The sequence below is a fragment of the Borostomias antarcticus genome, assembly GCF_949987555.1.
Source record: "Borostomias antarcticus genome assembly, chromosome: 16".
NCBI classification, from domain to species: Eukaryota; Metazoa; Chordata; class Actinopteri; order Stomiiformes; family Stomiidae; genus Borostomias; species Borostomias antarcticus.
The window spans coordinates 15,921,353-15,993,441 of NC_140249.1; the positions used below are offsets into that span (position 1 = coordinate 15,921,353).

Here is a 72,089-nt window from a genome sequence, read left to right on the forward strand (position 1 = left end):
CCCCATATGAAGGCTAGTCCTTTGCGCGACGGACCCGGGTTCGATTCCCGGCTCAGGTCCTGTGCCGCATGTCCTCCCCTCTCTCTCTCCCACGTTTCCTGTCTCTCTCAACTGTCCTATCCCATTAAAGCTAAAAAGCCCTAAAAAATATCTTTGAAAAAATATATATATATATTGAAATGTATATATCTCATCTCAGAAAACACCTATTACCAGCAGAATGCCGGAGCTATCAAAGTTGCATTATGGAATTGAAGGTTTTCCACTGGTGTGAGCCTGGTAGCTACTGTAATCCTATTTCTTATGCTGAACAACATGATTATTACAGAATAAAAAAGTAAATTTAGAAATATAATCTCACTCATTTAGGACTATAGAGTTTAGAAACAGTGGTTACCAGTGGCAACGTTCATTACATACTGTAACTGTAAAATGTAATGAAAGTGCATCTGTCACTTTGGCAGAATGTAAACACAATTTGGAGATGCTTCTCATTTTGGACACACCTTGGGCTTTCTATTATATAATATAATACAAAAAATGTTCACATAAAAGAGTTGGAGATAAAATTAATGAGTTAAATAAATATGGATCAGTTTTTGCGCCCTGTCAATCTCGGTTCTCTTTTAGCTAATTTAAGTTGATCATAACAGCAATAGAATGTTAAAATGGTGAGTCTCAAAATGTATACATTCTGCAGAAGTGATGTATCACTGTTTTTTTCTTTCAGGTTACCTTTAAGATTGTAAATTAGGAGGTTGATGTATTTAGAGCCTAAATGCTTAAAGGAATATGCTCGTTTTTGACAACCTGGACCTTATTTACGACATATTATAAGAAGTTTGACTCACCCAGATCACTTTTTTGTTGTTCGGAGGCCTGTAGAAGAAATATAAAATCCAGCGCGAGCCAGTATATCCATGTAATGGCGGCGCACGGGGCATAGGGAATGCCGTTTCTCAAAATCCATTTTCGGCCGCTAAACGGTTGTTTTCATCAATCACATTGCATGAATCGACAGTTGATATTCCTCTACGCCAGCCATTGTTGTTTTGGTGCCAAATAAGGGATCTTGATCCTCTGTAACATGGTCTTTATAAGCCTCTCCCCCACTTGCTCCAGCACGCATGCGCACAGGCCAGCGCGCAGACTTGCTATTCCGATGTGTCGTTATTTCTCGAGACTTCCAGACGTGCATCGTCTGGCCTCAAGTCCCACTCAGAGCAACAAATGCATTCCTCCTCTGTTGGCATAGGGTGACAATGTAGGCAAAAACACCACCAGTTACCATCTCTTCGGGAGCGTGCAGCGGTTTGTTCTCGAGCCAGCTGTTCCTCTCTCTGTCTCCTCACCCTCCTTTCAAGGAGCTCTTCGTCCGTATACTCTGGCTCAAAACGATATGGACGTCCGTCATATTCTAATTCATTTTCTAGATCCTCTAAATCTGACAAATATTCAGCCATATTGCACACAATATTCTAGGCACCAACAATCCGATCGTAGCGCAGAGAATGTGAGCCGCGAGTGTAGCCTACAGACGGAGAATAGCAAGTCTGCGCGCTGGCCTGTGCGCATGCGTGCTGGAGCAAGTGGGGGAGAGGCTTATAAAGACCATGTTACAGAGGATCAAGATCCCTTATTTGGCACCAAAACAACAATGGCTGGCGTAGAGGAATATCAACTGTCGATTCATGCAATGTGATTGATGAAAACAACCGTTTAGCGGCCGAAAATGGATTTTGAGAAACGGCATTCCCTATGCCCCGTGCGCCGCCATTACATGGATATACTGGCTCGCGCTGGATTTTATATTTCTTCTACAGGCCTCCGAACAACAAAAAAGTGATCTGGGTGAGTCAAACTTCTTATAATATGTCGTAAATAAGGTCCAGGTTGTCAAAAACGAGCATATTCCTTTAAATCTAGGGGGAAAAAGACTTTACAAATGTTATCTATGGCACCTTTAAATGGTCCAGATTGCTTATGTTCTGAAATGTGAATAAGCAGCTACTGTACCAGTCTCAGACAAGCATAGTGTCAGCAAAAGACAAATAATAAACAGTTAACTTGCAACATAATGTTTCCTTGGCAACATTTCACTTGTCCACCGAAGCATCTCAAACAGATGTACTGTATAGGCTACAAGAATAGATTCACAGCATTCTAATAAAAGACAATAGGAAAACTTTTATTTAATGAATGAATTGATGTGCGCCATTTAGGCCCATTCTAGTATAATGTTAAGTCTTGTCCTGATTTTTTTTTTACCACAACGTCGCGCAGCCGTGGTCTGTAGAGAGATGCAGTCGGTCAGTCATGGGTCTTGTGACCACTACAGGAATGCTTCACTCATTTGCTGGTCACAAACAGGGGGATTGAAAAGGGGAACACTTCTCAATTTGCAGGTCACTGACAGGAATAGAATAGAATAGAATGGAAATGTGTAACAAGTACGGGTACAGGTACATTGGAATTCTTGTGATCGCTTGTCCTTACAGTATCTTATCAGTGCTAATCACTTCCTCATTCCAGTCCTATGTACTCAGCTAGACATTTAAAGGTTCCCAAACTGGCAATTTACTATACTATCCGTCATCTAGCAGTCGATCAGTATCAGTCTTTCTAATTGTTCGGGTGTTGTTTTAAGTGCTCAAGTGTAACAGCAGTCCATTGTTGTCTATTGTATAGACAAGGTGCAATGGACTGCACTTATATAGCGCTTTTCCACCTTAGCGGCACTCAAAGCGCTTTACAATGGCCTCTCATTCACCCATTCACACACACACACCATGGCCTCTCATTCACCCATACATTCACACGGCGGCAGCTGCCATGCAAGGTGCTCATTGGGAGCAATTTGGGGTTAGGTGTCTTGCTCAAGGACACTTCGACATGTGGACAGTCAGAGCTGGAATTCGAACCACTGACCCTTTGATCAATGACTGACCCTCTCTACCAACTGAGCTACAGCCGCCCCAGGGTGGGCTGATTTAAAAACAATGAGAAGTCCCACACATCCAGCATAGATGCTGCATGTCTTTTTTTCTACAAGCTATCTATGTAGCTGATTGGCCAGATCACAGCACAAATACCAAAATAACACATAACACTTCCTGGGCACCATCATCTCCTGTGACCTTTTTTTCACCAAAAAAGCACAGCAGGGGATGTACCTCCTGAGGCAGCTGAAGAAATTCAACCAGCCAAAGGCAGTGATGGTTCTCTTCTACACTTCCATCATAGAGTCCATCCTCACCTCCTCCATCACCATCTGGTTCTCAGCCCCAACAGACAAAGACAAGGCCAGACAGCAGCGCATCATCCGCTCCGCTGAGAGGGTGATTGGTTGTAGACTGTCATCCCTACAGGACCTGCCCGCCTCCGGGGCCAGAAAGATCGTGGCAGACCCCTCCCATCCCGGTCTCTTTGAACCACTCCCCTGTGGCAGAAAACTGCAACTCCTATCGGGACTTGGTCCATGCACCACATAAACAGTTTCTTCCCCAAAGCCATTAGACTGATCAACAAGGCTCGTGTCCCCCCACGCCCCCCCCCCCCCCACCCGCTCCCCCACACACTGACTCTATAGCCTTTGCACCACTTGCACTCGACCTCTGATTGTACCACATAACCCAATGGCACACACACTGCGCTCATTGTATAGAACATAGCTCATCTACCACACTACACTCTGCACTCTCACTGTATATGCACTCACCACACTCCATTCTGTATATATTGTGTAATCTTGCATTTGTGCCTTTCTTTTTATTGATTATATTGTATCTTGTATTGCACTGTACAGTATTTTGTGATTGCGCTGCCCTGTCTTCTCCATCAGTGTACGCCATGGCGTGGCCATGTATTACCCTTATCAAATTCCTAGCATATGTACATGAAAACTGATCTTGAATGTCTTGAAAACATGGTTTACAATAGCATGTCACCTTTTTCAGGCCTACCTACAATACCTTTTCACCAGCCGCCACTGTGAACAGCCATCGTCTCTTATAAGTACAAAGTGCGCTCCCACGCAGGGGCGGACGTTTAGAAAAGGCGCGCACAGCACATTATTATCTTAATTAGCAAAATATGTAATGTAAATTAATAAACAAAGTAGGCTACTACTAGCCATAAATAGCTAGCAAACTACCTAGCTGCATATGTTGCTGTGAGTGATATTAGTCTACATTACAGTCATTTAGAAGACTACTTTATCCAAACTGACTTTAATGTAGGTCAGTACTACAAAACTACTATTACAACTACTACTACACACACCCTAAAGAAAGCCAGCAATCGCAACATCACTGCTTGGTGTCACACACGCACACACACATGTACACACACGCACATGCACGCACACAAACACACATTCTAGAAAACTAGCTGAGGTACTTAGATAGGCTGTTAATTTGTGATAACTGTAGGCCTACCTGCTATGCTTTCCTGTCACAGTAGTCACACTAGATGGTGGGGTGCCTGAAGGTTGTCACGGTGATGTTGTGAAGATGCGCATTATCTTACAGCAATCCAGTAGAGTGAATGGTTATGTTAGAAGCCTACAATTAAAATTGCACTGTCTGTTACTGTTTAAGTACATTAGCCTGTATGCCCACTCATTATAGCACATTAGCTGATGGTAACAACTAGGCCGACTTATATTAGATAGGTTGTTGTTCATTTGTGATAACTGTACCTGCTATGCTTTCCTGTCACAGAGTCGTCGACTGACTGACTGTCGCAACTATGGAGTCCTTATCGCGTGCGCATGCAGGCGCGTTTGTTTCGTGCTGCCGCTGCGGTAGCTAGGAAAACAAGAGAGAGGGTCGGTAGGGTAGCAAGAGAGTAAAAACTTATTTTCAAATCTGTTAGGCGGACAGGCTCTGCGCAACAGGAATTTGTTTATAAAAAAAAGGTTTAGCCTGCAGAAAAAAGGCACTTCTCTGTGAGGTGAGAGGCGAAAAGGACAGGGTCTCCCGCCCCCCTTGAGGTCTATGAGTGCACGTGCCGGGTCTATGGAGACAACGTAGGCTGAAACCATGGCATTAGTCTACGCCTACACGTGCCCACGTATAGGGTAATCGTGACAGCCTGTTATTTCCACTCCATAATGCTCAGGTGGCTGAGACGCTAGAGCTATGTGAATTAGGCTACCCTTGCTCATCGTTGGGCCTAACTACCATTCGCCCTTGTATCTTCTTGAGTGTCTTCAAAGACGCCAAACAAATCAATTAACAGCCTTTTTCTCCCAACATTCTTAGAACTGCCAACTTTGGACGATTGTGATGCCGGTGTTGGTTCGTCAGTGCTGGGTCACAATGTGCAAGCAGACGGACATTCCCACGTCATAGACGCGTTTCTGACGTGCGATAGCTTATGGCAGCTGCTCGCGTCACTTTCACGAGGCTTATAGCCGATATTAGAGAATCGTTTGTTGGGTACAAAGGGATGACTCAATGAAGTCTATTTTTGGTCTTTCCGTGTCAGATAACAGAACTTTTAAGGGATGGGGGCTTGCGCTGCCCCGACCGAAGTGGTGCTGAAAGAACAGCTCCTGGGTTGGTAACCCACACCAATTGCCTATCCTGAATAAAGGCGGTACAGGGCGCATTTTTGAAATATATTGACAAACGTGTAAACATTTTGCATTCGTTGTAGAGAATTCAAGTCCTTCTAAATAATTGGCTACACCTCGCAACAGGCATTTTTTCCCACATCAAAGACACCGTATACCGATAAGCTTCTTTGAGGCAATGCGAATGGAATCAATGTTTCAGTCGATTGTTGCCGAGAGCATCGTGAAATTGCATTTAATCTATCCTAGTCAGTAGGTTTTAATCCCATGCATCTACCGAGGATGCATTGATTGGCGTTGCTAATAGTCCATTTTTACATAGTCCAAATTAGCTTAATCTCTATATTGGCTATATAAAGACAAAACGCATGGAGAAAAGAGGAAAAGAGGCAGAATTAAGGCATTGAGACAAAAGTATGGCCACAAAAGACCACACAAAGTGTCCTGCCAACAGTTTGTAGGCTAGACCGGAGACAAGCAGCGAGGGAAGGCATATGTGCTTTGTGATGATGAGACGTGGAGCTTTGCTCTTACCTAAATGAGTTTTCTTTTGGTGCAACGGGGACGGGGGGAAAACTCCACCGTTCTCCCTTCTTCACGCGCCACTCTCCATCCAGCGGCACAGGTGCCTGCTATCCGCGGGAAACGCGACGCACCGTTACCGTCTCAATTCATCACTGCTGTCCTTTTCGTATGCTAGCTTGAAGTGTCAAAATCATTCGTGAAAATGGTTGTTCTGCTGGTTGAAATGCTTGCGATGTTGAGGTCTTGAGACCGCGGCCAGTAGCATTTCTCTGTGAGCTCGCCCCCGACTGCAGTCCCACCCCTGCAATGCAACTTCCAGCACTTGACCGGAATACACAGGAGCGCTCAATACAACGGCTGTAACGCGTTATTCTCTTATGAAACGACCGCATCATTTCAACATTTACTCTATTTCTTTTAGAGAGGGCCACCTACTCTGTTATGGAGCCCCAATATAGTTAAATCTACAGTATGCTGTAGGAAGAATATTTATTGTGATTGTGGATTTAATAATAGCCTAGCTTAATGTAAGCCTGAATGGGTAGGCTATAGGACTATTTGTAAAACCATAATTGTTGGGCAGACTATTTCTAAAGCTTGGATTTCAACGTCTGTGTGTGTGTGTGTATGTGTGTGATTGAGAGATTGAAAACCACAATATAAATAAAGATATGTGAGTGTGAGAGAGTTAGAGAGACCTTTGATGCCCTGAGACATACTCAAATTATAACCATAACACTAATTAATATGTAGGCCTACTGCACATCTATTAATCCACAGAGACCTCTCCCATAGAGAAAGAGAGAGAGAAGAGAGAGGAGAGAGAGAGAGAGATTGCACTGTGTGTGTGTGTGTGTGTGTGTGTGTGTGTGTGTGTGTGTGTGTGTGTGTGTGTGTAAATGTATTGACCCATACCTAGGTGGTAACATAATCTTGCCTACCTCCAATGTGTAACTTTGTCTGTCTTTTTAGTTTTAACCTTTAATTGTTAGATGTCTAATCTGAGAGTTAGAGAGACCTTTGATGCCCTGAGACATACTCAAATTATAACCGTAACACTAATTAATATGTAGGCCTACTGCACATCTATTAATCCACAGAGACCTCTCCCATAGAGAAAGAGAGAGAGAAGAGAGAGGAGAGAGAGACAGAGAGAGAGAGAGAGATTGCACTGTGTGTGTGTGTGTGTGTGTGTGTGTGTGTGTGTGTGTGTGTGTGTAAATGTATTGACCCATACCTAGGTGGTAACATAATCTTGCCTACCTCCAATGTGTAACTTTGTCTGTCTTTTTAGTTTTAACCTTTAATTGTTAGATGTCTAATCTGTAAACTGTAGGCTATTACTGTATGTTAATTCATTCGTTAACATTATGTAGGCTATATCTGTAACTTTGTGCTGTTTTCTTGGCCTAGTCTATTGAAAAATAGAGTTTCCATCTGACTAACCTGGTTAAATAAAGTTTAGCCTAAATAAAAAGTAAAAATAAAATAAATAAAAGCGGAGAGGGTTATTTCAATCATTCCACAGTAGAGAACGCCCACTCAATGAGCGGGGCAATGTTGTTAATAATGCTGCCCCAGGACTGCGCAGCTATACCGGATAAACCCCGCCCAGCAAACACGCAACGTCAGGGAGACGTTCAGATCATGTCTTAATAACGTCCGTCGGTCCAGAACCCCATTTGTACGTCTGCTGGACCCCTCAATATTCAAACGTCTGGCTTGGACCCCTCTAAGACGTCTGTGGACGTGCAAAACGGGTCCAATATCTGAACGTAAAAAAAAACATTCATTCTGGCTCCTAATTTGATGTCTTTGGACGTCCGAAAAAGACAAAAAAGACGTCTAAAAGACGTCTTTTAGACCTGTCTTTGCTCAGTGGGCGGTGTCACAAATTCAACATAACCATTCATCTAGATTAATTTAGCGCACATGGTAGGCTATCCTCCCTATGAATAGCCTTCAAATTGCACTGTTTTTGTTCAGTTATGCGTATTAGTTAAATGTGTGAGATTAAGATTTGGCGAAAACCCCCAAAAGACAGGACATTTAAATGAGCTCCACAATTTTACATTTGCACTAAAAAAAAGTTATCTAGCACACTCAGATGTGAAACGCAGTGGACGCAGAAAAAAAAAATGTTTAAACATGGATAAAAGCACCTAGGGCCTACTCTAAGAGAGAATGAGGGAGTAGGCTACTGTATGAATGAGGTTGTTTTAGAGGTTTGAATTGTAAGCAGCCTGCCCAGTGGTGAGTACATGTTGTTTTAAATACAGAGGCAGGCCAACATACAGTATGTATGTGTGGCTGAGGTGCCAAAGGGCGTTGTAGAAACGGCTGAGATATTGTATAGGCAGACATATTTTGACCTATCACTGCATCCTTCATGTTTGTTTGTTTGTTTGTTTGTTTGTGTGTGCGTGCAGCCTACAGACAAATTGAGAGCAGTTGTTACATTGAGAATATGTTTGTGTGAGTCACAGCAGAAGATTACAAGGTGGAGGTGGAAACTCCAGAGAGGGAAATAGACTGCTGGTACTGGATGTGGACTACAGTAGGCTACACACGCTTTGGTCAGTCTGTATGTGGCTGAGGTAGCGTGTTTCTGGTTTGTTTTCTTAGTGTGTTCTTAGTGTGCTGTTTTCAGATCTTAAGTCATGTGTAGAGAAGGGGAAGAAGCTGATGAGACCGTGCCTCCACAAGTTCCTTATCAGCTGACAAGGACTATGACATTGTCATCCTAATGTTTTATTGTTGTTCTACTGTCATTTTATGTAATTTTCAGTCAGAACAAATAAATAAATGTGCAGGCCTACAAGTGAGACTTTCTGATGAGGAAATCCCATTAAAATCTGGAGAATCAAACACACTGTATGCCTTGTTGATTAAGTCAATTCTTATCATCCATCTTTGCCAACTAAATTCCCCAGACGAAACAGAAGGTAGTCATTGGGTGCACTGTTCTCAACATCATTCGGCAATGAACTAAAATCATTGGCAATAGCTCAAACAAAACTTTCCATAACAGACAGGCTAACAGACACGCTAACAACTTCACAAGGTTTTAACACTAGCACTGTTAAAGGGGTAGTGTGCTATTTTGGACATTTAGCCCCATTTGTAGTCTGCCTTCCATGAACCTGAAACATAGAGACCATAATTTCACAGATTGTTCCAGTATTGAGCTAGCTGCAGTTTTTATGCAGGCTCTCACTGGGCTTCAATGAAAGTCAATGGGGCATATGTAAATGCGTTGAAAAACTATGAAAAAGTGTTTTTCCGAGACGGGAAGCACAGGGTGTAAGTCTCAGTATGCTCTCCAGTGAAATGTATCATAATCCGAATATTTTTACATGTTTGGCATGGCATGGCATGTATGTATGTATGTATGTATGTATGTATGTATGTATGTATGTATGTATGTATGTATGTATGTATGTATGTATGTATGTATGTATGTATGTATGTGTTTATACTTGTCATGTTTGGTCTCCCATAGAATGGGCTCCCCCCCCAAAAAAAAAAATTACAAAAGCAGGAACAGCATAACTACGAATCAAGCAAAAACGCACTGGTGCACATTGTATCTTTGCCAGACAATAGGAGGCATTTGCATGGTTTTCTGGATTTCCAGAATTGAAAGAAAATGCTCAGGAGGCCTTGTGGGAGTTAAATTCTATGCACATAAAATGAATAACAGTTAAAACATTTCAAATATATTTCTAAATAATGATTCACCAGAAGGTACTTTCTTTTCAGGCTCTGGCAGTCATGTAGTGGTGTCTGACATTCCACAACTAGCTCCTTGGAAGGAGAGCTTTATCTCTTTCTCTACAGGGTGCATACTGGACATCTCCCACGGGGCGGACACAGCCACACTGAGCAAGAAAAGAGGAGCTTAGGCACAGAGACTGAATTGCACACTTGTGAAACATCAAGCACCCTGCTCATCCCCATTTTGTCCTCCAGATATTAGGTTTACAGGTTGCGGTAACATTTCCTGCTTGTGTAGAGGTCGAGGTTTTGCTCTGGGGGGAGACTCATTATGAGGAGTTAATCCTTCTCACTTTCCTCTCATATTGTATCGATCCTCTGTCTTGCAATTACACAACAGCGTGTAACCAGGCATTAATCCCAATTACAAAGAGTTGGTATTATGAGACCCAGGGAGATAAAACAATGTTTTCTTGGAGTCGTTTGCCTGTTTGGTACAGTACTAGCCACTCTCAACCATGACAACATTAGGGATTACCATTAGACATGCTCAATGGTATCTCCTACCTGGATTTAGGTTGGGAATACAGATTTAAATGGTTTGTTTTAATATACGTTTCAATAAAACATTAATTCTATTTACACCTCATCTCTATATTTTAGAGGCTTGTGATTTTAGTTAATCTTTACTTTATTGTGTTAATCCCATTCTGACTGCTCATGCTATTATTCCACCTATCCCCCCTAATTTGGCTGTGTCAGGGAAGGGGTATGTCTAAAGAAATCTAATTTGCAATAAAACTATACTAGACATCTCCATATAACCACTGGCTATTGTTCAATAACACCATAGGACATTCAGTAACCATATATTTGACAAGAATGTATGTTTTTCTGATAAATGAGAGAAAAGTAAAGGAGTCCTCTTTTCCCATCGCCACAAAAGTACAATTTCTGCCTCAACTAAAGCTATGTTTACAGTGCTATATTTCAGTATTTGTATAGGTAAATTACATTCTGACTCCTTGATGTAGGGCAGACACCTGGCACATCTCAAATCAAAATCAAATCAAACTTTATTTGTATAGCGCATTTCATACACAGATGCAACACAATGTGCTTTACCTCAGCAAATCAGATGAAGAGTGAGCATCCTTGCAAGTTTTTTTCTGTTATCAATCCCCTATTTGGATTGGCCTAATTTGCCTCTTTTTCAGAGATTAGGGTAGGTCTAAAGAATAGCCCACAAAACAAATTCTGCACAAAAGTCCACAACAATCCATTTCATTAATAGGAGACATATGGGATATGAAAAAAGTAGTTATGTTTTGTTCTAACTCGGGTAGGGGTAAAAATCCTTTTTTTATGCACTTGTCGCTAGACTACTAATTGTTCAGTCCATTTGGGCTAGCTACATCCTGCCTTGGGTTTTATGGCGGTTGGCATCAATGTTGCATTAGCGCCATCTGCTGGACTGTCCTTCACACCATCTATCCCAGGACCAGGACCATAGCCTGTTTGAAAAGGCGCAAGACAGGAATGTCCCTGCATTTAGCTGGAGTTAAAATCACTAGCGGTGCCAGGAAGGTTATCACTGTCATTTACAGGGATCTCAGCACTTTGAGATTATTTCACAATGAAAAGTGCTTTATGAAAAAAATTAAATATGTATTATTATTACTACTATTATTAATAATAATAATGTATGCCTGACAGGGGCTTAATTGAGCTATGAATATGGCTCCCTGGTATTTCCTGGTATGAGTGGATTGCTAACAGCTGTGCAAAAGAGCCCATACTTTCACAAATTAATTTCAGGATGAAGGTGGGAAGTTAAAATTTTTACATTCAAACTTGATGCATTTCCAAGTATGTTGGACTGAGTTCCCCCAACCCACCACCACAGGAAGGACACAGAAGTAAATGATCAACCAGAATCATGACACTTCACACCCAATTTATATAAAAACATATATATATATATATTTATTGTTCTGTTACTATCGGTTAACTTGATCAACAATTATGGCGGAAGGCCAAAAGACGTACACAAATATAGAAAGCCAAGAGCTCTCTGCTGCTCAGTGGCGATTACAATGAAATGATAAAACCACAGCAAAATTCACTGTTGGCAATTACTATTCATAAATGACGTGTTTTAATGGTGAAACCATCCTCCCAACTTGTTGTTTCCAAAGTGGTTCAACTCCTTGACATTATCATCATCATTTACAAGAGCGGGGAAAATACTGTACATAATTCTGTATGCAAACACTCTTTTCCCCAAAGGCGAGAGGAATACTACACAGTATCACAACTTTGTTCAGGACAGAGACAACATCTCTCCGTTTTTCCTCCCCCAAAAAATGGGATAAAAATAAGTCAAGTAAAGCTCTCCTTTAAAAACAGACACAATATCAAGTATCTGTAAACAGATAAACAGATAAACAGATAGCGCCGCATTCTGTAAATAGTGTGGATTAAAATAGATTACATTAGATTAGATTCAATATAAATGTTCACTCTCTTGATACACGGACAGCCACCAGTGCAGTCCCCTCACATTCCTCGGTACATTTATTACAGCGACAAACCCAGACTTTGTCTCCATTTACTCTAAAGGCTTGCGTTAACGTTCTCGGAGGCATCAACGTTCTCATTAACGTTCTCGCAGGCCCAGATCCCAACAGTAGTCTGCCCACACGCCAGATGAGTGGCTGCAATGTTATTTAGATGTTGTTAGAAACCGTGGCGAAGGACAGCCAGTTAGTCACAGAGCAGGAAGTGAAATACAACATGTATAGACTTGCTTTTAAAACTGCAGGAGGATGAGAGGAGTGGAGTGGATGAGGTGCTGTCTGTCAACCTTAAACCGTTTATAATGCAACGCCTGGAACCAATCAATCTGCTGTAGATTAGTGAAAGGACAGGATGGAAGGGTTTTTCTGTTACTCAATTGCACCACATCTATCACTCTTATACAAAAGTATTTTATTTACATCAGAAATCAGAGTCCATTGACAGCATGAAGCTAAATTTAGATTTTAGATGGGCAGGATTTATGTTGGAAAAAATGACATCTCTGTACCTCAATCGTCAAAATACTTTCAGGGCTTCACAGGCTTCTTTCATTGTGTATACTGTATTCACAACAGTATGTAAAGTAGTACATACTTGTACTATGTGTTCTCAACTGTCTTATGTCCCTTACTGGTTATGCTTAAGCGTGCATTTGTCACATACGGTATATCTGCAATATTGATTCTAGGGAGGGAGACAGTCCATGAAGCAGAGCTCATTCAGCTATAATGAGTCTGAACCTACATGTGTGTGTAGGTAGCAACAACGCTGATTGAGCTGGGGAGGTGTGTAGTCACGGCCAGACCAGTAACACAAACAGGATTGACGGCTAACAGGCATGTGAGTCTCAGTGGTTGGCTGGGTTGGTCTATACAAGCAGGGTTTTAAGGCAGTGGTTGTTGTATTGTTCTATACTGATCTGGAGCTGTGAAGCATGAAGTGTAGTGGTTGACCAAGAAAACGAGCCCTACAAAGGCTGAGGCCCGAAGTTCCAAAGGATCCTTACAGTTCAGTCAGAGGCTTCCCTTCAGTCCAGGCAACCTTGTACATTCCACATGCTGCTGAGCAAGAAGACAGCCAGTAGTTCCACTAAGGCTGGAACCTTCCTGTTAGTCCATCACTTCCTCCTTTTTGAGTTCCTCTCTCCCTCAGTGACTGTTCTAGAGCTCTTCACTGAATGTGCAAACATCATAAGATCATCGATAATCCATAACCTTTCAAAAGATAAACAAGGCAATAAGACACAAACGAAAAGGAAAATTGATCGATGGTGCAGTCCCTGAAACATATAAGTTCCCCCATGCCGCCACGGTCATTTTGTCTTATAGCTCTAGACTGCAAGTTGTTCTTAACAATATGAGACTCATAACTTCGTCTTCAGCCAGACATTGTCATTAGTTATAATATGTGCCTAAAAATAAATGTTAGAGAGAGTAACTGAAAATGTTGCATATAGATAGTGATGGAAGTACATACATGTTTAAATACTGTCATTTTCGTGGGTTATAACAATTTGAAAATAATTGCACATATCCAAAGAAAAATAAAACAAAGTGTTTGTTTACCCAACACACAATAACACAAAGCCCCCCTGGCAGTTCTGAGACATTTACATAATTCTGGTTGCGCTAGGAAAACTAGCACATTGCAGTGGGAGTACGTCTGCGTCCAATTACTGGCTGACAATAAAACAAAACAAATCGGACAGCACTGGTTGTTGAGATTCCAAAGCAAAGTGATTAGTGAGTAAACTGTTTAAGGCCACTTCAAATGACTAATCTGAGAAGGTCATGATCACATCATATGATGATCTGACACTTCTGTTAAAAATATCTAAACTGCCATCTCAATATCTCTCTCTCTAATGTCAAAATAGAGAACAGATGGCACATCTTTGGTGACAAACATTTGCATAAAACTAACAGTACAAAAATAGCAAATTCCAATTATTATATTCAGAGGGTAACCATAATAAGTTTAATTTGTCTGTATATTGGGATGGCTATCGGTTACATGACAGGAAGTCCTTTTTAATTTGGCCTTTATATCAAAAGGGGCATATTTTTTAAGTGCTCCAAAGAGAAAATAGGTTGATTAATGTCCAATGACCCATACATGCGATGGTATAGATCCAACTGTGTAACCTTAACCCAAAATAAATAGATAACGTGCACTGTTTGTCCAAGTCTATTTCTTTCATCCCTTGGATGTACTAGTTACTATTCTTCATCTGTAATTAATGGCCATTGAGGAACTTCTCTATCTTAATGATTGTTGATTGAGAGAGAGGCTCTTCGATTGAGCTGTACAGCTCTTGGCAGAATACTGGAGATGTTAACACGACAGGGCCTCAACTGCACGCGCAGAATCATGATCACAGCACAACATCCAACACTCAACATCAGGGATGGTTTCCTCTCTGAGAGGAACCACTTATGAATATCAAGAAAACCAAACAGATATTCTCTGAATGATTTCCAAAATGTAAAACCACAAAATCACTGCTATGTTGATCTTTTAGTTGCTAACGTGCAAAACATTGCTCTACCTCTTCAACAAGTTTCAACACTAGAATATTCCCCATCCTTGAACACCTTGAAAATGAGGATATTCACCACTGGGTAGGAGTGTTTCACTCAAAACCATCTAAAAAAAACTCACCAGAATTTTGATTGGTGAGTGCGTTGACACACATCTGTCACACAAGATCCAGAGCAGCCAGGCAGAAGGACATTACCTAATGAGTGAGAGTCTTGTTTCTGAGGTCTCAACATGGCATACTACTGATTGATTGATTAATTGATTGATTGATTGCTTGATTGAACTTACAATCTAATTTAAACAGCATATTCTGCAACCACAATGGCAGTGTATAAAGACTTGTTGATGACAGTCAGTCTCTTGATCAGTCAGTGACTGGCTGTTGAATAACATTTGGCCCCGAGTTCAGAAACTGGGGTTGCCACGTGTTGTGACTGTGACTGATAAGATGTTCAAAATTTACTTCCAGAGGCTTTATGTAACATGCTCCTTGTAGTTGCTCTTTAAAGCTGATTGAGATTTTCCGGACGTATGAAACTACTTCAGTAATCAGAGACACCTGCATGTTTGATGTGACCTCACTGATTATGAACGACTCAGCTTGCCACTTCTTAGCTCAAAAGGAAGGAATAGTGTGCAGAATGTGAGTGACTGAGCTCTGAGTGAAATCTGCAAACAGCACAGTGAGTCCACTATAAGGCCGATGTTCACTTTGATTACATATTACTGAAACAGAGAGACAGATGGTGCTGGGCTACTGCTCAGAGTGGCTGGGACTGGGTCAGATGAAATGTCTGGGTCTGGTTCTGGGTCTGGTTCTGGGTCTGGGCCGGATGCGGAGTCTGGGTATGAGCCTGGGGCTGCTGGACGATGCGCACCACGTGGCTGAGCGTGTCGGTGCTGGCGAAGGCCAGATACTGGCAGCACAGCCAGTCCTCCAGGCTCACGCCGCAGCCCGAGTCCAGCGAGCGCTCGGCGAACTTGATCATCATCAGCGTCCGCTTCAGGTCCAGCCAGTTCTGGAGCGTGGCCTCGCGCTGGGCCGAGGGGCCGCCCGGCCCGGAGCAGGGGGCCGCCGCGCCCAGCGCCTGGAACAGGTCGTCGCGGGGGCCCCAGAGCAGGCACTGCAGACACGCCCGCGCCTCCGACATCTGGATCCTCTCAGAGGGGTTGACGGTCAGCAGGAGGCTGGCCAGCAGCTGCAGGCCCGCGGAGTACAGCGAGCGCGCGGGCAGCGGCGGCAGGTCCGCCCAGGTGTACTCCTGCTCCTTCAGCTCCGGCGTCTCCTCGAAGGGGTTGGGCCGGTGGAGCATCTCGTAGATGAGGATGCCGGTCTGGAACTCGTCGCATTTGCGGTACTGGGTGGCGGTGATGATCTCCGGCGCCAGGCGCGACTGATCGCGGAGCACGCCGGGGTCCACCGCCAGGGGGCTCTTCTGTTTGGCCTGGGAGAAGTTGCTGATGATGAGGCGGGCGGGGCAGGTGGCGTTGGCGGCTGTGGACGAGGCGGAGGTGGCGGTCCCGGAGGGGGCGCTGTTGCTGTTGTTGTTGGGCTCCAGCAGGTCCAGGTTCCAGGAGTTGCCGGGTTGGCAGTGCACCAGCAGCAGGTTCTCCAGGCGCAGGTCACAGTGGGTCACGTGGTAGGGCTTCATGTGTTCCAGTCCGGAGCACAGCTGCAGTAGGAGGAGGCAGACCTGGCGCTCGTACAGATCGGGGTTCCTGGCGTGCCGCGCCACGCCCTCGCTGACGAAGTCGGCGACTGTCTGGAAGGGCACCTCGCGGGTGATGACCACGACTCGGCTCCTCAAATGTCCGGCGTTGCCCATGTGACCCGCTGTCTGGGCCTCCTCCGATTGGCCGTTCTGGGTGGCGTTCGAGGACATCCCGTCTGGATCGCCAACAATCTCCTTCTTTGCAGTCATTGTCTCCTTTGCTTTCTCCTTTTGTCCCTCTCCTTCTTCCTCCTCCTCCTCCTCCTCTTCCTCCTCCCAGGGCAGTAGGCGGGCAGGTACGTCAGCCAGGAAGTGTCCACAGTCCTGCTGGATGTTGAAGTGCAGGGCCAGGCTCTGTCTCACTGCCAGGCTGTGGAAGAACTGCTGCTGTGTCTCCTTCACTTTACTGCGGCAGATCTGGAGAGGGACAGAGGGAGGATGAGGAGGAAGGGGAAGTGAGACAGGAGAGAGGAACAGGGGGGTGGCAGGAAGGACGGATGGGGAGAAGAATAAAAGAGTCAGGATCCATACACGTGACTGTCACACAAAAACACAAATAGCTTCAAACTACTGTACATTATACCACAGAGAACACAGCAAAAGACTTAAAAAGTGTTTCTTTTTATTCTCAAAAGAAAAAAACAAAATGTCTTCCTTCCAAAGAGAGGGCACCAGAGAGATAATCTCCGTCCTATTTCTCCCTCATCTCTCTCTCTCTCTCCAGAGTGCATTATTGCTCTCTCTCTCTCTCCAGAGAGTGCATTATTGATCATGCCACTGATCTTCAGCGTACGGTATCTGGGGGCGGAGGAAGACGCTGTGACAGGCCCTGGTGGGAGTGGCTCCCTGCCTCCTAACCCCATGTGACAGCCTTGGCAGCTCTCTGTCTGCCCCGTTCTCCACGCTTTGATCACAGCACACAGAGCGGAGTCCGGCCTCTGGAGCCAGCCATGGCACCATTCTCCGCACGCTATCAGAAGACTCAAAGCATCTGAACAAAGATGCACGAAAATAGGAGAATATAGGACAGCTTGTCCCCTGTGCGTTTTTGGTTGCACAACATTTGTTAATATTACATATTGGACCAGGCAATGTTGTTTAGTTGTTGCATGGAGAATGTATCACATCAGTGTCGTGGTACTGTAAAATCACATTTATGCCCTGTGCAACATTGCTTTACATTTTGTATTCAAGAGAGCATGACAGTTGGTGTATCATTAGCACCCGGAGTTTAGTATGAAATATTTTTCAATACTCAAAATCAATCTGTAATTGGTATCATTGATAGTATCATTGTAATCTATAGAACCTGGATCCAAATGTATTCTTTGTTTAATCATTTCTACAGTACTCATAATGGAAGTGGATGTTCTTGTGCACTACCATTGACAATTCAAGAGGTTTGTTTGTCTCAAAAAGTAAACATATCTAAAGAACTGAGACGGTGAGGTGCTGATTCTTTTGAAATTAAGCTGAAATCTGATGTTCCTGGTTGTGATCCGATGGTCTTCCAGCATGAGGAATAACCTTCTTGAAATACTGCATACCAATGCTGCTGTTTGACTTATTTATTGGAACGCAGAAGAGACTCAGAAAATGAGTCTTTCTCTCTCTTAATCATAACACACATGGGGGCGAATGGCGTCATGGCTAGAAACAGCTCCCAATTACACCTGGACTTGTAATGTCTCTACACCACAATCGAGAGTATGGAAAGTGTATTGTCTGGTCCCATTCCCATTCTCTCTACCAACTCTGAATGTTTTAGCAGTTTCGTCTCCACCAATGGCTGCAAAACCTCTGTTCTGCTACTGCATACGATTTCATTTCTAACTTTGACTATTTTTGGACTAATTCAAGTCTGTATAGAGCAGAGCCTATCATCCTATGACAAGCACTCTTCCACAATCTTCTGTGCGGGCTAATGACATTGACGATCTTGTTCATCTGATTTCTTCTCATAAATCCTCTGAAACTGTATTAATGGGAGATCTGAACCTTGATTGGCTCACTAATGCATCTGCTGTTATAAAAGATTTGTGTAATGATTTAGATCTTACACAGCTAATCTCAGAACCAACAAGGCCTGATCCAAATAAGCATCATATTGGATCTTATTTTAAGGAATTGGCCACATAATTTTAAACCTAGTGGGGTTCTCCCTCTCTATTTCAGTGATAGCATGTATCAGAGACACTAGATGTCACAAGTCTAGGTCTCTAGGAAATCGAGGACATTTTGTAGAAGAAGCCTTTTTACATGGTTTGTCAACTGCCATCTCTGATCCTGATACAGCTTTAAATTACTTCATTAAGATTTTTAATTTTCTCAAGAGTAGAATGAGGCTCTCTAAGATACTGACCCCAGGAAGTCCACTGTCTGGGACTGATAAATTGGACCAAAGGCTTTTATTATTGGCTGCACCTATTATTGCGGACGTCCTGTTGTACATTTTTAATCTAACTCTAACGACAGAGAGCATTCCCAAATTATGGAAAACAGCGTATATAACTCCCCTGCATAAAGGTGGTCCTACAAATGAGATGAATTATCGCCAAATTTCAAAACTGCCTTGTTTAGCAAATGTCCTGGAGCATCTGACAAGTAATCAATTTAGATCCTTTTTATCTGACTATGACATTCTGAATGTTTTCCAGTCTGGTGTTAGACCTGGGCATAGTACTGTGCTAGTGGTCTCTAAGGTTGTGAGTGATATTGTTCATGCCCTAGATAAAAAACAGGACTGTGTTGCCGTTTTTATTGACCTTTCAAAGGCCTTTGATACTGTTGATCATGTTATACTTTTAGAGCATCTCAATTCTCTTTATTCACGTCAGCTGCCATATTGGTCAGTCTGATGTAATTGGTGGTACGGATGTGGAAGTGCCCGTTGAGCCATAGTTAGCTGTCAGCTGCATTGACTTCCATGTATTTCCAAACGCGAAAACAACGGCAGTGAAAAACAATCGGAGGAGTCTGGTAATGATGGGTTTGTAACCCCGATAGTAATAAATCCTGCACAAATCAAACATTGCTCAAGCTACCTTTTTATCTTATTTAGATTATGGGGATGCCATTTATATGCACTCTGCTCCAACCACACTAAAGCCGCTTGAAGCGGTTCACCACTCAGCACTTAGATTCATGGTGATTGATTTAGAACTCATCATTGCCACCTATAGTGGTATATCAACATGTAGGTTGGTCTTTTTTGGCATTCTATTTATTTATAAAGCTTTACTCAATGTATTACCTGGGTATCTAACGAGTGTTCTGAACTTCCCCCTCCATTACCTTGAGAAAACATTTTGGTTAATTAGATCGACGATAGAGCAAACGCTACACAGGGATGAGAAATGATGAGAGGAAGTGTTTTTTGTGAGTGATATTTCCATCCCACAGCTGAACTGCCCTGGTTTCCTGGTTTGATCTCCAATGGGGAGTCTATATCAGGACAGAGAGGACCTCAACACACTGCCAACATGCTAGATTAGAACAATTTTGGTAAAACAACATAGTTCATGCTATATGGAAAATTTAGATCTCAAAATCATATTTGAATGTGGATGTGTCATCAACGGGGAGAGAGAGAGAGAGAGGGAGAGAGAGAGAGAAAGAAAGAGACGGGGGGGAGAGAGAGAGAGAGATGGGGGAGAGAGAGATGGGGGAGAGAGAGAGAAGGGAAGAGAAATGAAATCGGATGAAAAGGGGATGATATCCCCTTCCTGCCTATCTCTCTCTCTGTCACATATTTCTTTCTGGTTCCCTCTGTAGATGTGAGGACCACACTTCTAATCCTGTTGAAGCTGAGAGGCTTTGTGTGTTCTTTCGTCTTTTGGGGTGTTCCCCAAAGGTGTGTACTAAAGCCTATACAATTACGCCACTCATTATTTAGCTACTATCATTTGAGTTTGAGCATGTGAGGCCCAGCGCGGTTCGCGGCTCACCTTGATGGCGTAGTTGACCAGCGGGTCCTTGGCGTAGGAGGCGGTGTAGTAGACCGCGTCCCCGGCCTCGCAGCACGGCTTCCCCGTGGTTAGGCGGAAGTGAGACCAGCTGTCCGTGCCGAAGCGCAGGTGGTCCTTCTGGCCCGCCATGAAGCGGTCCTCGCACTTGCCCGCCAGCTTCCGAAGCGTGTCTGTGTGCAGGCCGCGGATCCTGCCCACCACCTCCTCCCAGCTGTCCATGGCCCTGTACAGCGCCTGTCTCTGGGGCTTGGCGCTGGCCCCGCCCCCTCGGCCCGTGGTGCGGGCCCTTCCGCTCGACAGGGACTCGGCGCTGCGGCAGCCGCGTCGCTCCCTCCCCGTGGTGGCGCTGGGGACCGAAGCCAGACACGACAGGCTGTTGGCCGGGCGGCCTTTACCTCCGGCGGCGCCGCCGGCGACCGGCCTCTCCAGCGAGTCCCCGCTCTCCTGGTCGTGTGGGCGGGGCTCGGAGCTGAGGGAGGAGCTCTGGCTAGCGGTCTCCCAGGTGCAGTCCAGGTCGTAGAGGGGGTTGGCCACGCTCAGGTTGGTTCCTCCTGGCTTGGCCTCCCCTCGGGCTCTCAGGGGCCCCAGCAGGACCTCCTTGCCCAGGATGGAGGGCTCCGTGACGGAGCGCGGTACGCACTTTTTCGGCAGGGGCGGCGGTGTGGCTTTGGGGGCCGGCTGGTCGTGGGTGCCGTCCAGGTCGAGCGATGCCAGGGTGTCGTCCGAGGCCTTGATGTTCCTGGGCTGCTTCAGCGGGATCATGTTGGCTCTGGACTGACCTGGGATATAGGAGAGGAGGATCAGAACCAGTAGCTAGAACACACAAATCACCATATCATTGACTCTAATGTTGGGAGAGAGCGTTAACACACATCTGCACTTGACACAAAAGCGCAGTCTGGACCCTGGCTATGATAATGTACATTACCACATGACACGATGGATGTATTTCACAACTCACAATAAAAATACTATTTTTATTACTTTATTATACTTTTTTTTAAAAATGTGACAGACACTTTGATAAAGTTTATATTAGCCTGACTTGTTTATGTTGACCAGTCCTGACTTTAAGTTGCCTATAGCAACTGTAAATGTTATGATGTGTTTTTTAGTAACCATGACTGTGCTGAAGGCATATCCTAATAGATGCCTGCTCCTATTATACTGTAGTCAACATGAAAACCAAGTTAGGAGCCTCAACAACAGTGTCTCTGAGATGGAATTCTTCTACCGGCCATCTGCTCTCTGTATTTGGCTACAATGTATCAATACATATTCCCCAATGTGTAGCATTTGCTCTGTATTAGGATAGTTTTGGATTGCTTTTGTATTTAGGCTATATTGACGTTCCAAAGCACTATAAGTAAGGGCCTGTTCTTCCACTAAGCTGTCATGTCAGTCCAGATCTGAACCTCTGAATTAAACCTTTGACTGAAGCACCAAGTTATTCCTCTCTGGCCCCGGCTCCTCTCCATCAATATCAAATCTTCATCTTTACAGTAACCAATGGGGAACTATTTCGGATTGCGGAGGGCTGAAAGCAATGCAATTGAACACTACTGATCCATTTTTTTTTTTTTTTAAGATTCAATGCCAGTGCAGTGCTGTTGTGTAAAAGCGATCACACACTCGAGGTGGAGCTTCATCATGGTTATCGGCTCGGCTGTGCAGGGCGATGGCACTCCGGCGTTCCTACAACTTTCACACAAAATATAAACAACTCAGGAAAGCTGAATATATAGCTAACTACAGTATGGAGATGTGTTGCCTTTGTGCAATATGACAACTCATTTGGCTTTACCTATCTACTGAAATCTACTGAAAGCTCTCGACAGATGCATAACACTGCCACTAATGCTCTTACTTCTGAAACCTTGTTTTGTTTTCCCTTAGGAAACATTATGTTGTATCCTATGATATCTTATCATGGTAAAGCCCATGGACAAGCCCTAAAGTATACTCCTGAATTACAATTTGATTAATGGAAAAGGCCTAGATTGAAATGAGGGACACTTAATTACAACATCCATCTCAACTTCATTAATTACCTCCGCCCCAACAGTGCAGGGCGAGAGCTCATGTTTTCAGTGATGTGTTTTGGTTTGTTAATTCGTTGGTTGGTTGGTTCCTTAGCAGGATTACACGAAAATTACCAGACTGATTTTCATGAATCTCGGTGGAGGGGTGTAGCATGGGCCAACTTAGAACCCATTACATTTTGGAACGGATCAGAATCACTGGGCAGATCCATGAATTAAAACACAACTTGGAGTGAAGCCAGCTTCCCGTGTGGTTGCGCTAGAGACACAGGGTGTGGACTGGGGTGTGTGGTAGGGGGGCTGAGTCCAGCGAACCATGCCCTGTGGGCTGCGACCCAGAAACGCCCAAACACAGAAACATGCATTAATGCGCGGAGGTCTGTGCTTTCTGCACACACATTTCTACACATTTCTAATAAGTTTATTCTGACAATGCTTAACAGGATCATCAGTGGATATCAGTTCACAAGGACATAACCAGATTATTCATGACCTACATGCAGACGTACTGCTGCTTCTCCTACTGCAAGGGGACATGAGGCTCTGGGTTCTGGGTACTGTAAGTCTACAGCATCGACTCAGGAGGGAATACAGCTGTCAAGCGTCAGCAATGCTCATCTATATATTTAGAGTGTGCGTGTGTATGTGTGTGTGTGCGCGCAAGAGAACGTGCGAGAGTACAGGATGTGTGTATGTACTGTACATGAAGTATGTATCAGAGTAATAGAATAGAATAGAATAGAATAGAATAGAATAGAAATGTAATATTTATTTTCGCGGTTGGTTTGTAAAAGCAGGGTGCAGAACATTTCTCTAAGTCTCCTGAGAAGATGTTTCAATGAGATGCTTCATCATATACATTCGAATAATATCTGATAAAAGTATTCAAACATTACCTACAAACTCCACACTTGTAACTTTGATAGATAGAGATCTATTTAAAATGAGAGCTTTCTGTAAAGGCATAGAATAATTATCTGCCAGCAAACATCATTTTGTACATGTAAAGAGCCAAATAAAGGTCCCTAAGTAGTTTGACTTCATTGCCGCAGTCTCCTGGGTGAGTCTGTTGACATAATCCCTCTGTAATCTCCCCAAGATTAAAAGACAATTGTTTTTCCCTCCTTCCTACAAAAAACAGAAACAAACTTAGCATTGTTCCTCTTTCCCCAGCTCACCTTAAAACATACATAGATTTGGGGGATCATTCATTGACTTTTGGCATTAGAGTGAGCCAGTTGAATAAGTACAATATAAAAACAATTGCACTGTATACGAATTCAGCAGAGGCATTTATGTTAAGTGACATCAAATGCATACCCATTTGAGTACATTTGATCCCTGAGGAAACCCAGGTATTGCAATCACCATGCTCAACCAGCAGATCAAGTTCAACCCAGGCTCTCTTAGGATGATCCTCACTGAATCCTCATCAGATGAACGCTACAATATACAGTATATTGTACCTCACAGCTCTGTGAAAAACCCACTCTCTTTCAACTACCGCACCATACGCTGACACTGACAAACACATGCTCCAGCGTTCTCTAAGAGGAGACCTCTTTGTTTATATGTGCCTGGAGGAAGCATGCCATTCAACCAGAGTCTCTGAGCGCCCCCGGGACACGGAGACGAGCGGAGAGGGGGAGCAGAGTGGAGGAGAGAGAGGAGTGAAGTGGAGGAGAGAAGGTGGCGAGAGGAAGATGTAATAAACGAGAAGAAAAGGAACAAAATAACTATAGAGGACAGCGCGGAGAGAAGAGTGAGGGATGAGAAGGCATGGCAGCAAAACGAGAGGTTGGAAAATACTCCAGAGAAATATAAATTATTAGAGACAGAAAAAGAGAGAGAGAGAGGCAGCGAGAGAAAGAAGCAGGGGGGGAGAAGCTTACCTCCGTCCTGCTAATTGTTTCAAAGTTTTCTAGTTAGTAGAGGAAGAGGCAGCGTGTAAGGAGGGGGCGCAAAGCAGAGCAGAGCGCGTCGCCCGGCCAGGATTCCCGCTGCGCCACTCTGGCCTGGCAGCAGGCGGGCGGAGGAGGAGGAGGAGCAGGAGGAGGTGGACGCCCCTGCACTGCCTGGGCAGTGTCTCTGAGTGAGGCACGGAGCAACGCTGCCTCCTTCCCTCCCTCCCTCCCTCTCCCCCCCCCCCCCCTCTCTCTCTCTCCCTCTCTCTCTCTCTCCCTCCCCCTCTCCCTCCCTCCCTCCCTCCATCTCTCTCTCTCCCTCTCTCTCTCCCTCTCTCTCCCTCCCCCCCTCTCTCTCTCTACCTCCCTCTCTCTCTCTCTCTCTCCCCCCCCCCTCTCTCCCTCTCTCCCTCTCTCTCTCCCTCCCCCCCTCTCTCTCTCTCTCCTGCTGCCTCTCACTGTAAGGGGAGGGTGTATGTGGGTGAGGGCAGGAGCAAGTGGGTGAGTGTGTATCTATGTATCGGGGTATGTGTGTGTGTGTGTGTGTGAGTGTTTAAGATGAAAAAGAGTCTTTGTGTGTGTGTGTGTCATCATGTGTTTGTGTGTACATGTCTGTTAGCGAGTAAGGAGGAGTGAGTTAATGTGTGCATAAGTGAATATGAGTGTGTGTGTATGTGTGTGTGTGTGCACTGCATGGATGTACGGTACGAATGTGAGCGTGTATGCTGGTGTGTGTGGGTGAGTTTCGGCGTGAAGTGAAGAGCAATAGGGCTGCAGAAATACATTGGGCTGCTTCTTCAAACCGTGGAATCAATCAATCAATCAATCAAAGCTTTATTTATATAGCGCATTTCATACCCAGAGGCAACACAATGCGCTTTACAGAGAACAAGGGAGGTGGGCAGACATTCCACCCCTACATATTCCAGAGGGAAGCAAAAAAACAGTAATCACCCGGGGGCCAGATAAGTGAGCTGTAAAAATTCTTCCCTGACCCCTCTCAACGAGGCGATCGAGCAAGCTCCTGGAGTATGTTCGTCTACCGGCTAAGAACATTTATAGAGCAATAAATAACATTAAATTACATTTTCAGAGTAAGAGAGGCTAATAACATCATAGGAGAGACATGGCAAACATTGGTGTATGTCTGTGTGTGCATAAATGTGCCTGGGCCCAGATAGAGGCCGGGAATGTGTTCCAGCGAATACTTAGGTCAGGATTTAACTCATCTTTTCAAGAAGTACTACCAGGATCCTCCCTCTTACGCACCTATTTTTTTTTTTTGTTTGCTTTTCTCGCACTTTGCCTTCAGCACTAGATTATGCTCTTAGTCACTTGTTTTAGAAAGGAGAGACTTGTTTTTAAAAGTGTCAGCTAAATGACTAATGTAATGATTTTTTTCTTTTCCCCAACAATTTTGTGAGTGGACTGCATGTTGCCGCTCTAACCACCAGGGGGCGTCTCTGAGCACATAACAGCAGGCTACTGGAGCCTGTGCTCCATTGTCAGACAGTGCACAGTACTGTGGTGTGTCTTCTACAGTAGCTTACTGTTCTGTTCATGAACTTTGATCAGACTAATTAAGACTACCTGATACCCTAGAGGCCAAGTGATTGTTGACACAGGACCTAAAAAAGAGGACATTTTAGGGCACATTTATTGTTCGACTACATTTACATTAAACACAACTGCCAGACTGTCTCAAAATGTCAATGTTTTTATTTGTTCCCACCACAACCATGAGCCATGGCTACACTGTAGAGCATAGGAACTGTCTGGAGGGTTGGGCTTTGGGCCTCTACGTCTCAATATGCAGCTGCAAAGTCTCAGGATAGTGAGAGTTGTAGCCCGGCTGTGTCACCGTGGTAACTGTGTTCCTTTCTCTCTCGTTAGTGGGGCGAGGAGCTGGCAGCAGGATGTAACCAGGTTGTTCAGAGATCTGAGATCTTTCACCATACACACGTACATGACTCACTGACTCTCAATTCAGACACTCACACGCACGCACACACGATAAGCACTCATTCTACTTGAGTCCTCAACAAGCATGCAGACATACGCACACACACACACTGTTAGTGAGAAGGGGGAGTGCGCTCGCACAAACAGGCACGCACGCACACACACACACACACGCGCACGCACACACATGCGCACACACACACACACTTCCGCAGCTTTTCTCACCTACCCCACACACATGTACTGGTGGTCTTGGAGCCTCTCAAACTGGGCCCTCATGATCAAAGCAGCCCTGCATCCACTGTCCAGACGAGCAGGTCCGCTCCCGGCCACGTTCAGACAGCAGCTCTAGAGCCCTAATGTGCATGTCATTACGCCACGCCCCCGTCCGGAGGGCTCTGATGGACCAGAAAGCTCAGCGAACATGACGAATATGCCCAGCGGACGCTACCAGTTAGCCAGGTCTACCAGGGTGAGTTCCCGCAGGAAATATCAGTGACCATGAAATTGAACTTCATCTGCGCACTGCTGAGCAGCGAGGCGCTTTGATGTCGGTGATCCAGAGCGTGACAGCAGGGGGTGAGAGAGAGGGAGCAGTGGGGTGGAGACGGTATGAAACACATCTGGTCAAACGGGATTGCAACGCAGAATTTGGACAATGCACTTTGCAAGAGATAACTGGCACTTGTGTCTTATACTGTATTACTGAAGTGCCCAAACTATTGATATGTTCTTCGCAATAATCTCTATGGCTGAGAACTGAAAATCCTTCATCTGAAAACTATTCATCATCTTGCAGGGTTTTAAAAACAATTAAAACCCCAACTAATTTAAACACAATTTATTTGACAGTGGTGGACGTTTTTTCACTATAGATAATCCTCAACTACTACAGTAGCTCAATCTGTTTATAATGAATACAAGTGCACAGTGAACCACAGTGGTCCCCCACCCATGATGCATGTCGTCAGCATGTACAGTTGCTGAATGTGAAAGTGGAGTGGGCTTATCTAGTTTAGATTTATCTATAGAGCCGGCATATAGGCCCAGCATATTTTTGTTTGGTAAAATGTAAGCATTTTCATACCCTGTACATGAAGTTGTTTACCTTGACATGAAAATGACAGAAATAGACAGTGTTGATACATAGTGCCACTTATTTTTGGGCAGAATGCAAATTGCAGTTTGTCATTTGAGGACATTTGTTTCAGAAAATGTACATCCGGTGTATGCATCACTAGTCACTAAAACACTGCAAATCATAATAGAGTTGGCAGTAAAATGTGAAAATAAATTAATACAACACATGAGTGACTGCTGTATCAATCAAATAATGGGTGAATTCATTTTTGGACCAACAAAATCATAATAGCATGAATGTGTCAGATGCAAACTCTGTTGTTGGAGCTCATAATGGTGAGTCATGAGGAGGCGTTCATCCTTTACTTTCTTACGTTCTGCAATTAAATTAGCTTTACTAATGAAAACAACTATCCCCGTTAAGAGACGCATGACTTTGCCTTCATTAATTCATCTGAGAGTTGTTAATCAATGTTAAGGGATTTACATATCTTAAACAAGTAATACATTTGTGGAGGGATATATACATAATGAGTACTGCGCTATATGAGGCTGCAGTGGCCATTCAATCAAATTAAATGTCATGTTTACTGTCCCTAAATCCCTTCAATATGCTGCTATCCTGAACATCTACCCTGAGGTCAATTCGATCACCGGTTTCTTCCTTCAGTGTGATAGACATTTCACTTTTCTATCCTTTAATAATTCATTAGAAGGGGACTGCGCTAGGAATAGGGAATGCATCATCCCCAAACATCACTCCAAGGACACCCGGACTCCACAGCAGTGAGTGAGTGAGTGTGACGGTGCAGCTGTTGAGCTTACCCAGGTTGCTGTAGGTGGCGCTACAGGAGCTGGAAGCGGGCGAGTGAGAGTGGCTGCCCTCCTCCTCCGGGTCCCCGACGCTGGCGCTGCCCTCGCTGGCCGAGGCCGGGGCGGCGGCCAGGCTGGCAGGGTCCTCCCCCGGGGGGCGCGGCTCCAGTTTGGCCGGCGGGGACGCGGCGGCGGGCGCCTCCGCCTCGCTGGCATTGCCTGGTACCTGGCTGTGGGGACACAGCAGAGGGAAGTGGGTAGAGGGCTAGAAGAGACAGCAGCACAGGAGTTGGAACATGGAGCTCTGTTCAGAGACCCTGACGAAGGCCCTGAGCTGGCCCAAACATGCTGGTCTGATTTTTCTACAACCAACTAACCGCTTTTAATGAAGGCTTGGAGTGTTGCCTTGGACATCTTTTTCTTTCTGATGGAGCTATGTTGTTTGAATAAAGGAACTTCTTGTGATGACTTCTCTATTCAATTTTACATTTTCACAACAAGATCAGACCCAAGACAATTAACACAACTATTATCTTAGTTTCTAAGATAATAAACTGAGGATATGGACATGTGGTAGAGGGGAGAAAATGAAATTATTGTGTGTGTGTGTGTGTGTGTGTGTGTGTGTGTGTGTGTGTGTGTGTGTGTAAAATCTCTTTCAGATTTAATTAGACAGATTTTCATGAGGAAATAGTCAAATAAAGAAGAGAGGTAATAGTTCAGAAAGGAGCAAACTCACAACGTTTTGATTTCCACACTGAACCAGGAGTTATGTTGACATAACTCCTGGTTAGGTTATGTTGACATACAGGAGTTATGTAAATATAACATGACTGAGCATGATCAGCCATCGGGAGGGTTTAGAGTGGTGGAAGTGGAGATTTAGCTCCAGTGTCAGAGCGATGCGGCGGTGACTCAGAGCCATGTGTGAACACTGAGAGGGTGACGCTGCCTCGAGGCAGGATGAGGCAGGAACAGGGGTGATAAGATAGGTGTCACTGCTGAGCCATACTTCAATGTGTTGTCGCTAGTGCGATATGAGTGTGTGCTTGTTGTGCTTCAGTGTGTGTGTGTGTGTGTATGTGTGTGTGTGTGAAAGACAGGGAAAAAGAGACATTTTAACACATTTTATTCTAGGATGTCTAAAAATAATGAGGCTTTAAGCTTTAACTGGCCTACTTGTACGGTGCAGACAGATGGTGCAGAAAAGATGGCAACCAAACGTTTCACCCTCCCAAAATCTTTCCATTACGGATAATTATTGACCATTTCATTTCATACAGTGCCCTGCTGACAACCCTCTCAGACTACCACAAAACGGTTACACCCCATTACTGCTAAAAGGCATTAGAGACACTCTTGCTATAATGGTCATTACTGTTGTGGAATTGGCCAGGTAATCATTGTTTAGGGCTTGTCGTCACAAGGCAAAGGCACAGCAATGGGTAATTGCTCGAGGACCCATTGCAATAATGGTAATGTCCCTGTTTTGGTGTGACGTGCTCCAAAATGCATCAAAAAATCATCCGAATGACACTTTGTCCCTTGCAATTTCCAGAATAAAGGTACTTTATGCATAGCAATGATGATACTCAGTCCTGTGAAGTTAGCCAAGATGCCTAGAGCGATGCTCTATGCTGCTCCCGAGTCGGACAGACGGCAGTACGAGCTGGGAGTGACTGGCATACAGACACAGCGAAAGAAGAAGAAGAAGAATGGGAGATAAGGTATTTCCATAATTGAACCACAGTGGCAGTTATTGGTGTGGGATATTAAATATCACGGACAGTGGCATACGGCAGGCCGAATCTGGTAGAGAATGAGTTCTGACACATGGCTCCTGCTAGCCAGGCATCAAAGGGATAGACATCGTAGATTCATCTTTGTGAGGAAGTTCAGCAGCACCGCCATTTTGTCTATCTTTGAGGCCTGCTTATCACTGTGCTATTATGTCATAAAACACCGGAGTCATCACAAAGATGATTACCATCCACTCAGCATCAGCGGGGCCCAGGTGGAGAGGGTGGGCAGTTGTAAATACCCCGGGGTGACCATTATGCAGGACCTAACATGGTCCTGCCACATCAACTCCCTGGTGAAGAAGGCCCGACAGCGTCTCTACCATATCAAGATTCAAGTTTATTTAGCCATTTCAACAATAGAGTTGATAGGAATGTTTTTTGGTGTGTGTTCCCATATACAGACAACTATATACCACAAACAGACATCAATACATAACAAAAAACAACACATGCAGTTCAATTTTCAAGTATAATCAGTCCATAAAGTGCTTGGCGCAGGAGGCACAAGCCAGAGTGCAGACAGTGCATAGTGCAAAAAACAATGACAGTCCCTAGTGCAGGGGGACATTCTGTATTGCAGGCGGGGCAGTCTGTAGGCTTATGAAAAAGTTAAACTATATTTAAATATCGTATGGCTTGGAGGTAGGTGCTGTCTCTAAAGCGAGATGTCCCCCCCCCCAAGCTGCTCAAGAACTTTTACACCTGCACCATGTAGAGCATTCTGTCAGGGAGCATCACCACATGGATGGGCAGCAGCACCAAGAAGGACTACTTGGCCAGCCGAGCGAACCGTCCGAACCACTCTCCCCAACCTGCAGGATATCTACAACAAACGCTGCAGGTCCAGGGCCAGAGAGATCCTTAAGGAGCCCCAGCCACCCGAGCAGGGGTGAAAATTAACTTTTTGGCTCACGGTGAGTCACCTGCCAAGGGGACTGTAGATGAAAAAAATCTACCGGCCAAGTATATATTTTTTTCAGATGGCCTTCCGAAATCTAGTCGCCAATTGGAAATTGTACCTGCATTTGGCCGGTGGCTGGTGTTAATTTTCAGCCCTGCACCCGAGCAACAGACTCTTCTCTCTGCTACCCTCGGGAAGGTGTTACCGCTGCCTGAAGGCAAACACAGAGAGGATGAGCTTCTTCCCCCAGGCTGTCCGCCTGCTGAATGAGGTCCATGCCTAATGAGGGCCGTGCTCTAACCACTGGGCTACCTGCCGGCCAACGATATTCAACATGAGAACAAAAGCTTCAGTGAGCATGCTATTTCAGATGACTAAAATAGCTAGCACCGCCCTGATAACTTTGGCTACATTTATTTCTTAACCATCCTTAACAATCCAAGACATCCAATGCAATCTACAGTACAGTATTGTATGGAATCCACTTGCTGCCTGGGGCCATCTATCAAAGGAGTTTTCTCAGGTTCGGTCACCTTCTCTGGGACCTGTCCCCCCAGCACAGCCGGTAACTGACTTTCACTGTGGTTAGCATAATGCTAGCGGTCCCTAACATGGAGATTTAGGAGGGACTTTGCAATTTACAAAAAGACTTTGCAGAGCTTAAAACAACATGTCTTTAGCATGTTTGGGACCTGAATGGAAAGATAGGGTGGGATAGAGAAAGGTGGTTGTGGAGTAAATCAATACCTGAGTAAACCACTCCATTCTCCAACTGACAAAAAACAAAGACTTCATAATTAGGTTGACTGTTTTTACACATACATATACTCTAAGTACCAAGCTACCACACCAAATGCTGCATCTAAAACCCAAATCAGCCTTCGCTCCTGTCCTGTGTAATTCCAAATAACAAGAGCAGATCTTCTCAACACACATCCCAGTACATAGCCACCTGGGGAGGCCCTTAACCAATAAATACCTTTATGGCTGCATGTTTCAATGTCAGGACTCAACTTGCTGGAACGTGCGTTACCCTGTGCACGTCAGAGATCCTCCACTCGAGCTAAGGACACTGATCCTACCACATACACACACAATCCCAACACACACACAGCCACACGCCTCGCTAAGTCAATAGCGCAGACACAATAGCACTGGTTGTGACTATATTAATAAAGGAGTGAAGGGTAATGGCATTTACGGTCTGCAACACTTACCCACTGTACTGGCTCACACAGTTCCCCATGTCTACAGACGTGATGACAGAGTGGAGGTGGAGTGGAGTTCACATTCTTAGCTAGAAACAAGGTTGCTTCTGGCTAATTTGAGTTGTTGACTGAATCCCGATTTCTCTCTTTCTTTCTTTGTCTCTCTCTCTCTCTCTCTCTCTCCGGTCTCAAAGAATGTCTCTCTCTTTCGTTTACAGAGCTCACCTGTCTAAGGTGACGCATGCATGCCAGCACTGAACACCACTCCCACTGTTAACCAATAACATTGCTCCCAGCCACGGGAATTAGGCAGGTTAACCCTTACTCTGCCAATCACAACAAAGGATCGGTAAGATGTGGGCCTAATGTGACTAGTTCAACTGTGCCGGTAACATAGTGACCTGGTCAACAGAGACTTCCACCTTGCCTAGACAATCCTAACATGGCCGAGGGGGTCTTCCTTCAGGAAACATGATTTCATCACACATTCTGAGTTCATAATAGGGAAACTCCCACAGTTCAGAGTCTGCGACATCACAGGAAGTGGTTTTTGGGATAGGACTAAGAGAGGGCGAATGTGAAGAGAGAAGAAAAAGAGTGAGAGTGAGACAGAAAGGGGGTGGAGAGTAGAGGGGTGATTTACTGCAAGGCTCGCCTTGTTCCAGTAGCACAGTACAGTACAACCACAGGTCAACACCCAACTGTTTACACACATAAGGATGTACTGTAAAAGGGTAACAATGTTCGTGAGTTGCCTTCAGCGAATGGACCATAACATAATAAAAGAACTTAGGTGTGCAAAATGACATGACATGAGAGAGAGGTGTAGTAGGGTAAAGGTCAGACAGACTAATGTGTACAGTATGTTTGTAGACTACAGTATATGAGTGTTTGGGTGGACACAACCTATCAAATGTGTACATGCATGTGTATGTGTGTGTCTATAGTGATTAATACTGCCACATCCAGTACTGCCAGTTCAATGAATGCCTTACAAAGGGAAATTTAACCTTTGTCAGAGAAAATACATTATCTTCACGTTATACTGATTTCCATAGTGACTAATTAAATATTGGGTTTCTATTGTATCCATTGCATCAACTAATAAAATATTTTATTGAGTAAACGCTATGGACAATCTTGAAAGGAACTTCTTTTTGGTTGTGTCTCTGTGTAAACCTCAGTGCTTCACAAGTATAAAAAAGGTTTGAAATGAAATTACTGCTTTAATTGTATTAGTTATACAGTATGGGTGGCAGAAATGTTTCCAGTTGACAGATTCCACTGTGGAATTTCACAACATTACAGCAGTGAGGGAAATCATCCCTTCTGGAAGAGACTTAATCACTGTTTGAAATTCTATACAGTGACAGGATCATCAAAATGACTCAAAGTCTGCATTTCTAGTTGACTGTCTTTGTTGCATAACTGTTTAACCCATAAAATATTACAATATATTACAGAAAGTCAATCTGCAGCATGGATAGAATGAGAGTAGAAGACATGGGAGAAAAGATGATAGAGAAACACCTTAACATGAGTGTGAAGTCTCAATTGGAAGGGTGAGCGATGGAGAGCCGTCAGCTGAGGTCTACGAGTAAAGCAGATCTAAAAGATGGAGGAGCAAAAGACTGATGCAACTGAACTGACAGATGCAACTGAACCAAAACAGCAAAAAACAAGAGGAGAAAGAACTGAGAATAAACAAGAATAAAGGTAAGAAGATCAAAGAAAGAAGATCAAGTAGAATGTCAAAAGGACATGGCTGGAGGACAAAGAAAGAAAGAAAGAAAGAAAGAAAGAAAGAAAGAAAGAAAGAAAGAAAGAAAGAAAGAAAGAAAGAAAGGAGTGCCAGCTTTTAGAGGGGAGGAAAAGAGCAGTTGAAGAGAGGGAGGAGACGGGGAGATAGGAACCTGGAGAGTGACATTCAGTAAGAGGTCAGACGGATGGATAACAAACATTTGAGGGAAGAAACAGAACCAGAGGAGGGGAGAAGAATGGAGTCAGAGGAACCTGACGAAGAACATGATCCTCACTGTGATAAAGAACACCAGAGCAGTGACGAGAGAAAGGACAAAATGGAGAGTAAAGAGGAAGGTGTCATGAAGAGGAAAGAGTGGGCGGATAGGGAGGATTATGTATCCAGTCATAGAGCTGGAGAGAGCCTAGAGAAGTATCTTCTACATGTCATTTTTTATTATGCTTACTATTAAATTATGAATTTTATTTGTCTTGTGGCCTTTTACGATCTACTGTCTTATTTATCCCATTTTATTTTGTTGCGAAGCGCATTATGTTGTGTTGTATTGACTTTTGATCTGTTACAGTATATGCCTTTTGTATGCCTTGTTTTATGCTTTGTCACCTCATGAAGTGTGTGTTAGCATCCTGAAAAGCATGTATTATTATTGTTGTTATTATTATTATTATTACAAAGTGGACAGCTAATGATGAATGTCAATAGTGATGTAAAGAGTTGAAATCAGGTTGAAAGAGATAAAATAAAGGTGGATATAAAACGCAAGCCCAGTGGAGAGGAAAGGGCAGAGTCCATCGCTCTGGCACAGGAGAGAAGAACCAAGGAAGTGGGAGAGCACTGAGGACCAGTAAGATAGGAGAAATAGGCTGATCCTCCAGTAAAGATAAGCGAAGGATAGGGAGCCCATACAGTGGCTGGGATTTTTATTACGTAGTAGGCATGACATGAAATTACTAGGAGACTCTGGGAGTACTCTGGGACTAGATTTAGCCTGTTTTGCTGCTGGGGAAAAGAGTTGATCCTCAAAAGACCAATTAGACATTGGAGCTAATTCAATGTAGGAGATGCATTGATTATGTCAAATAATTGATGTTAACAACATTAATGTCGACACTAATTGTCAGCAGCAGTCTTTGTTCCAATCAATGAAAAATATGGATTGTTTTAATCTATCCCTGTCTTTCTCTCTCATTCTCTTGCTAATGTCTGACAGTACTGAACACTGTTAGGACAAAATGCCTGAGAGCCAAAATGCCTGACAAAAGCCAAAGAGCCAAAAGCAAGATAATGGGAAGGTAAGGAGAGTAGGCGATGACTTTCCAGGGATATTTGAGAGAACATCAACTTTAAACATGCCTAGAGTTATTATAAGAGTCCCTTTGTAGTGACTATATAAAACTGCTGGCATTCAAGTCTCCCATCCACAAATACATGATCAGGGTTTCCTGTTTTCTGATGACAAAATCTGTCACATTTTTATTATTTACTTTTCTTTACATCAATCTTTCTGAACTTCAATATGTTCAATATAGAAATGTAACATAACACATCAGCACCAATGTTCTTGTGAGCTGGATTGATGAGTCAGAACATAATCTATATCATTATAGTGTCAAATACTACTGGAGTCAAATACTACTGGAGTCATCAAAAGATGAGGGTTGTGTGTGTTCTATGTACTGTACTTGTGTAGAATACCTCAAAGCAACAGGACATTTTTCACGACAATACCTTTGGACAAGCTCCAGCTTACTGTCTCTGCTGCCACCATTGTTTAAACAGAGAAATAGCACAGACACACCCTCTATATTAAGAGTTGATCAGCCCTCAATGCAAAAACCTAATTCTCAGCACTCCAAGTGAAAACTCACACATTTTCTCAAAATGGCACTCGTACTAAAACTCTTAAAATAAATATATATGTATATTGTGTTAAGCTATGTATAGCTTTCAACATAATATATACATTTTTGTATTTGTTCCTGTAAAACAAATAATTACTTGGATACTGTATGTTTGAATATGGAGCAGAAACCTTCAATACATGTACCAATCATAAGTTAAAAAGATGGAGGCATCTATACGGCTGGGATTCTGAGAGTACATTATTCATGTCCCATTCAATGCCACTTCTGTCCCTAAAATCAACTACTCAGCTCTTGGTTAATGAAGAACCCCACCATACACAAAATGTCAAATCTCACATGGTCTCAACTTGATAGCATGAGTCTATAATGTGAGACTAACACATGAATCCAAAGTCAGACACCATCTGGCTTCGGCACACATTTCCCAGAGTGCACCGTTTCAGTTGGTGCATGTCTGAATTCAGATGGCACCAAGGCAAACAAAAAGCTTGTTAGCTCTGATCAAATCAAAGCATCTGGGTGGTGGTGGAAGTGGGGGGGGGTGGGGGGGAGCAACAGAAGGTGCGGGTTGTTCTTTGGAGCTCTGGCTGACGCTTGCCACGATGCATGACCCTGTGACTCATTGAGTGATTGGTGGAAGCTAACGCGGCCTGACTGCTGCTCCGTGAGCTGTGCTGAACCAGCCCTGGTGGGAGAGGTACTGAGCTCAAGCCTGCTGGGCTGATCATGTATACAGGGATGGAGACACGCACTCTGCTAGCGGGGGGCAAGGCATGTGAAATTACTGTACTGTATGTACTGTACAATGGCATCTTCCTGGGAGTCTGCCCCCTAGAGATACAGGGGGGCAAGGATCAAACTGCCTCCTGTAGACAGAGAGGAGGGGAGCCAGACAGAGCACAGCAGACGGGAATATGTGTGGGTAATAGAAACATGGGATTTCCATACTAAGTGGATTATCCGATGAGAGGGATGTGGACTGCGCATGCATATGAATTCATTTATTGAGCATTATGAGTTCTATCCAACATGATCAGCAGACTATTTGATGATGAGCACTTGCACAAAATGCAGTAATTATATGGGGTTAGTGTATCAGTAATTTACTCTGAATTTCCTGTTTGAAAATGAACATGAACGTGAAACTGTCATCTACGGGGTTAATCACAAACACGGGACTTTGTAAGACACATTACAGCTCTGGAACTGCAGTCGAGTAGTTCCACCTCTGCTCTAATCGCTAATAGCCATGCAGTCCAAACCCGTGTTGCAAACGCACCCTCATTAACTGACTAAAAATTAGTCTCTCATCATTCTCTTTTGGCTCAGCAGTTCCAAACGAGGAGTGATGGGAGTGTGTGTTTGCATAGGCAAGTGAAGCGTAGATTACACTGTCGTTAACAGTGAAAACATGGCTGAATTTACAGGATGGCTACAGGTCTTCCCTTTTAAACTGTACTACCCAATAATGCACCTGGCAAATCTTAAATGGTCGATCATGAAGTGCACTCTATCTAGACAGTATAAATAGAGGCTTGAAGAATAGCAGTCTGCCAGCCTCTTGAGCTTAAAACACAATCAATACAAGCTAAGATGTAGGCTAAGCATTGCAGGACTGCATTGGGAAAATGACTGGAGGATTTCCCTGAGAAAGGATTAATGACAACAAGAGAACAGTGGGAGGGTGATGAAGAGTAAGAGGATTTGCATGCTGGTTTGATTGTAAAAAGGATGAATTGAGATTAATTACCTGGCGGCCTTGCTTAGTAGGACACTCCCTGTGGTTTGATTGGCTGTCGGTTGCCCCGGCGACAGTGGTCTGGCGTCTCTGCCCTCCTCCGGGGACGGCAGCGTGGGTTCTCTACACTCCTCCACCCGCAGTTCCCCCTCCCCGTCACCGGAGGCGCTGCCGTCCGGCTTGTAGGTGAATATGATGGTAGGCTTCTGGCTGGGGTCGTCCGGCTTGGCTTCGGAGAACCAGTGGTGGTGCTGGACGGGCGGCGGCGGCAGCATGTGGATCACCGTGCCGTCCAGCCCCACCAGCTTGCCCTTCTCCTTCTCTCTCTCTGCCTTCTCTCGCTGTTCGTCGTCGTCCTTCCGCCGGCGAAAGAAGCTCTTGAAGGAGATCCAGCGTTTGGGTTTGGCGGTTTCGGCCGCCCCGCGTCTCCCCTCCCCTCCGCCGGGGCTGGTCTCTCCGTCGCCGGGCCGCGTAGCCGAGCTGGACGCAGGCTTGGTCCAGTTGCCGAAGTGTCTCTGGAGGATGTTTGAGGCGTGGTAGGGAGAGGAGGTGGACCTGGGAGGGGGGAAGGGAGCGCTGGGCTCGGACTTGGGGCTGGACAGGGGTACGGCTGCCGAGGCGCTCTGGGATTTGGGAAGCAGTTTGGACGGTGTGTCCTTCCTAGGTTTGGACAGACAGCCTTCGGTGGGGGAAAAGAGAGACTTTGGCCGACTAAGGGTCTCCTTGGTGGCATCTGGGGGGAGGGCTTCGAGCTCCTCCACACTGCCCACGCTGGGCTCTGGAGAGGGGGAATCTGGTGGAGACTGGGGGGGTTGGATGGAGGCGACGATCTGAGAGAGTACCGTGCTGGCCTTCTCCCTGTGGGCTGTCCCACTGCCAGAGGACAGAGGGAAGTCTGTGCTGCCCTCTCTACTGAGCGTAGTGTCCCCACTGGTCTTACGGGAACGCACATTGGTGGCAACGGTGGGGCTTTTGGGCAAGCTGGCAGTGACCGTTAGGGCAGTGGAGAGAACCGAAGGTGACGTGGCAGCAGAAGAGCCAGCGCAGGAAGCTGTGCCTGTCACAGAGCTCGAGTCCGGATTGGTTCCGGACTTGATCTCCTGGGTTTTCTGGCCAACGCCCGGCACGGCTTTCTTCTCTTCAACACCCTCTTTGTCTGATGCTGCTTTATCAGTGGCTGTCTTCTCTGTGGGGGGTGGCTGGACACTTTCTGAAGATCCAATCTCTTCATAGGTGTGACTGGCCGCTTGGCTCCCCTTAGGCTGGTGCAGCTCTCCGCTAAGCCCCAGGAAGCTCTTGTACACCGCAAGGTTGTCATAAGCACTGGGGTTGATGACGATGGGCACTTTGACTGCGTTCTTAGAGCTGCGTGCATATGTGGGCTCATCACGAATGATAATGGGGAAAGGTGGCATCCCTGCATTGTTGTAGCTGTTGAACTTGATCTCTGACAGGTTGGGGGATTTCACAGGTACCGTCCGAGAGGAGGAGAGGCCAGCAATGGGAGAGGTGGGGGCAGACTTGTGGCTACAGTGTCGGGGTGGGACTGCAGGGCCAGAAGCACCCCCGGCCCCTAGTTCCACTCTGGGGATCTTCTGGCGAGGACTTGTGCTGGATGTCCACACCTCTTGGTAGCGGATGTTCCCTGGTTTCTTACGAGCATTGCCTCCCAAGGCAGAAGGTGTGCTGGATATTGGGGAAATGGGGGAGGTGGGGGAGATGGGAGACGCTGGAGACATAGGCTGGCCTAAGGGGGAGCTGGGGAAGGAGGGAGTTTTGGGTTTGGAAATGCTGTCTGGGGTACTTTCCTCTTTGTTGGCCATGGATGCTGACACGTCCACTACTGTGTAAGGCTTACAGATAAGAGGTTTCTCCAGATTGACCACACGGTACGGCTTGGCTTGCTCCTCTGTAGGGCTGAAGCTGATTGTGACTGGCTGACCAGGAAGAGCCTGGGGCATAGGTCCCTCCCTGCCCTCCTGCTCTTCCAATCGGATGGCTAGGACAGCTTTATGAGTCTCTGTCACCTTCAGTGGACTTAGTGCTCTGTGGACTTGTTCCTTCTCAGTACCAGCAGAGCGGGTCAGGGGAGCCTTGGACGAGGAGGGAGAGTGTAGGCCATTCCTCAGACCGGAGGGAACGCTGCTGCTACTGCTGGAAGTAGTTCTGGAGTCCTCTGGAAGTGACGAGGAGGACTCGGGAGATGTCGTGGACTCTGAGGTGGAGAGGAACACGCTTCCTTGCAGGTCACCGGGGCTGTAAGGGAGGACGGCGTGTCCTCGGTTGGAATCCATGGAAGGATACCCGTTCAGAATCTCGTCGTAGCTGTCGTCGTAGTCCACGGCGCAGATCCTCTGCAGCGAGCGGTTGCGCAGCGGCACGGTGTTCCACTTCTTTCCGGCGGCGAAGGGCACCGGGGAGAGCGTGGCGGCGCGGAAGTTGGCGAAGCGCGGCTGGCCCCGCATGCGGATCTCCATCGCCAGCAGCTCTTCGTCGCTCTCGTCCCAGCTCTCGTGTTCGCCGTCGTCGTTCCCCTCGCTCTCCTCCTCTTCCTCCTCCTCCTCATCGTCATCCTCATCCTCCTCCCCTTCGCTGGAAAACTCCGGGTAGCAGAAGCGGCCCCCCTCGGTGCTAATGACGTCCGTGCTGTCACAAAGGGACACTCGTTTGTGAGGGGCCCCTCCGCTTCCACTACCGCTCCCCATTGCCAGGCAGCCTGAAGCCGGAAGACCTCTCTCCAGGGAACGCCTGTATGAGCTGCTGATGCGCCCAAAAAACAGATTCTTAGAGCCGGAGCTGGGGCCGGGGCCGGAGCCCAGGCCCGCGATCTCCTTCAACACGTCTGTCAGGCCGTTGTTGTTGTTGTTGCCACTCGGCGTGCGTCGGCTTAGCTGTGCATAACCCTCGATCTCCTCCCCCACGCTCTCTCCTTCGTTGTTGTTCGGCCCGCAGGGCCTTTTCCGGTTCATCCCGTTACGGTTCCAGACCGTGAAGGCCGAGGTTTTGCCGGGCTCGCCGGCATCCGGTGGCCGGTGGATGTTCCCTTCTACATCCAGACCGGCTGAGGAGCAGGGAAGCATCATGGTGGGTTTGACAGCGATGGTGGGCTTCTTGGCAACGGGAGGGCGGAAGTGTCCGGAGCGTGCGGACACGCTGCCCCCCTTCTGGGAGCCGCTAGTGAGGTTTGTGTTTGATCTTGGCCCAGCAGGGGGGCGGTTCTGCTGCTGCGGCGGCGGCCTCTGCTCAGACTGGGCCTTCCTCAGACCGCTCTCCGCCAGGCGGTGGAGGCTCTTGGGCTTGAAGCAGTTCTTGCACTCGCCTGGTTTCCACACGTGTTCGGTGAAGGTGCTGCAGGCGGACATAACTGCTGGTCTGGTGAGGCAGCCTGGCGGGTCAGTGGACAGGGAAGCCCTCCATGGGAAGGAACGTCAGGAGAACTGGCTCTTCTACAGCTGACTACTGGTTGACCTTCAGGCCTCAAAGCGACACTCCACCTGAAAGCAAAGAGAAGATAGTATTGATACAGTGGATTTAAACCATCCAAGTCAAGTCATTTCAAAATATTCCATTAACAATGCAATTCTGCCATTTGAAAAGTTTCACAATAAAACAACAATTAATGTTATATAAAATAACAATTTGTTATTAACAAATAAACAACAATTTTGTTACTGTAAGTACCTAATGAAATAATTACATCTACTCTGATGAATATGAAAATGTTTATTACAGGATCAAATTCTCATATTCACCATACTCTGATAATTCATTCTAATGAATCAAATCAAATTTCACATTGATTATCCAAAGCACACAGCAATGCTAGTTTATTTCCATTAGGTGGCAATGCACTGCAATAAATAGTCAATTTTGGAGACAAACACCAGACCTCTCTCCACTAAGGGACAGTGAGCCCCCCTGCTCACCCTAAGGGTCAGAGAGCCTGCGTCTGTGAGGACTGAGGGTCAGACAAGAAGAGGGTCAGAGAGCCTGCGAGTGTGTGAGGCCGGAGGGTCAGAGAGCTATTTCCTGGCCTATTTTTGGACTTCAGCTTTGTACAGTTGCTGGTTGTAATCAGTGTATGGTCAGGCTTAAGGAAGATGAATGAACTGACAATGCCACAAATTGCCGATACACAACAATCCATCTGCACCGGGGGGAGGGGCAGCTCAAAACAAACACAGACAGTATTTGTTGAATTTGAAAACAAATATCCTACTTGCGCTTCCTCTCATTTTCCCAGTAAACTTTAGAAACAAAAACAAGATTGATTTAACTGTGCAGTGAATAACTTTAACGCAAGACTTAGAAAAATAACTTTGGAATAGTCTTAAATTGTTTGCCCAGTGAACTACTTCACATAACCCTCAGATTAACAATTGAAACAAAATGTCTAGCCCAAAAAAAAGGAGACGACATAATCTCCAAAGTTATCTATGACAACTCAGAGCTCAGACCTGTCCTGTTTTCATGGCCAGATGTCCACATGGCTTCAGGAAACCACATCCTTTAAACACATTTGGTCATTTTGTCCTCTGAGAGCTGCACTCATCCCTTCACCATACAGATCTACACTCATCCCTTCACCGTACAGATCTACTGTACACTCATCCCTTCACTATACAGATCAGCACTCATCCCTTCACCGTACAGATCTACACTCATCCCTTCACCGTACAGATCTACACTCATCCCTTCACCGTACAGATCTACACTCATCCCTTCACTAAAGAGATCAGCACTCATCCCTTCACTGTACAGATCTACACTCATCCCTTCACCATACAGATCTACACTTATCCTTTAACTATACAGATCTACACTCATCCCTTCACTGTACAGATCTACACTCATCCCTTCACCATACAGATCTACACTCATCCCTTCACCATACAGATCTACACTCATCCCATAACCATTCTCGGTGTTCAAATTCACCCCTGGATCCTGGGGATCCCTGAGGATCCTGGGGTATAAGGTATCTGCGGACCCCCTCTAAGGAAGACGATCCTGGGGTATGAGGGATCTATCTGTGGACCCCCTCTTTATACTGCATCATTTTATCTTAGCGCATGAGAAACACATTCGTTTTTTTTCAGTTTTGCCTTATTTTATCATTCCATCTATTCACCTTGCCTCAACCAATTTAAACATGCTGCAGTGAAAGAAATGGGAAATAGCCAATTAAATTGAATGTTGTTTTTCTGACTTTCGCAAGCCTGGGAGCAGAACTCTCTCGGCAGAGAGAAGCATTTTGAGAGGTAAAATGAGTACTCCAAAAATTAATGTTAGCTGGGATAAACAGGAACTAGCTGTAATATGAATGATGCATCAAGTTCTGTTTCAATCATCAACATTGCCTTCAAGGCAGTTTCTGTTTTGAGAAACAAGACCTACAAACCTAGTCCTGTACCAGCATAATATCTGTCTACTTAGCTGTCAACACTGATAAGTGGATTCTGAAAACCGTCAAAACTAAATCATTAAGTCATAGTCTAAGTTAGTCTAGGACTTGTCTAAGACTAAATCTTGACAAATGTACTTATTGTAAGTTGCTTTAGATAAAAGCGTCTGCTAAATGACTAAAATGTCAGTATAATTTATGCACCATATTACCTTCACACTGTGATATTACTTGATGTAGAAGTTGTCTTTAAACACAGTAGGATCATCTCATCATTATCTACATTCATATGTACTGTATTGTGCCAGAATGGGAAAGAAACAGAACACATCTGGTGTGGAGCAGACTCTTGGCTGAGGCTGGGATCTGCATTTCATCCATGGAGGTATTCCATGAAGGATTAAGTGCTCTCTCTTGTCAGGCTGTACCATATGATGAAGTGGTGTTCGCTCGTTTCGCGTTCCATCTCTCTGTTCTGGTCAAAAGGCTTAAAGAGCTCAATTTTACTCATGCTGTACTTAAACTGTAATATTACACCGCCCTTAACCTGATCATGGCAGTGGTTTATTTGGTCCGTCTCCATGGAGATGGGAACACGTCCACCCAGGAGAATACCCAGAATGCAGTGGGAGCGTTGTGGGCTAGAGCGGCCTTTATGTTACTAGAACATCTCAGAGGCAGGAGGACCCGTCTTATCTCAGCCCATCTTTAACTTCCAACTCATCTGCACAGTATACTCCACCCACTGGTATCTGTTCCAATATGCAGATTATTCCTTAAACATCAGAGACAATTCTGGTCTCCAAAGGAAATTTAGTAAATTTAGTATTCTGTAACTCAGCTTTAGAGCTTGTGGTAAAATGTTATGTTTATTTATTTTTAATCAGATTTAATAGCAGATACAACCAAAGACCATGTGAGCCTTCATGCCAGAAGGTTTCCAGAAAAACTGTCTTGCCAGCAGTACCCCCTCAAACATTTGTACAGTACTTCCCAAGTACTTCCCAAGTTTGTACAGTAAGTTCTCATACACTTTGGTTATCCAACCATCCACAGTAGACATTTCATTGTTTATACCCTGTAGTGTATTCATATAGTATACTATACTTGACCAAAAGTAGCAGGTTTGATCATCCATGCTGTAATACATCACCCACGGATATCAAGGGACGTCTAACACGAAGCACTCCAGAAAACTACAGCACTATGGTTATAGGACAATTTCTACTTCAAGCCTATTCCGAGAAGATTTGGAGTCAAACTCCAGGGTACAATGAGCAATAATAAGGCATGTCTGTCTGTCTGTCTGTGTCAGACGAGTGTGTGGGGGGTCAGAACCTAAGGCAGCGGATATCGCTACGGCAACACCCTGGGCTACCGCCGGGCCAGACACAATAAAGCAGGAACTACTGACTGAAAGGTTGCTGACCAAGACCCGGTTGGGGGAAGCTTTATCCTGATACACCAGACTATCCACATCCTGAGGGGAAACAATGACTGGCGTCCCACTCTTAATCCAAACAAATCAATCAAAGCACACGTCTAATATGACAAGTTAGAGCTGCCAGTCCTTGCAAGCAGTTGCATAATGAGGGGCTGGCAAGAGAGTTGGACAGCTGGAGTACTGCATTATGTTTGAACGCTGCACTATATCAGTCACACACTACAGAGCAAGGAGTCTCTGCATGTCTGTCTGTATTTAGATTTTCTCCAGAACCGGACACTGCATTAGGTTGAAATTTGGCAGGTGTATTGCTCAGGACCCAAAGAAGTGCAAGTTGTTTTGATGAGTGGTTCTCGAGAAAGCTGCAAGCAGCAATACCAGAGGCCAAGTAATTGGCCCGTTTTGAACGAACACTGCACGAGTATTTTCAATGTGTGGCCTGATGGTTTGCACTGCGGCCTCACAGCAAGAAGGTCCTGGGTTCGATTCCCGCATGGGACACTGTTGGCACTGGGAGCATGTTCTCCCCAGGCTTGTTGGTGCTCGTCTCCGGGGCCTTTCTGTGAGGAGTTCTCCACCCGTGCTCACATGGGTTTGCTCCACAATGAACAACCGCAATATAAAAATTAAAAAAAGAAGCACAACCGATTGCTCTTCTGCCCTGTCCCTGACCAAGACTGGAAATGAGCACTTGATCCCCGGGCACAGCTGATAAGGACTGTCTACAGCCTCTGGCTGCCCTTGGAGGAAGCTTGGATGGGAAAAATGCAGAGGATACATTTATTCGGCGACCACTCCTGCATGCGTGTGTGAGTGTTTCCCGGTGTTGCTGTTCATTGCCTGTGTGCGTGTCATTGCTGTAAGACAATTAATAAGCTACTGTACTTATTACGTCCATTCAACCAAACCAAAACTGCTACACTCGTAACCCACATCAAATAGCCTACATCTTTCTTCTGACATGCCTTTAGTAATGTAAGATGTTTCAAAGTTACGTTTGTTTTGACCATCAGGGAAACAGCAGTGTTATCTAGCAGCACCGGTGCCCTTACCTCCTCCTCCCTAAACTATCTCTTCCTGGGGAGCAACATGAACAGTGAAAACACATCACTCAGTTCCAACAAAGGGGAAATTCTGACTATTCTTTAAGCCACATTATCTTATTTTATGACCTGGCATGAAGCAGTGACGGCTCCCATAGTGTTTTGGCCTACATTGCACATTGAGGTTCCTCTCCTATGGGATCCAGTTTCTCTCAGGGCCACAGATGTGGATCACTGTTAGACTAAACACACAGAATCAACCGTGGTTCCTCCACTCAAAAGTCCAGACGCCATGAATAACAAAAAGTAAAAAATGTACAGTTGGTACATGACAGTCATGAATAAAACACTGATATTGAGACGTAACAGAGACGTACAATTCATCAGATGTGGAAACATGAGACAATACTTTCACATATTTATATATTATAAATACATTAAATACATGAAAATATTTGTAAATAGTCTTGGAAGTATTCAAAAGTATTTTTAACAATTACAAAATACTAGCGATGGAATGATACACACAACTCACGATAAGGTATGATTTATATAAATCCCATATGTAGTCAAAGAGGCCAAAGAGGCATATATGCGTATGGAATCAATAATATTTTCAGTTTTTGTTATATTTTTTTGTAGTATGATTTAGGAAAAAAATAGAATATGCCAAATTTGTCTTTCAAATCCATTTTGATTCCATGTTGTAACACAATAAAAGGTGAAAAAGTCCAAGAGGGCTGAATATTTTTTATAGGCACTGTACATACTGTATCATGTCGGATGAAAACCTAAAAAAAACAACGTTTTTTACATAAACATTTCTTTACATAAATTGAAAACTGGGACTAACCATTTGAACATCTGAATGCCTCCCAGCCCTGGGATAAAGTTAAATGTATTTTAAACAGCCAAGTCAATTGGCAATCCATCTTTAGCTTATGTAAACATCTTTCCTGACATGTTTGAACCAAAAAATTGTTATCAAATGTTATTACATAAATAAGTTCATTAAAGATTAGTGTTCCATATTAGTGGTGTTCATCCCAATAATGCCCTGCATTGCATAACAGATAAAATGCATGAATATGGAACATATTTTTTATTTGCAGCTTTAAAATACATCAAAAACAGACATGGTTGAGCTGTTCATCAGTTACAGTGTGTAGCATTAATGTTGGGAAGTATAATAATAGCCATGTACCACACACACACACACACACACACACACAGTTCTGGACTCAGGTGTTTGATCTGATTCAGAGACACGGATAAGACTTATTGATCCAGTCTGGACATGTCTCCATCTTATTGCTCCACAGCTCTGATTAAAAAGCTGGTTAGGATGTGAGTGGAAGTCAGATATGAGGACGCTTCTCTTTTCCTCTGTTGTTCCCTCCTTTCCTAAATATCTGGCTACACGTTCAGCAAATTGTCTGCTGCAGAGAATAAGTCACACGTCACACTTTGTTTTAAGTTGGAAAGACATACTGTACATATGAATCCCATGCGGTCAATTATAAAGATATGATTATTCATTTCATGTAGTCTTTTGAGTCTATGTTCAATTACAGTTAAACCGTTTTAATATACATTTTCATATTGAAATAGTTTGAATAAATTATTGTCAAAGCTGGACATTCACACGGTATTCACATAGAACCAAGTCCTCTCCTTAGTGTTCTCTGTAAGTCCAACACAGATGAAAAAATGAAGGGCAATGGAAATTAAGAATGTACTTTAAAAAGCAACAGAAAAAGCACAGACAGACTCCATGATAGTCAAAATTGTTCCCATATGTAACCCAGAAACTATTATACTGTAGATACAGTAGCTGATGTGAGAGGTAATGGTGGGAGTGAGAGTAGGTGAGTCAGAGTCAGGTGCTTGAGTAGACTGAGATGATTCAGAAGCTCACACACTTCTCAGGGCCCTCCCATTAAACATAATCGGAGACCATCTGTGACTATCAACAACTGTCTCTCAACTCTAAAAGCTCTATCAGTATTTTAAAGTCCTTCTACTTCTAAAAGTCTGGCTCAACTTCCCAGCTCTTTTTCCATCTCTGTCCATGTCTGTGGAAATAGCATTTCCCACCGCGGATGGAGGGATCTGTTTTTAACTAGTATTGAATTCTGAGGGGACAGGAGTGAGTGAGGGAAAGATGAAGAGGAGGGAAGTGGAATTGGGTCAGGCTGAGAGAACCCTGCCTGAGGGGCATAAGAGCCAGATCGCCTCTCATTACTCAGCCTCCTAAGTAGAGCTGTCATAAAGCACTTGCTCATGAGACTCGTCATAGCCATAGATGGTGACCTGGCGTGAACTTCAATTCCCAGCTCCTCGGGCTGCCCTGCCTCTCATTCCACTGACATTGGAATTATACACTGGCATCGATATCACTGAACGTTCATATACGTTCATCTATATGTTCATGTGCAGCTTACTGTATATCCACTCCACAGACCCCAGTTGGAGTGGATGGAAAGGCAGTTTCCATCCAGGAGATTGGTGTTAAGTTTCTCCAGTCATACAAGTACCTATGGGTGCACCTTCGCGGTGGTGTGCAAGGGTAGCAGTATCAAAGCAGCAGATGCTAGGGCAGGCTCTGTACCGGGAGTCAGTCTGGACTCAGTGACAGCAGTATCAGCGAGAAGAATGTTGGCCAGTCTGAGGGACATCATGAACAATGACTCGCACCCTCTTCACGATCAGGCAAAGGGGGACTTTCAGGGGCAGACTGATCCTGACACGGAGCGCTTCTGTAGGTCCTTCCTACCATCCGCCATCAGACTGTTCAATGCCCCTGACTGGCTGGACACCATGGCCCTGAGACAGCTCGGTGGGAGCTATGACGGCCTGTTCTGCTGTCACTTGTCAGGACAGTTAGTATTAGTTGTTGTTATTAGGCCCTGTCCACACAATCACAGGTATTTTTGAAGCATTTTTCGACACGGTTGGCCTTCCATCCACACGCAAACGCTGTTCTAGGTCATTGAAACCTGACTTTTTTGAAAACTCCGTCCATCGTGAACATTTTTAGAAACTCCACTTTCAGTGTTGTTGTGTGGGCAGTAAAACCAGAGTTTGGCTTGTTTTTACATTGCTGTTACCTCCTGTTTACATAAGATGCCGTAATGAGAATCGTGTGGACTCAACCACACAACTCTGCAGCTCTCGGTTACCAAAATGCTGTTCCTCTTGGGTTTTCTCCTGGCGAATTAAGGGCTAAGAATCAAAGTTGGAGTGGAGCAGAAGTCCAAAAGTGAATGTGACAGCGAGCAGCCTATTTGACATCCACTTGAAAGCGTGTTACTGCCTGGTAACCATGGCGCCACTGAACAGAATGAACCAGCAACAGCAGTGTGTTTTTGTGTTTTCAAGTGGACAGAGATTTTTTTTAAGAATGAAGGAGGAAAAACTAGTTACATAGCTTAGAGCTACTGGCACTCTCAGCTTCACCATTTCTGTACCCCTGTGCCTTTTGTTGTGTTTTCTATTGCATTGTATTGTTGTGCTGTGGACTTTTCAGTTCATATCTATATATTTATGAAGCTCACTTCCATTGAATATGAATGTGTTTTGTTGTTGCTAACCAGCAGAATAAACCTAGGTCTGAGGAATGAATTAGCTCTGGTGAGGATAATTCCCTCTGTCTTGGGTAAAGGCCTGGTTATCGAAGGGACACTGGGAGCAGTGATAATGAAGGCTTTGGCATTCTGCTCACACACACTGGCATGATCCACACACTAGGGATGGTTAGGGAACACTTTGAAGTGTGCGCGCGCGTGTGCGTGTGTGTGTGCGCGCGCGTGTGTATGGGTATATGAATTCAATGGTGATCTAGACGTACTATACATCGGTGAAGTTGCATTATCTTGTGGTTTGCAATATAATGTGTACTTTAACATCTGTATTATCACACACAACTAATAAACACACCTTTCAGAGCCTAAACTGGTAAAGAAGTGAAAGGGCATGTCCAGGTGACAGATGCACCCTTGAGCGGGCCACATTCATTACACCCATCTCTATCTCTCTTTCATTCTCTCCATCCCTCGCTCCGCTCTCCTTTTCATCCTTCCATCTGACTAGCAGTGATAGCACTCAACACAGAATGAGAGTGAGTGCATGAATGAGTGAGACAGAGAAAGAGAGAGAGGGTGGACAAATACAACAATTTATAGCCACAGGTATTTAGTACAAACGCTGCCCACCAACCGTTGTGTCCAACTCATTCAATTTGATTCCTGATTCCCACACATAAAAAACAGCTTCGGCAGTTAGTCACTGTATGTGTGTGTGTTTGTGCGTCTGTGTGAGTGTTGTGTTTGAGTGTGTCTCTGCGTCTGTCGGGGGTTCTGGTTTGTGGGAAGCCCACAGGCAGACGCAAGAATGCTACAGCTGTGTGAGGACTACACCAAGGCGACCACTGATGACACGCGCACACACGCGTGCACGAGCGCTCGTGCAGACAAATCCCGACCCTGTCTACAACCCAAATCACCAGCGTTTATCTCTGAATATCCAGTTTCAGCGGCATAGCGACAGTCTCTTCTGACTTTTATTCAGCAACAAGAGTTTTTTAAGAGTCAATTCTATACCCATCACAGTCAGAGTCAGAGCATACTGAGATGTTTAGCCTATTACAAAAGCCTGACAGACTGAATTTCCCATTTTGTGTCACTTCATTATTCAATCTGAACAGACTCCCATTTCAGCCGTTTTCCGAGATGGGCGTTGCTGAAAAGGGAGTGCTCAGCGATTAGTTCATCCCCTATCCAATCACATTACGCAGTATAATTCTGGCATCGTATTCAACGGACAGTGATTGGCCTGGTTGGAATTCCAACAAAGAAATCACTCTGGACGACTTTCCGGGAAACTTTAATCGCATCTCCCAAATTAAAGTGGGCGTGCGATTCGGGGGCTGGAGACAGGCTGTCATTACAACACAGACAGTTAAATATGTGGGGAGGTTTCTGTTGCTTTTCCATCCAATGTTCTACTTCACCACGCTGGCTCGAGATACCGCAGCTTTTTGCCTGGCCAGAGGAGCCCATTCAGAAAGGAAATGCCAGGCTCTGTCAGGTCCGGTTGTGATTTGATGATAGTGTGAGAGCCCAGTGTTTGTGGCAGCCAACATTTCTCCAAACACCTGCTGCTTGGTGCCACCCCGGCCAAGACTGCCCCTGGGATTGTAGTCTACTGGGATGGGGAGTAGGACCCAGGGAATGAAAACAATTATTTTGAGTGATGGAAATCGTAAATGCTGAAGTATTATGTGCACTGTTGTGGCAAACCTCAATCCAGCATCAAGAAAATGTGTTACTTGAATGATCAGTATATGAGGAAACAAAGAAATAGAGAGGGAAACCAATGTATAATGACAAAATAATCATTTTATGCCTCTAAATACTGCACTGGAATGATCAGCAGCATTTGCAATTAAGATTTTCAAGCCATTTGTAAATAGGTAATCTTCAATGGTAAAAGAGGCTGTCTCTCGACCTCCACTTTTTGGCTACTTTTCCATCTCTCTCCTGTTTTTTGCCCCTCCCACCCCCCACCCCCCCTCTCTCTCCCTCCATCCTTCCTCTTGCTCTCTCCCTCCATCCCTCCTCCTCCTCTCTCTTGACATAACTGATTGCCTAGTCACCATCCTCCCTCTCTCACTGTGCGTCTCTCTTCCCCCTCTGTACTCTCCCCGTCTCTTTCCCTCTGCCTCACAAACCCTTTGCCCCATCCCCTCTCTCTCTCCCCGTCTCTCTTTCTATTTCTCTTCTCTCTACGGTCTCTCCTCTCCCTCCCCATCTCGTTCAGAGTGAATTGACATGTCAGAGAAATACTCCCTCCCTAGGAAGATAAGGGCTGTCTGTGGTAGTCTGTCTGTACTTCACCATGCGTTTACCTGCCAGGGACCATCAGCCAGGCCAGAGCTGAGGATGGGCTGATCGCACGCACGCACGCACGCACGCACGCACGCACGCACGCACGCACGCACGCACGCACGCACGCACGCACGCACACACACACACACACACACACACACACACACACACACGCTCTGCTTATACCTGGCTAAATTGATCTGGACTCCAGATAGATAGATATGAACTGTAATGATCCAGTCACTCCAGTGTCTACACGCGTCACCGCCTTGTGGCAAAATCGAAAACGGTAAGTAGGACACAGAAAACAAGAGAAATAGGGGATGGCAAGTTCATTAAGGCGACAGCCTGACTGATTTTTCTGCTTTCCACAAATTGATTTACACATTGGTTTACAGCTATACACACACAGATATGGGTAGTAAATATGTGGGATTTGTGATGCTATTAAAAACAAACAAAAAACACTTCATGTGATCAGTGAGAGTTTTTCAAAAGCTTCAAAAGAGGAAAATCTAATGACCACGACAAACCCTTCTACTGTATGAGGCGTGGGGGGAGGTACAGTAGAACAGTCTGTTGATTATATTGGTTCTACAGTCAATGGGAATTCACAGGAATACTAGCATGATAGCAAATGGCTTTGTCTGTGGAGAGTACTGGCAGGCACAGGGAGAAGGGAGAGCTGTATTGCCGGTTGGGGTCGTCATAAAGAGAGGGAGTAAAGAGAGAGAGAGAAATGGAGATGAAGGGAGAGAGAATAAAGTGCATGAAGGAGAAATAAGCACGCGCGCGCGGGAGCGAACGTTAGAGAGATGGACGGAGAACAAACAAAGAGGAATTCGATTACCGGATGGATAACTAGGGCAAGTTTAAAATTAGTTTACCCACACAGAGGTTTTCCATTTGAAGGAAGGCAGCTGCGTTTGAGTAGTCAGGAAGGAGGGGAATAACCTCAACTTATAGCCCAAATCACATCCCACGCCAGAGGGAGTGTATGCTGCTAAATTGCATAACGGTGAAAGATTGAGGCATAGACTACGCGGGGCTGGGAAATTTGATTTTCTGTTGTTGTTATTGCAGACAGCTGGTGTGATGAGAGTACATAGCAGGCCCTGTGAGTGACGGCAGGAGAGCGGAGATGAAGTAGAACTGGGCTGGACACGGAGCCGGACACAAATTGATATTTACCTCAGGAAGAGCCACGCCAATGGTCAAGAGATAGCCAGTCACTCACACGTCATTCACTCACAGGTCATAACTGGCAGTTAGAGCAGGAGCCATTTAAAGTGAAATACCAGAGGGAGAAGTTGGCGGTACACCTGGCTATCTGAACGTTTCAGCAGTTGGAATGTGATAGAAACCCTACAGAACCAAACCCTCAAGTCCAGGCGCCAGCTCGGAATTTAATAAGGACTGAGGTCATTGTTCCTAATAGCTTCTCTCCAAACATCAAATCATAACCTACAGTAATGGATTATAAGTTAAAGTAAGGCTGGAATGAGAGTACAAGAAGCCAGAAACTTGAAGGATGAGCATATGTGATAAACAGCTATTGTAATTCTACTGCTATCTGTTCATGGTTGCCCACTAATGAGTGATTTATGTGAGGCCTGTGCTACTGTGGCCTCATTTATAATCAGTTCATTCAGATTCAGTAGGGCAGAGGGAAGGACAGAGATCGAGGGGGGGAGAAAGAGAGAGAGAGAGAGAGAGAGAGAGAGAGAGAGAGAGAGAGAAATCGAGGGGGAGAGGGAGGGAGAGAGAGAGAGAGAGAGAAAGAGAGATCGAGGGGGAGAGGGAGGGAGAGAGAGAGAGATATGATCGAGGGGGAGAGGGAGGGAGAGAGAGAGAGATATGATCGAGGGGGAGAGGGAGGGAGAGAGAGAGAGAGATCGAGGGGCAGAGGGAGGGGGAGAGAGAAAGAGAGAGAGAGATCGAGATCGAGGGGGAGACGGAGGGAGAGAGAGAGATCGAGGGGGAGAGGGAGGAAGGGAGAGAGAGAGAGAGAGAGAGAGAGAGAGAGAGAGAGAGAGAGAGAGAGAGAGAGTTAGCTCAGAGGGCTAGTCCACATGAGAAGACTGCCCTGTCTGTGCTGGGTGGGAGTGAGAGGAGATAAAGATGTCAAAGAGAGAGAGAGACCACTGCAACATTCTGCAGTTCAGAGCAGATCATGTCTCTGGTTCTCTCCGGGGTTACAAGGCTATAGTGGCTTAGAGTCTTATCGTTTACAGTCTGTTCTTACAATGCTTAGCACAATACAACAATCTCCATATGGTGGCCATTTTGAGTGTGATGACATAAGTTCCAAGTCAATATTGACCCTTCTGAAGGGAAGTGATGCAACTCTGTCTGACCAAAGGCATAATGATTGGATAGTGTTGTAACAATGAGAAAATGGAGATGCAAAATGTTGTAAACATTCTCTACAGCCTTTCCTTTTCCATTTCCTGTAAATACCAAATTCAAAGTATTAATATTCATCATTACAATAAAAAAACAAACATCTAGGCAATCTGTTCTCCGCAGCAGAACTTCATGTAAAAGAGAAGGCCATCATGGTAGGCTGAGCTTGTTGATTTGGGGTTCCTCAGTTTAACTGATTACAAGCTGTAGAGTCAAAGACAAGTGTAAAGGGCCAAAAAAATAAAAACACAATTGCTAAACAGACCTTCGCCATAATTCTAACTTATACTGTAGTTCTACTTTTGGTGCTCAAGAGCCAAAAATGGTCCCTGAAAATACTGGATAACATCATGGCACACACACGGTTTATGGTTTATACACTCCACATCACTCAACCTCATTGGACCAAATAATGGCTGTGATTAGACCAATGTGAGTGTGCGTGTGTGAGTGTGCGTGCGTGTGTGTGTGTGTGTATGTGTGTGACATACATACTGCACGTAGGCCTGTCTGACTGAATCACAGACAGAGATACGAGAGAGAGCTCAGCATCAATCCGTCACTACACTCCTCACACAGAATGTCTCGGTAGTCAACTGGGCCCTGATGCACATCGACTCACAACAGCGGAGTGCGCTAATAGATTTCGCCCGCTGTGATGTGCAGCGCCGGCTGCCGAGCTCTGTGGGAAACACATTAGTCATGTGCGTAGGGGAGACACACCGCCGGTCTCACCTAGGTCCTCTCCAACTGTGAGAAACACCCCTGATACAACCTCAATATAGCTAAAGTGGTTCTCTCTCCTACTCTCTTGTTCCTCAATCAACCGAGAAGACGCGATAGGCAACAGCTAAATAATGTGGTTGCTTCAGGGCCACCAGACCCTTCATTACGGCTTTCACCAGTCTGATAGAACAAGATGGGGATTTGCCTTGCCTATGATACAGTGTGAATGCCAAAAAGCAGTGGGACATAACCTGATGAATCTGTCTCAAGCTCAAGAGGCAACTTACACAGCTGACAATATTGTACAGTACGTGTGTCAAGAAGCAAGATGCCTCGTTAACACCACCACAACACCTTGTGTGGATCTCAATGACGTACGATATTCAAATCAGCTTATTCGAAGGCCCACGGAAGTCATTGGAGCCATTCGAGAATTTCACACAGGGACATGTGACTTGGGTGCAGGAGAGCAGCCCCCTGGCCTGGGCTGTGTTCGGAATCGCTCCCTATTCACTATATAGTGCACTATATGGGGCGTCAGCCATTTTGTTTGTAGTGTCCGAATTCTCCACGGAATTTTCGTTCCCTATATATTCCACTATTTATTACCCACAATTCACCTTGATTTCCAGGGAACAGTGCATGTACCCTACATTTTCTCCGTTCCCTAGGTAGTTCACTACATGGTGAACCCCATATAGGGAATAGGGAGTGAGGGAACGAGGGAGCGATTCCGAACACAGCTCTGGTGTTGGAAGGCTCTGCAGCTAGGCAGGTTCTTTTCCTCCTTTTCTACATCCTCCTCCGGCCTCCCAGACACTCGAGAGAGAAACAGAACAGTCCCGCATTCCTGGGAGTCTGAGGCATTCTGTCCTGCCGGGAAACATTCAGGATCAACTGTTCAAATCATCTTGAGCGAAGAAGGGGAGGAGAGAGACGGGGGGAGAGAGAGAGAGAGAGAGAGAGAGAGAGAGAGTAGAGGAAGAATAACTACAAAGGAAGGGGATGAGACATACAGAGAGGGACAGAGATACAGAATGAGGAATGAGGAGAGTGTTGGGTACATAAATAAAGAGAAAGAGCGAGAGAACATTCCTCTGTGGTGTGGGCTGCTGTTGCGCAAGCCCTGGGAGTTAGCCTGGGAAAGAGCCAAGAGAGCACCTAGGAGTTAGCCTGGGAAAGACCCAGCAGAGAGCACCTAGGAGTTAGCCTGGGAAAGACCCAGCAGAGAGCACCTAGGAGTTAGCCTGGGAAAGACCCAGCAGAGAGCACCTAGGAGTAAGCCTGGGAAAGACCCAGCAGAGAGCACCTAGGAGTTAGCCTGGGAAAGACCCAGCAGAGAGCACCTGGGAGCGGCTGCTCCCCCCAGGGCATGCGCCGGCTGGCTCTGGGAGAGAAGCAGGGCAGACTCACTGAGAGACCTGGGGGCCTAATCGCACATACTGTACACACATGGCACATGCACACACACGCATGGCCACACGCGCACACACACACACACACACACACACACACTGTAAACAAAAAAATCCATACATACTCTCTTCCACTCTGCCTGGAGCACACTTGCTCACCTTTGTCATTTTGACTCTACCTTTAGTCTTTTTCTTTGATAATCTCGTCCCTCTTGTTCAGGGGTCTGTCACGTGGTATACCAGGACATCTGAACGTTTCGGTGTTCAGTTGAGGTCTTGTTGTAGTAAAAATGGCCGTTGCTGTAATGGTGCTCGGTCGTTTGTAATGTGCATGTCGCTGTTGTGTTTCTGCCAAGGGCAAATTAGCTAGACGTATTACTGAAATGTCAGAGGTGTGAAAGCCAAGCTGGACTCTCTTCAGACCCAGTCAAATAAGCCTTGTTTGATGGCTTAATGGAAGCCACAAGAGGCTGCCTCTACACAGCCACCAACTCCAGATCACTCAGGCCCCTTTCAACGCGAAGGACTTTCACTCTCTCTCTCACAGCATGGGCGTGGGCAATAACAATCAACTTGTGTCAGGGGGAATTTTAGCCTCAGTTCTTGAACACACACAATGAGCTACAGAGACAATCTTTACATTCAAAAAACAGCTTTATAGCGCCTGACCTTGAGAAAAGCATGCGCTAATTCCGCCCGGGGCCTGTGACATTTAAATGCCACGTTTTCATGACCGATTTGGGCATGGGGTTTGGTGATGCAGGCCTCAATTTGTCAGCTCCTCCACCCATCGTTCATCCCCTACCATCTTTCTGTTTGTTCACATGCGGAGATTAGAGTGTGGGTCTGGTGCTGCCTCAAGGCCTAATCATTAATGTTCCTGTCAGTAGAAGCTAACAGCGGGCGGTTGGGAGTCCTTGTGTGGCCTCTCCATCCTAGACAAGTACTCTATCCGGGCGGAGGAGAGATCACAATCTGAGGGCCCTCTCCTACTGCTATGCACCAAGCACTAAGAAATGATTCCTGGTATCCTGTTTATAAATGAATGTAGAAGGGATAGAGCCATACTGCGTCTTTGACTCGCTAAGAGGTATGGCCCTCACAGGTAGGATTTGGGGGGTGGGGGGCAAGCTGTGCTCCCTATATTATTATTATTATTATTATCATTATTATTATTTCTATCGTTATTATTGTTGATATTATTATTGTTATTGTTATTATTATTATTATTAAGTATGCATAGTGATTACTGCTTAGTGGGAAGGATGATGAAGATGAGTATGGTGAGGTAGTATGTGCATCTTACCATGTGCATCTTACCATGTCACCTGAGTCTTTTAGGATTGTACCTTGGCAAATAGCTACGACACAGTCGGCCACACCTCGACCGTGCCTGGTCGACCGTGCCTGGGGCCTCATTTATCAAAGAGCGTGTAAATTCAGGTGTAAAAGAGGGCGTACGACGAAAACGCGGAAAATGCACAATGTAGCGTACGACGAGAATATTTACACGCTTTTCGGATCTATCAAAAATGTCGTATGCCCTTTTCTGCACGGTAAATCCGAGACGGGCGGGGAAGGGAGCGTACGCGCACGCGCCCCGTGTTCCGCCCCCTCCACGCCCTAATCCAACCATATATGGTCACAACCGTGAGTGGACAAACGTGGTTTCCCGGAAGGAACCGGCTTAAAAAGGTAGCGTGGAGCACCCAGGCGGTACATTGAAACATGGAACGAAGAGCGAAGAAGAGGAACTTCTCGGAGACGGAGGTGCATGTGCTAGTTGGTGAGGTCCACGTGAGGAAGGCAATCCTCTTCGGAAGGTATAAATCGCCTACGTTTGTCTGTTTGCTCCTACAGCTTAGTAGCCTACTTTAGCTACGTGTTGTGCATCTAGGATTGGGCATACACGGACATACTGTAATGTGGCTGTGAGGAAAGAGAACATTCTGTCGTAGGCTATGATTAAATTAGGACCAAACACAGGGAACAATAACGCAGATGACCACTTCATAATGTTAGAACACATTAAACATTTTCCCCTCTGGGAAATTAAGACTCATCTAAATCACCCGGTAAATCACAGCATTTATTTGACTGCCAACAGAAAAACATATCAAATGAATATGGCTGCACAATGAAATGTTTAATGCATAATCAAGTTCACAGACAAACTCAAGGAACATGATTGAAATTGTTTCTCCAGACTCTGACGTGGGGTGGGACTCAGAGGAGGGGGAGTCTGCAGTGGTCCTGGACCTGACGGTCGTGCCCCCGCGAGTTGTACCCTCCACCTCCAGCGCGCCGGCCTCCACCTTCTTATCAGCTTTGAATATATATCTTGGCAAACATAACACGGGATGATGTAGCCTACAAGGAGGGGACAGATACCTAGTGAAAGTACTATTGGTTGCTAGTAAAAAGACAATAACGAGGGCTTGGTATAAGGTGGAACGCCCAACCAAGGAGCAGTGGCTGGGTGTTGTGGAGGAGATGTATGTTAGGGAGAGGTTCACGCATGCATTGAGGATGCAGGAAGGAAAGTTTGAAGGGAGATGGGAAAAATGGATGGATTATAGAAGGAAGTGTGATGATACCACTAATATTAAAATTGTCATATTTGAGTAAGAAAAAAAAGCTGCATGGATGGATGTACCCATAAGCTGTTATTGTAGGTTTTTATGTTTTATTGTATTGTCGTTGTATGTATGGAAAATGCTAATAAAGATTAAAAGTAAATAAGACAAAGAATATGTATCTTGGTTATGGACACACCAACAAGCCAGCCGTCACGCGCAGCGCCTGCCTCCAGTCTAGCCCTACCCTGCTGTGCGCCAGGATGAATGAGTCATGCGTGGAGCCAGGCCACCGTGCCACTACACTTGTGATGAGCATGTCGGCGTCACATATGATTTGGGTATTTCTAGTGTGCACATTTTAGCGATTCACATAGACGTATTCATTCACTGATGGTGCCCTTATGTGGGTGCAGTCGCCATCGCCGTCACCTATTTGGAGATCTCGGCCAGTAGGCCGAGTAGCGCCGGATTCATTTAGGCTCGCATTACGCACAGGAGGACTGTCATTTATATGCTTACCAAAGAGCAAACAGGTCCACATGATCACATATTAATGACAATCTAATTGGTCAATGATTGGCGTTTGATGGAGTGCCTGCATTAAGTGTGTGACATATAGCGCGGAAGGGTTTGGGACAGCGCATAGGTACAGTTTGGGGAACAAATCCATATCGAACCATGAATGAGCCGGTTAGAGGACACGTCTAATCTTGCATTGCGATATATGTTTGTGCTGAATTGGCCTAGTAGCCTACATGATTGTGCGTTCATGAACTGTCGCTCTTATTCTCTCCGTCAAACATAGTAATTCACCGACGCACCACCGGCGTCGCCAGTTCCCCCTGTGTTCAAGAAGGGCGTAGAACACCGTGTAAATCGGTACGCCAACTGGAGAGGTGTCCTACAAAAGCGCGGAGAAAGGCGACTAAATTTCCGCCCTTTCGGCTTGATAAATCGCAATGTGGGGGGGGCAAATGGCGTACGCCTGAACTCGCGAAAAAGACCGTGTAAAAGAAGGCGTACCTCAATGATAAATGAGGCCCCTGGACTAAGCTCAAACATGTGTAAAAGGATGTTCCCTCCCTGAGAGGAAATTGGATGCATGATGCAGCAACCTCAGTAACCCCAGATCTGTATAGAGAAAGTACTCTAGGGACTGGCATGAAGCCAATCAAGTAAACATAAACTATGAATTCATAAAATATTCATTCAAACCTGTTCTTATATTCTGCTTTTTTGGGGGGTGCAAAATACCTAGCTTCCATCAGCAGAATCTCTAAGACTCTAAGAAAATCATGAAAATATATCTGGCCCTCAGCAGGGCACCATCTCTTATCTCACTCAAACGACAACGGGGGAGAGCCAGGCCTATAGAGACTCTGCTCTCTCTTTATTTCTCTCCATCTCTCCCTATCTTCACTCCCCTCTCTCTTCGTCTCCCTCTCTCCGTAGTTGAATCATATGATGTTTCAGAAGAAAGCCAAAGAACGAGGAGAGAGATATTGTTATCTTCCCCTGAGGCGATGTGCTTCTAATGTTCAAACCATGTCGTTGTTCTTTCATTTCTGTAGCAGAACCCATATCAGATGTTGTGGTGTGTTTAGCGTCGAGGCGCGGCGACACTCAGAGGAACCGCGAGAAAAACGCAGCTGATGTGCGTCAGTCGCTGTCTGACGACTGTCGCATCCAACGCTAACGCATTTGGTTAGCTTGAAGCCAACAACTTGTGGTCAACTGGCAGCATACAATATGGTTGATCAGTTTGGAGGGCACAGTGCCAATACAATTCATAGCAATACAGAACAATACAATATTAGCTTTCCCCTTTTCTGTTTGCTATATCTCACATGTCCTCTCACAGTCTACAATCCAGGATGATGGGCTCTTCCCTGATTGGCCGGTCGGTGGTTTAACGCCCCTTGTTCCAGAGGGACAGATTCCTCGTCCCTGGCTTAAGGATGGTACGGCCCTGGCTTGTAAATCAACCACCCTCACCGGGGAGCTGGACTCTGGCATCGGCGTCGTAAATATGCATCTGACAACAACGCTCCCCTTCGCGGCTAAAAATAACAGAATGGGCTCTTGTTGTTGGTAGGCTGTAGACTTCTGAAAGCCCGGGCTCTTTTATCTGCACTTAGAACACTACAAATCTCACAAGAGGAGAGAGACACGTTGCACCCCAGCGGCGTTGAGTCGGCGTTAGCTTGTTAGTAGGTTGGGAATAATGAAGACCTTGTAATAAGGGCTCAGAGGGGGCTTTGTGTTTTCTACAGAGGTGTTCCTTGTCCACTTCCTCCCCTGGCGTTTGAAACGCCTGTCCATTGAGTGAGAATAGGATTGGCGCTGAAAGACACGGGCTGCAGCTCAGGAAAGGAAAAACAACTTGCTTTCATCTATTAACAGCTCCTGCTTGATGCCAGTGTCTGGGGGCTACAATGTTTCCTCAAATGACTGTGTGTGTGTGTATTCCTGTGTTTTTTATGTGGGTTGTACTGAATGGTGCAAACACACATACACCCTAACACATAGATGCACACACACACAGTATACACATGCACGTCAGGCACGTGTCATGCGCGCACGCACGCACGCACGCGCACACACACGCACACGCGCACACACACCCTTGCTTTTGTATTTGATTATAACCAATAATCACATCAGGGATCATTTCAATTGTTGATTATGGTGGAAACGTCCCTCATCCAAACACAGGATGAACACCAAGCACTACCCCTTCCTTCCACCATACTCATGCTGGGCCTGTCTTCAACAGAAATCCCAGCTCTTCCATCCATTTGCCTAACAGCTGAATTATTAGCCTGTTTATATAGCATAGAGCCTGGCCATTAACCAGGCTTGTCACATTATCTCATAAGGACTGATGTAGGATCAGTCTGAAACTTGAAAAATATGCAGAGGGGGTGGCGAATACTGGAGTGTCACACAAAAGAGAGCGGGAGAGAGAGAGAGAGGGGGGGGAGAGAGAGAGAGGGGGGAGAGGGAGAGAGAGAGAGGGAGAGAGAGATGGGGAGAGAGAGGGAGAGAGAGAGGGGGAGAGGGAAAGAGAGAGAGAGGGGGAGAGAGAGAGAGGGGGAGAGACAGCTGGATGCTAGGTTAAGAGACAGAGAAGTTCTCAGGCACTGTTGAGAGCTATAGTAGAATTGCAGGGGTGAACCGAAGCACCATCCATATGTAAATGCAAAAACATATTCGCATAATTGCTCAACAATAAACCTTCTTCCATGCTACACTAAGACATGCTGCAGCACGATTATTGTCAGGGCAGTATTTGACACCTTACAGAGTAATATGCAAATGAATGTGTGCCAATGTACTGTACTGGCACTGGAGGTTCACAGTATGTACAGACATTTACAGTATGTAGCTTTTTTCAGTGCACATATTGTACTGAGTCTTGTGTTTCTCACGAGCGAAAACGCTTTCAGGAAACTTGGTCATGACTTGAGATATAATATGCTATGATGACAGGCAGTTTGCTATGGGTCCTGTACTGGAAAAGATCCAGTTCTTGAGTGGTGAGATATAGACTCTGGAGTGGAGGACGGCCACCCAACGACTGTGTGTGTGTGTGTGTGTGTGTGTGTGTGTGTGTGTGTGTGTGTGTGTGTGTGTGTGTGTGTGTGTGTGTGCGCGCATGTGTGTGTGTGTGTGTGTGAGCGTGAGGGAGATTATCTCATTGTATATTGGTTGTGGGTTTACTGCAGACCGTGTAAGCAGACTGATTTATATGGACGGACAGCTAGGGGACCCCCTCAGCCATTAACCTGGAGGTAAACTGCGTGCTGGGATTTGAAGGCCAAGCAGTAATATGCTAGCAATTGATGAGGGAGATTCAGTTTTCCTCTGCTCCTTCAAGGACTACAGTGGAGCAGTATACTACAGAGCCAAACAGCCTATAGAAGCCCAGGGAACCTTGTGTTAGTTTGTGGTATTTTTAGTATCCACATTTACTTCCAACTACAAGTTTTAAGCGTTGTTTAAGGGGGTACACAGCAGCTGCTAGAATTTGAGAAGGGGTATGATAAGAGTATGTGACATTCAAAGACACAAGGTGAAAAAAGGCTGCGTCTCAAGCCTTGATACCATAATCTTCTTCATAAGATCAATCTCCATGGTCAAGAATAACTGTCATAACAGTCGCAGCCATACAGCTAAATAGAAATGGTGCCTGGAGATCACAGACCTCCGCCCATGAATGCATTTCGTGGCTCTGTGGTGCGCACATCCACGCGAGCAGGACATGTTTAGTATTGCGGCGTTCGTTAGGTCGAGAGCTTTATGCCAGTCCCTGTCTCTGTGATCTTCCCATGTCGAGATATGGCAGTTTCAATTCCCCCTATTCACAATGAATGAAAGTCAAAAAAATGAATGGAGGTGAATGGCCGGCTGTGTTTGGTCGGCTCGTGGACCCGCCACGTGATTCGGATCTGCTCCAAAATGTAATGGGTTCAATGGCCCATGATGCACCACTCCACTTTTTCATGAACATTGGTCTGGTCGTTTTTGCATGATCCTGTTAACAAACCAACCAACCAACCAACCAAACAACAAACAACCCAAAACAAACCAATAAACACAAGCCACCGAAAACATCGGTGAGAGAGAGAGAGAGAGAGAGAGAGAGAGAGAGAGAGGGAGAGATAGAGATAGAGATAGAGAGATATACTGCACAGTCAGAAAGAGAGCGAGGGAGAGCCTGTGTATACTCTGGATGTGCCCAGGGCCGGGTTTCAGCCAGGTGTCGGGGTTATTAGCATGAGCACGGATTCCGTCTTAGCCGTTAGCGAGCCATCTCACCGGAACGATTCCCATCGCTACGGCAGCTCAGGCCCATTTCTGCTGACTCACTCCCTCAATTACCAGTGACTGGAGAGAGGCTAACAGAATCACACTAGAAATGTCACCAGAACACAGAGCATCCATCAACAGAGACTAAGTGCTACTGCTAATGACCTGGGGACAAAAATGGTGTCTGCGTGGTGAGCACATTGAATGCTTGTCTAGCACACTTGACAAAGTCCGCCTGATAAAGCTATAATTACTGAATGGCTACGCGTAATACTAATGATGGCTGTTTTGTGTAAATCCCCCAAAAATCCTGCTCCGATCTTACAGAAACGCACCCACACAAACACACGCGCGCACGCACGCACGCACGCACGCACGCACGCACGCACGCACGCACGCACGCACGCACACACACACACACACACACACACACACACACACACACACACACACACACACACACACACACACACACACACACACACACACACACACTAAAATATGACCTTCCTCTGAGCAGACCTCTACTGAAAAGAGCTGTTGCTCTGAGTCAGTTATTGTGGACAGAAAAGAAGTAAACATTCAACAAGCTTTTGTGATAGAACACACTATTCTCTAAAGAGAAGCGCGCCAGTTTCCTCACAAAAACAATTCTGTTCATTCCATTTTGCATTTTTGAGGGAATAGCTGGCTAGCATAGCCAGTTTGTGTGCAATTTGTTTTGACAACTGGTCAGTGGATATGTTGCACAGAAAACAAGCAGTGTCATTCATGGCTAGCCAGGCAAGTCAACAGCTGACATTGGTACTAAGGCTCATTGTTTGTCGTTATGGTATAGCAGTTTGTCATCTATGGCTGGAAGCAAAGGAAACGGGCACTTTATATTTCATTGATGGTTCCAGGGCCATGCTATGACATTCATCGCTGTTCCTCCGGGAATTATCCTCAGATTTTAACACAGAGAAATTTGGCTCACATTCTTTGCGTCCTACAGTAGATTGGTTCTCTGTGTCAAACATTTTAAAGGAATATTCGCAACCACCGATCACATTTTACAAATGAAAATTCTACGATTTAGATCATAGGTCAATGGATCGTCCATCCTTATAATTGTCTTGTTCATAAGAAAGTGACAGAGAGGGATTTTCTACCACTACAATATGCAGGGGTGGAAATGAGTTATCCTGAAAGATGACAATTTGCTTGCAAATTGACTCAAAACCAGGTCAGGTCCAGCCTGGCTTATGTACGTGGCTGGCTTGTTTCTGTTCAGGACTGGTAGGAAGGAAGCTAGTCATGCCACTGAAATAGCTGTCAATTGAAATGACATTAAATAATGTCTGATAAATTAAGATAGGTCTTGTCGCCTGGACACATCAGTTCCAATGCTAATCCAGCACTATAAGAGCGGGATAGCCAGTTAGCTCATGAGCTCACAACAACTAGCAGCAGCTTCCATAACATTAATGGTAGCAGTCAGTCACCACTACTCTGCTTGTGCAGTGGAGATCGGCGGGTTGATTTTGGTGGCCTTCTTCCAGTTCCTAGTGTGGGTTGGGGTTAGAATAAGGGTTGGTATTGGGACAGGATCTGACCTATAAGGGAAGGAGTGTGGGTTGGGGTTAGAATAAGGGTTGGTATTGGGACAGGATCTGACCTATAAGGGAAGGAGTGTGGGTTGGGGTTAGAATAAGGGTTGGGGTTGGGACAGGATCTGACCTATAAGGCAAGGGGTAAAGGTTGGAGTGATATGATGAACATGTGAAGGTTTGGGGTATAGTCCCATAAAATCATCCCCACCAGGTCTTGAACCCTGATCTCCCAGGTGGGAGTCCTATGCTTTCACCACTACTCTACTTGTGCAGTAGAGATCAATGGGTTGGTTTTGGTGTTGTTCTTGATTTTGGTGTGCTGGGACTACTGCCTCTTGTGGTGCCAACAGAGAAATGCAGGCCAACTTTGTCGGGAGTGACGCAGGGAGGGAAGGAGTGATAACGGGACAAACGCTATACTAGGTGCACAGATGGACTCATCCCTAAGACAATCCCAATCACACCCTATGACAATCTGTTAAAAAACTTGTGAACACTATCCACGTTGGATGCAACCATAATATTTTACATTCCTTTGCACAGTTCTGTGATGTTGCCTTGGGTGGATTTCTGTCAGGCATCACTACTGAGGCTGAGAAACAGAGAACCAAGGGAAGTGTGTGAGGCCCTGTTTCAAATCCACGGATCGCCTCCCACAAGCCCTTTATTGTGGCACAGGCACCAGCGAGGGTGTGAAACAAAGACAATGCCAATGTGTGTGTGTGCGTGTGTGTGCGTGGCAAACCTGTGTATTTATGTTGTCGTGGGTGTTAGCAGAGTGAGAGCCTTCAGCCATTTTCCAGAGTGTGGGTGGTCGAGGGTCAGACACTCCATGCAAACTCTCTATGCTGTAGGGCTGGGCTGCATTATCAATGAGTGGGACTGGGCGTGTTTCCATACAGTACTGTTGTTGTTGTTGTTTTTATACTGCAAATGATACGCACCTTCTTTACCGTAACTGAAACATTGTATATTGGATTGTAAATCCTGGGATTCCAATTTGTACCTTGGAATTGCCATGGACAATAGATGGAATGAGTTGTGAGTTCACCGTTGTTTACAATGAAACTGACTCTGGAGAAGGTCACGCTCATGTGAGTTGTTGTTGTTTTGGTTTAGTATTAGGCTTTTAGTATTTCATTAGGATCCCAATTAATTGTTGCTATAGCAGCAGATACCCTTCCACACAAAACACAACCTGACAAGTACACTAACAGACAAGAACAGCTCAAGGACAGAGCTACATGGATTTAAAATGGTAACATGTGGAGACCCATCCTTCAGTATATACTGTAGGTCTCCACATGTTATCATTTTAAATCCATGTAGCTCTGAGAGTAGATCAAGTCTGCATGTGATATGATGGTCGTCACAGAGCCTTGAAGCCCATATCAAGACCTGTGACGTTGCTGTAAATCACATTAAAGCAACAAGCACAGTAGGACTGAAACCACCTTACAGTACAAGAAGATCCGTTAATCCCCAAATGCAACTGTAAACCCTCAAAATCAACCATTGTAAAGGCCATATGTCTTCTGATAGTGATCGAGTTCAAATTATTCACACGTCAAGTCTCATATCAAGTTAAAATGAAGCTCTCCAAACCCAGTCTACACAGCTCTGATCAATGTGATGCTCTTAGAATATTAATAAGAAGCATGTTTGCCAAACATCAATCCCCAAGAAATGACAATAATGAAAATGCTTTCACCGGTTACTATTGCACGCATCAACAAGAAGAAAATCTTATAAAATATGAGTATCATCCTTATTCGCAAGTGGATGATGGAATATAGCTAGAGCTGCATTGCTTATTGCATCTGGCCAGTGTTTGGTGAGCATGGGATGTTACAGTATTTTGATACACATGAATAACAATGAGAAGGTACAGTTGTGGTGCTGTAACAAGAAAATCTACAAATTATGAGAATAAAGCATTTAGCTCTCTGTTAGCCTGGCTCCAATCCCTGAGGTGTGATTCAGGGTCTGGAAAAGCTCTTGTACAGAATGATTTCTGGGTTGGAATTCCAACCAGGCCAATCAGCAGCCTTTGAATGCAATGATAGAAATTGTGCGACATGATTGGTTCAGGGATGAACCAATCACTGAGGACTCGGGAAAACGACTGCAATGGGAACCTGTTCAGACTGAACAATGAAGTGAAACAAAATGGCAATTCAGTCTGAGGTGTCAGGCTTGCTCTTTGTGTTCTCTCCGTCCCAATTACTAATGCATCCATCACTCAGACAGCAGGGTGACGTGGCATCAAGCTATATCCGCGGGGCACAGATGGGTGGGCGCAACATACCATCTCCCCCGTGGCATCGCTGAGGTGTCACAGGGGGATGGTGTCATACAGAACGGTGTCTGCTGTCACCGAGCCAGCCGGTGACATGTACAGTCCCTTGTTGTTGCGTGACATTTGTCTGGAATCCTGTCAGGGGTAGGGAGAAACCTGCTGTAGATAGATAAGGTTAACAACTGGGGAAGAGAAGGGCTTGTGTTTGTCACTGTGGTAAAATCACAATAATCGGCCCCCTCAGTATTGATACTGGCATGTTTTCTGCTCTGTCTGGTCCAGATGTAGACTATATCATGTGATTAGGCTGAAAACAGTAATGTGAGCATGGTCTTTAACTACAGGAAATATAATAACCACGTGTTGCTGTGAATGTATTGTGAATGTTGTGTTCTATTTATGTATTTTCTGTGTATGTTGCTGTTACGCCATGACCCTTGTATGCCCAAGACAAAATTCTCCCTTAGGAGACAAATACATTCTTCTAATCTAATCTAAACATGATCAGATACCAGATACCCGAATACCATTTCGTGTGTATCATTTCAATTGACAAACTCTATTGAATCAGACAAACTTGGTATTTTTAGATAAAGAAATTAAGACTGAATACCATAGTTGTATAATTGTAATATCATAGGGGCGGCTGTAGCTCAGTTGGTAGAGCGGGTCGTTCAGTGATTGAAGGGTCAGTGGTTCGAATCCCAGCTCCGACTGTCTACATGTCGAAGTGTCCTTGAGCAAGACACCTAACCCTAAATTGCTCCCAATGAGCAGGTTAGCGTCTTGCATGGCAGCTACCGCCATTGGTGTGTGAATGTGTGTGTGAATGAGAGGCCATTGTTAGTGCCGCTAAGGTGGAAAAGCGCTATAAGTGCAGTCCATTTACCATTTGTACAAAACGGTCATGAAAATGCACAGATATCCAGTAGTATAAAGAGAACAGACAGGCATGAGCTAACTGGCAGACGTATGGCTCTCTTCAGTCAGCTGTGCTTTGGGGCTGACCGAAAAACGACAGCTACAAAAAGACAAAGCTACAAAAACAGACCGCAAATCAAGTCCAATTAACTTGGATTCTACTCCACATATTTTTTTTCTGAGGGATTTCACTCAAGTGGATGTGGAAAAAAAACACAATTAACCCTTTACCGCTGGTACAGCCGGCTTTAAGCAAACTGTGCTAGAGGATCATACACTCCCATTCTGTTCCTGTAACAGAGACAGTTGCAATGCCATGAGAAAATCCCTCTCCATGCAGGCTCCGTCATTTGTAGAGTATCTGCAAATCCCCAGGAAGAGTAGTGAGAGGGCAAAACAATAGTGCTCTATAAGACGATACGCCACCACTTCCACACTTTCTAAAGACCTCATCAGGTCAGGAGATTTAAAAATGGACATAATTACTGCTGTGGAGGACAAAACCATCCATAGAGCCTGAGGCGAAAAACGGTAATATACAGAGTTCCAGTCGGTAACCCACCCAAAAGAAACACACACACACACACAGACACAGACACACACACACACACAAATATAAAAGCATTTCTTTCTTTGGAAGCTCATCTAAATGAGTGATTAGATTTCAATTCAGTCAAGGGTTCTGTTATTGCAACACGGAGGTGCGACTGTTTGTACACATGCCGTTATGTGTAACCCATAACACAGAAACTCCGTGACTAAGACCCCCTCGTCTTCTGAGTGTAAACAAGTGTCTTGTTAACATACGAGTCAGTGTGTTCTAAGCCACACATCCTGTCTAATTACAGGGCATCCCCGGGGCTGAAAGTCCCCTCTACACACACAACACACGCGCGCACACACGCTCGCGCACACACGCGCACACACACGCACACACACAAAGGTGACACTACACATTCTTGACAGTCTGTCACTCCTCTCCCACACCCTTCCTGTCAGTCTGTTCTCGGTCTCCAATCTGTTTGCCTATCCGGGTTTTAATTAATCAGTCTCTCATCACATTTAAATTAGCTGGCAAAGAAATGATCAGCAACAATTGTGCAAGGCTAGTAGAGAGGTAGAGGAGGGTAAACTTACGGAATGATAGAATCCGCTCAGAGCCCGGGGCTGTCGAGTACAGCGGGGGAGAGAACCACATGACAAACGCATTCAGATGGCGAGAGAGCTGGCGAATGAGAGGGAGAGCGAGCGCAGGGGATAGAGAATGAGAGAGAGGGGGAGAGAGAGACAGAGAGGGGGAGAGAGAGAGAGAGAGAGAGTGCACGGAAGAGACAGAGAGAGCGTGCCGTGCAGGCATTTGGGGGGCTAGAAAATGAGCCACAACCGAGAGAGAGAGAGAGAGAGAGAAATAGGGAGAGAGAGAGAGAGGAAGAATGCCGGATAGAGAAAGCATGGCAGGGATGGCAGGGAGAGGAAGCAAGAGTAGGGGGGGGGGAATAGGGTGAGAGTAGTACTGGAGACTAAGAGAAAAAAAAGGTATGAAAGAGAGCGAGAGCACACGCCCCCCCCCCCTCTCTCTCTCTCTCTCTCTCTCTCTTCAGCAGCGGCCGTCCCCGCTCGGCCCGTCTGTCACCCAATCCCTTTCTGCACATCAATAACGCCGTCACAGCCGCCAGCCCCATTACAGAGATGGACCGTCTCGCAGGGCAACACACATGTATGAGGAAAACCAGGGGCAGAGGAAGTGAAAGAGAGGAGAAATGGAGGGAGAAAAGAAAAGTGTCAATGGAGAGGGCAAGGGAGAGAGAGAGAGAGAGAGAGAGAGGGAGAGAGGGAGAGATGGAGAGATGGAGAGAGAGAGATAGAGACATAGAGAGATAGAGGTAGAGATACAGTAGATAGATAGATCGGAGGGAGGGCACACAGAGAGCGAGCGTACCTGAAGACCGGGGCCCAAGCACATGCTCTCGCTAAACATCAGGAGTGGATTCCCAGGGGGGCGTATCAGCTACCCAAGGCCTCGTAATGGAGCACTTTGTAGGGGCTGAGCCCAGCAGCTGTCTACTGGTGCGTCAGGGGCCCGCCGAGAGCGATCCCTGCTTTTCTGCACCCAGCGACAGAGAGATGCTAGTCGCCAGACTGCTATGTATAGAATGGAATGGGATGGAATTTAATAGTTCTGTATCGTCCAACCAACGAGACTTTAGGATCAAGACCTAAGATAATTCAAGATTAAGATTGTTGAAATTGGCTGGCCCTATATGGAGTCCCTTTGCAATTTTTTGCAAATGCTACATTAATGCCAAAACTGACATGCAAATAACAGAGCTCTTGGTTCTTCAGCCACTGTAGGCTTAAGTAAATGTTATGAATATGACAATGGCTGGTGATGGTTTATTATGGCTCTGTTGAGAGCTGTAAGGCTCTGTTGAGAGCTGTAACATTCAGACCAAGGTCATATTCAGTGGACTAATACTGAAGTAAAAACTATTTACAAAAGATAAAAAAAGTCAGTGTATTACTGTAACTCCTCTTACGGCTGATTCTCCACAAATCATGGGCTTGAGAAGCCAAGGACGTCGAGTCAAACTGTACTTTTAACGGCATAATACAGTAACTTCCTCAATGATAGAGTTCCGTTGTGAAGCATCTCTATAAGGTTGAATACTTTTTTTCTGCATTCAGTCGGTGAGTTTCTTTGAGAATTTCCCTTCATAGGTTAAAGTGGAGCAGCTATGGCAGAGTGCTGTTCATGCAAGTCCACCAGGGCATTCATTAAACATCAAAGCATCCAGTCTCATACTGCTTGAGACAGCCATAGGAGATCACACACAGGTGCTCTCTAATGATCCAAAAGATAGCATTATGCAAACCTCTGGCAATATTATGTACAGAGTAAATATGATAAATATGTATGTGTGTGTGTGTGTGTGTGTGTGTGTGTGTGTGTGTGAAATATGTCCTATGGCAAAGATCTGTACTGCCATCTTCTTCATAAAGCATTAATAGCCCAGTTTTCTGGGTCATCAAGTTGAGTTGTGATGTTTGTAATGTCGTCATACTTGGCTATGAACTGTGAAATGTTACTTTCTGCAATAGGTATAGGTTGGAGGTTTAATTAATAAATAAATAAATAAATAAATAAATAAAGCACAAACGATTCACTCCCAGTGTCTTGTGCCTCTTATCAAATAAGAAATAACTAATTATTTCTGCCATTTTACTGTATGAGCCAGTCACATACGACTCAACCAGTGATATATTGACATGACAGCCAGTTTGCATGGCGCAAACGAAACCATAATATACCACAATTGGCGTGCTTGTAATTATGCATTCATCAAAAAAAATGAATGGCTGATACACCTTCACATTTTTTAAAGGACTAGTTTAGAGATAGATAGAGAGAGAGAGAGAGAGAGAGAGAAAGAGAGTGAGAGAGAATGCCGGATAGAGAAAGCATGGCTGAGAGGAGAAAAAAAAAAAAGAGTAGGGGGGGCATACGAAATAGGGTGAGAATAGAGAATAAGAGAGAAAGAAAGCATGATATTTGGAATATCGGCATAGTATTTAGCATTATATGCCCTGTCATAAGGCTATTTACAATCATATACAACAGTCAAAACTTCGACAGACTGTGCACTCTTTAGATATCAGTGCTCATTGCTCATATATTATTTATGAGACACCATATTTGGCTGTGAGACATTTGTAATAGTGAGTATAGCCTCTTTAACTCACTTAATTTGCCTCCAGCTTTACGGACGGTCTTCCACAAGCATTCTTTCTGTCGAGTATTTACGTTTATGATCCCGTCTTGATTGGAGCAGTTCTTGGGGGAGTACAACAACCATTAATTACT

The 72,089-nt window shown here is 45.2% G+C and overlaps 1 protein-coding gene across 1 annotated transcript; it reads right to left on the reverse strand.

The window, feature by feature from the left end:
* Window positions 1-15,702: 15,702 nt before the first annotated feature.
* On the reverse strand, window positions 15,703-41,168 carry peak1 (pseudopodium-enriched atypical kinase 1; the record flags this gene model as incomplete). The annotated part of the gene is made up of 4 exons (XM_084451323.1): window positions 37,711-41,168; window positions 28,435-28,652; window positions 20,601-21,400; window positions 15,703-17,070 (listed from the first exon to the last, which is right to left on the reverse strand). The coding sequence occupies exons 1-4, from the start codon at window positions 41,058-41,060 to the stop codon at window positions 15,703-15,705; spliced, it is 5,736 nt and encodes a 1,911-aa protein (XP_084307449.1). The 5' UTR covers window positions 41,061-41,168.
* Window positions 41,169-72,089: the final 30,921 nt, after the last annotated feature.